Source organism: Rhinoderma darwinii, chromosome 4 (assembly GCF_050947455.1).
Source record: "Rhinoderma darwinii isolate aRhiDar2 chromosome 4, aRhiDar2.hap1, whole genome shotgun sequence".
NCBI lineage: Eukaryota > Metazoa > Chordata > Amphibia > Anura > Rhinodermatidae > Rhinoderma > Rhinoderma darwinii.
In genome coordinates this window covers 233,617,663-233,678,610 of record NC_134690.1, presented here as the reverse complement: position 1 = coordinate 233,678,610, position 60,948 = coordinate 233,617,663, and the positions used below count along the sequence as shown (strand labels likewise).

Sequence of the window (60,948 nt, the reverse complement as noted above, 5' to 3'; positions counted from 1 at the left end):
CTGGGCGGAGTGCATCAGGGTATATGCAAGCTGTGCGGAGTACATCAGTGTATATGTAAGTTGGGCGGAGTACATCAGGGTATGTGTAAGCTGGGTGGAGTGCAACAGGTCATAATAGGATGATGTAATCATGGGGTGAATGAATAATCCATGGATTGGTGTGGTACGCTTTGAACCAATCCTTTATGCACAGGCCGGGTTTATTGGGTATTATACAAAATATCTGCCCTCGAGTATTGCCTAATCTTTGACTTCTTCACTAGCCCTATAAGCAACACAAGGCCCTAAAGTTTCTACAGAGTCCACCTGTGGGATGTAGGGTATTTAGTGAAATTCGACTGGACCTAAAAAATTAGTCTGGGCCGTCATTTTGCATCATTGCATTTTGAGAGTCATAACGTGTTATTTTTCCATTGACGGAGCTGTGTGAGGGCGCGTTTTTTTGTGGAACGAGTTGTAATTTTTATTGGTTCCATTTTAGGGTACATGCGATTTTTTTTTATCACTATTCAATCTCACGGTTTTGTTTTTTACAGTGTTCATCGTGCAGTATAAACATCATATTAACTTTATTCTGCGGGTCGATACAATTACAGCAGCCGTTGTGGCTATAGCAATATATATGTTTTCCTGCCGTCTGTGACTGCAGACAAGCAGATTCAGGAAGTCACCGATATCGACGGAGACCTCCTAAGTAGTTAAATTGTTAAATTGTAAAGTAAAGATGCCCACATTCCAGCATGCGTTAAAATTAGGAAGAGAGCCCCCCCGACATGTTTCGCTACTTATGTAGCGTCCTCAGGGGTTCATGGGGCTACTGGCGGCGCGCCGAGAAACTCACGCTGTTATGGGAATCCTCTGTGACGTATCAGAGGGTGTGTACATGGATTGGACCAATGACAGTGAGGGTGGGCGGAAACTACAAAACCCCCATTTGAGTGGCAGGTAAAGCTGCCAATCGAAAAGTAGATAGCCCGAGCATTCACTAGAAGTGACCCCGCATGCGCACAGGGGCTTATTCGGTACTTTATTTAGTGGACCACTCGTAAGGATCACCAGATGTATAATAAATGCTTCTATTCCGGAGCACTGGGTTAGAAAAGGTAGCCGTTGTTGTAATGGTTACACGGTCTATACCAGTAGGTGATGTGTAAGCCGTATGGTATACCGGCTATTGAATTAGAAAAAATATATAATACGAGGGCAGATACTCCTGCCGATGGATAACAACAGGGTGCTGGGACACACACGGTCACTCAATAGAGTGCATGCATGTGTCCCCGCAAAATAATAATATAGGTTTTTTAGCCAGAACCACAGATAGATTAGTGATAACGGTTTAAAAAAGGAGGTATTAAAGGTGTAGATATAACACCAGTGGGTAGGCTAGTTCTAACCAGGTACATGCAATATAGTTCTCAGAGTAGGTAGGGGAGATCTATGTGGAACTAATCAAATGTTTACTAAGGCATAGGTCGATGCCCCAACCACTGCCAGCGGTCCGTATATAAGTCCAAAAGAGGGGGAGGGGTAGGAATACCATAGGTGGAACAGAGAGAGTCTGGGGCCGCCAGATCTCAATAGTTGGACATTGTCTGTAGTCTTGCATAATGTCACTGTATAAAAGAAACAGTATATATATAGTTTTTAAAATACAAAAATAAGATTAGGTTATGAACATATATCACTGAAGTAGTGGTATTGAACTAAATGTATTAATATGTCAGTCTCAAAGAAAAGCCGTAAATGTAAATCCCTCATTAAGACCCGAAGGGTTGAGAGAGTGCAATCGATGAATCCATCGAGCTTCCTCCTGCAGTAGCATACGATCTAAATTACCAGCCCTTGGTCCCAATTTTACCTGGGTGACACCCCAGAACTGGAGTAACCTAGTGTCACCACCGTGTAGCTGGTGCATATGTCTGGATAACGTAGTATCCTCTTTATGATTAATCGTACTCAAGTGCTTTGAGATTCTCCTTCTTAGTTCCTGTATGGTCTTACCCACGTATAGTTTGGGGCAAGGGCATTTCGCTATGTATATCACCCCACTACTATGGCAGTTGATAAACTGCTTAATCATATAGATTTTACCGTCAAATGGATTCGTAAACGTTTTTGTCGTGGGCATAAAGGGACAGAAGGAGCAGCGACCACATGGGTGGGAGCCCTTGACTGGAGATTTTAACCAAGTCTGTTGAGAACTGCTTTTAGTGGTATAGTGACTATGTACCAAAAGTTCTCGTAGGTTCTTCCCTCTACGGTAAGTGATACTCGGAACTGCAGAGATGACTTGTTTGAGGTCTGGGTCAGTGGTAAGTATTGACCAATGTTTTTTAAGAATATCCATAACTTCAAAAGAACAGACGTCATAAGTGCCAATGCATCGGATGGCACTGGATGACTCATTCTTGACAAGGTTTGTACCTTTGTCCTGAATCAAGCCCTGTCTATCAGTTGCCCTAGCCCTCGCATAGGCCCTATGTAACCACTTTTTCGGATAGCCACGTGCCACGAATTTATTATATAATTCATCGCATTCGATCTGAAAGGATTGTTCATCAGAACAGTTTCTTTTGGCTCGAAGGTATTGCCCTATCGGTATGCCCCTTTTCAGGGACGATGGGTGATGACTTTGCCAGTGTAAAAGACTATTCGTGGCCGTGGCTTTCCGAAATATATCGGTATGGACACTACCGCCAGGGTCCAGGGAGATCTTAAGATCAAGAAAACTGATCTCGCTCTTATGTGTTTCATGGGTAAATCTCATGCCAATATCATTGTTGTTAAGTGTCAGAACGAAATCATTGAATAAATCAGTGTCACCATCCCAAAAAATGAGAATGTCGTCAATAAATCTCCCCCAAAACAAAATGTGTGATGTAAAGGAAAGTAAATTATCTGTGAAAACAATAGTGTCTTCCCACCACCCCAAAAATAAATTTGCATAGGTAGGTGCGCATACAGTGCCCATGGCTGTGCCTTTTACTTGTTTATAGTACTTTCTATCAAAGGTGAAATAATTATGTGTGAGTAGAAATTGTAACAGTGATAAAACAAAATCATTATGTAACTGAAATTGAATACTTTTGGTGCTTAAAAAGTGTTTGACTGCAACTAAACCTAATTGGTGCTGAATATTGGTATATAACGATTCAACATCAATAGTGGCAAGTATGGTGGTTGAAGTGACATGGATCTCCTGGATCCTGGCGACAGTGTCCTTAGTGTCCCTCAAAAAGGAGGGTAGGGAGGAGACGAACGGTGAAAGGATTTCGTCCACATAAAGGCTGATCCCCTGTGTGAGATTATCATTTCCTGATACGATTGGCCTACCAGGGGGAGGACGTGCAGCTTTATGGATTTTTGGCAGGGCATAAAACGTTGCTAAAGTCGGGCTAGGGTTATATAGTCGTTTGAATTCGTCTGTAGTTAGTAGATTATTAGTTTTTGCCTCATAAAGGAGGACATGCAGTTCGGCCAGGAATCGGTCTGTAGGGTTACCTGTCAATATGACATAGGTGGTGGTGTCATCTAGTAATTTGTGGACCATTTGCGTGTAGTCCAATCGGTTCATCACAACTACATTTCCTCCTTTGTCGGAGGGTTTTAAAACGATCTCATCATTATTACATAAGTCATCCAGTGCCAATTTCTCGCTAGTGCTGAGGTTCCCAAAAACCCTGGATTTATTATTTTTTAATTTACATAAATCAGTACATACCATCTTAACGAAGATATCGATATGACTATATTGGGAAAATGGCGGAGTGAGTTTAGATTTTGGTCGTAAAGTTGAAAAAGGGCCAGTAGCGGTAACAGCTCCAAATTCATTTTCCTCAAGTAAAGTTTCAAGGTCTCTTAGGGTTTTAAGTTCCTCATGGCTATAGGACGTGCCGTCTCGGGTAATATTTTTAAAGTGTTTATGTAATGCTAGTTTCCTGGCAAAAAGATTAATATCCTTTGACCAAACAAAATCATCAAAGGCAGGTGCAGGTGTATATGACAATCCCTTACATAATAAAGTTTTTTGATGGGGATTTAAATGTAAAGAGGATAAATTAAAGATCTGCATGTTATCATCCCTCTGATTGTGTGAACCCAATGGTGTTATCATTTCGGACCCCAACGTGGGTTTGGTGGTCCTAAAAAAGGAAACGCAGCAATGGGGGTCATGGGTATAGTGACACTGCTCGATGACCTGGGGTTGCCATTGTCTGCTTGTTCCACACCTGGAGTATGAGGTATCTGAGATGTATTTGAAAAGCCCAATAAACGTGAGGCAACAGAGGTAGAGGACGTAGTTTTGAAGCTGGTAGGTAAACATACTCCGTTTTGGTTGGAATGATCTCCTGCAGGGGATCTGGATATAGAGGGGGTTCTCTTCGATAAATTATATTTATTATTTTTATTAGACTTGATTTTACGTTTGGTGCCTAGTCTCAGATTTTCACTGGGCAGTCTGGAATCATCAGTGCCCGATGTATCAGATTCTGAGAAGTCTGTATAAACAGCAGTCTGTTTGAATATGGGCTGTGAACGAGTTCTATAGGTGTATGCTTGTCCTGTATCAAAGTCCCTGCAGTCACGGATGTATTTACGATGCTTACGTTCTTTTATTTCTCCTTGCAATTTCTCAATGTTTTTTTGTAACTTTATTTCAGATACATTAAATTCTGGGGAGGATTTAAATGTCTGTATATCCTCGATTTCTTTTTCAAGTTGAGCGGAGGTTATATTAAAGTCACGTTTCTCAAACTCCAAGAGATAATTCAACATACGAAGAGAGCTATCCGTCAATAGCTCCTCCCAACCTTTAATAAATGTAATGTCATTACGATATAAGTTTGGTATAATATTAATACGTAATCCTCTATATACTATTTTCTGCTGTATATAGGTTTCAAGACTTGCTATCTCCCAGCTTGATCGGATAAATTTTTGATACGTTTTTTGTAAGTCTTTGAACGCTGTGTTCATATCAAATTGGTGTAAAGGAATCTTTTCTTTAGTAAAGACAAATGCAGCTTCAGCAGTGAAGCTGTCTTGATTAGGCTTTTTTGATAAAAAGCCAGCCATAACCTGAAGTATGTCAATAGGTGATTAAATGTCCAACAGTGTGAACAGGGTCCAGAAGAAAATGGGTGATTAACCCTATAAATGCAACACAGAAAAGGTTTGGACCCTTGGTAGTTGGCAGGCCTAATACAGCAATTGAAAAACGAATGCCAGAGGCAAGGAAGCCTTATTTCCCAACTACCAATAGAACAGTTAAATTTTCAAATTTTGAATAATAATCTTTATTATGCTATTCCAGCAAGTAAACAGACAGACAAAACCAACATAAATAGTTAAAATTTTCTATGCATGGATGGGGTCAGTAGCCGTTGTGGCTATAGCAATATATATGTTTTCCTGCCGTCTGTGACTGCAGACAAGCAGATTCAGGAAGTCACCGATATCGACGGAGACCTCCTAAGTAGTTAAATTGTTAAATTGTAAAGTAAAGATGCCCACATTCCAGCATGCGTTAAAATTAGGAAGAGAGCCCCCCCGACATGTTTCGCTACTTATGTAGCGTCCTCAGGGGTTCATGGGGCTACTGGCGGCGCGCCGAGAAACTCACGCTGTTATGGGAATCCTCTGTGACGTATCAGAGGGTGTGTACATGGATTGGACCAATGACAGTGAGGGTGGGCGGAAACTACAAAACCCCCATTTGAGTGGCAGGTAAAGCTGCCAATCGAAAAGTAGATAGCCCGAGCATTCACTAGAAGTGACCCCGCATGCGCACAGGGGCTTATTCGGTACTTTATTTAGTGGACCACTCGTAAGGATCACCAGATGTATAATAAATGCTTCTATTCCGGAGCACTGGGTTAGAAAAGGTAGCCGTTGTTGTAATGGTTACACGGTCTATACCAGTAGGTGATGTGTAAGCCGTATGGTATACCGGCTATTGAATTAGAAAAAATATATAATACGAGGGCAGATACTCCTGCCGATGGATAACAACAGGGTGCTGGGACACACACGGTCACTCAATAGAGTGCATGCATGTGTCCCCGCAAAATAATAATATAGGTTTTTTAGCCAGAACCACAGATAGATTAGTGATAACGGTTTAAAAAAGGAGGTATTAAAGGTGTAGATATAACACCAGTGGGTAGGCTAGTTCTAACCAGGTACATGCAATATAGTTCTCAGAGTAGGTAGGGGAGATCTATGTGGAACTAATCAAATGTTTACTAAGGCATAGGTCGATGCCCCAACCACTGCCAGCGGTCCGTATATAAGTCCAAAAGAGGGGGAGGGGTAGGAATACCATAGGTGGAACAGAGAGAGTCTGGGGCCGCCAGATCTCAATAGTTGGACATTGTCTGTAGTCTTGCATAATGTCACTGTATAAAAGAAACAGTATATATATAGTTTTTAAAATACAAAAATAAGATTAGGTTATGAACATATATCACTGAAGTAGTGGTATTGAACTAAATGTATTAATATGTCAGTCTCAAAGAAAAGCCGTAAATGTAAATCCCTCATTAAGACCCGAAGGGTTGAGAGAGTGCAATCGATGAATCCATCGAGCTTCCTCCTGCAGTAGCATACGATCTAAATTACCAGCCCTTGGTCCCAATTTTACCTGGGTGACACCCCAGAACTGGAGTAACCTAGTGTCACCACCGTGTAGCTGGTGCATATGTCTGGATAACGTAGTATCCTCTTTATGATTAATCGTACTCAAGTGCTTTGAGATTCTCCTTCTTAGTTCCTGTATGGTCTTACCCACGTATAGTTTGGGGCAAGGGCATTTCGCTATGTATATCACCCCACTACTATGGCAGTTGATAAACTGCTTAATCATATAGATTTTACCGTCAAATGGATTCGTAAACGTTTTTGTCGTGGGCATAAAGGGACAGAAGGAGCAGCGACCACATGGGTGGGAGCCCTTGACTGGAGATTTTAACCAAGTCTGTTGAGAACTGCTTTTAGTGGTATAGTGACTATGTACCAAAAGTTCTCGTAGGTTCTTCCCTCTACGGTAAGTGATACTCGGAACTGCAGAGATGACTTGTTTGAGGTCTGGGTCAGTGGTAAGTATTGACCAATGTTTTTTAAGAATATCCATAACTTCAAAAGAACAGACGTCATAAGTGCCAATGCATCGGATGGCACTGGATGACTCATTCTTGACAAGGTTTGTACCTTTGTCCTGAATCAAGCCCTGTCTATCAGTTGCCCTAGCCCTCGCATAGGCCCTATGTAACCACTTTTTCGGATAGCCACGTGCCACGAATTTATTATATAATTCATCGCATTCGATCTGAAAGGATTGTTCATCAGAACAGTTTCTTTTGGCTCGAAGGTATTGCCCTATCGGTATGCCCCTTTTCAGGGACGATGGGTGATGACTTTGCCAGTGTAAAAGACTATTCGTGGCCGTGGCTTTCCGAAATATATCGGTATGGACACTACCGCCAGGGTCCAGGGAGATCTTAAGATCAAGAAAACTGATCTCGCTCTTATGTGTTTCATGGGTAAATCTCATGCCAATATCATTGTTGTTAAGTGTCAGAACGAAATCATTGAATAAATCAGTGTCACCATCCCAAAAAATGAGAATGTCGTCAATAAATCTCCCCCAAAACAAAATGTGTGATGTAAAGGAAAGTAAATTATCTGTGAAAACAATAGTGTCTTCCCACCACCCCAAAAATAAATTTGCATAGGTAGGTGCGCATACAGTGCCCATGGCTGTGCCTTTTACTTGTTTATAGTACTTTCTATCAAAGGTGAAATAATTATGTGTGAGTAGAAATTGTAACAGTGATAAAACAAAATCATTATGTAACTGAAATTGAATACTTTTGGTGCTTAAAAAGTGTTTGACTGCAACTAAACCTAATTGGTGCTGAATATTGGTATATAACGATTCAACATCAATAGTGGCAAGTATGGTGGTTGAAGTGACATGGATCTCCTGGATCCTGGCGACAGTGTCCTTAGTGTCCCTCAAAAAGGAGGGTAGGGAGGAGACGAACGGTGAAAGGATTTCGTCCACATAAAGGCTGATCCCCTGTGTGAGATTATCATTTCCTGATACGATTGGCCTACCAGGGGGAGGACGTGCAGCTTTATGGATTTTTGGCAGGGCATAAAACGTTGCTAAAGTCGGGCTAGGGTTATATAGTCGTTTGAATTCGTCTGTAGTTAGTAGATTATTAGTTTTTGCCTCAGAAAGGAGGACATGCAGTTCGGCCAGGAATCGGTCTGTAGGGTTACCTGTCAATATGACATAGGTGGTGGTGTCATCTAGTAATTTGTGGACCATTTGCGTGTAGTCCAATCGGTTCATCACAACTACATTTCCTCCTTTGTCGGAGGGTTTTAAAACGATCTCATCATTATTACATAAGTCATCCAGTGCCAATTTCTCGCTAGTGCTGAGGTTCCCAAAAACCCTGGATTTATTATTTTTTAATTTACATAAATCAGTACATACCATCTTAACGAAGATATCGATATGACTATATTGGGAAAATGGCGGAGTGAGTTTAGATTTTGGTCGTAAAGTTGAAAAAGGGCCAGTAGCGGTAACAGCTCCAAATTCATTTTCCTCAAGTAAAGTTTCAAGGTCTCTTAGGGTTTTAAGTTCCTCATGGCTATAGGACGTGCCGTCTCGGGTAATATTTTTAAAGTGTTTATGTAATGCTAGTTTCCTGGCAAAAAGATTAATATCCTTTGACCAAACAAAATCATCAAAGGCAGGTGCAGGTGTATATGACAATCCCTTACATAATAAAGTTTTTTGATGGGGATTTAAATGTAAAGAGGATAAATTAAAGATCTGCATGTTATCATCCCTCTGATTGTGTGAACCCAATGGTGTTATCATTTCGGACCCCAACGTGGGTTTGGTGGTCCTAAAAAAGGAAACGCAGCAATGGGGGTCATGGGTATAGTGACACTGCTCGATGACCTGGGGTTGCCATTGTCTGCTTGTTCCACACCTGGAGTATGAGGTATCTGAGATGTATTTGAAAAGCCCAATAAACGTGAGGCAACAGAGGTAGAGGACGTAGTTTTGAAGCTGGTAGGTAAACATACTCCGTTTTGGTTGGAATGATCTCCTGCAGGGGATCTGGATATAGAGGGGGTTCTCTTCGATAAATTATATTTATTATTTTTATTAGACTTGATTTTACGTTTGGTGCCTAGTCTCAGATTTTCACTGGGCAGTCTGGAATCATCAGTGCCCGATGTATCAGATTCTGAGAAGTCTGTATAAACAGCAGTCTGTTTGAATATGGGCTGTGAACGAGTTCTATAGGTGTATGCTTGTCCTGTATCAAAGTCCCTGCAGTCACGGATGTATTTACGATGCTTACGTTCTTTTATTTCTCCTTGCAATTTCTCAATGTTTTTTTGTAACTTTATTTCAGATACATTAAATTCTGGGGAGGATTTAAATGTCTGTATATCCTCGATTTCTTTTTCAAGTTGAGCGGAGGTTATATTAAAGTCACGTTTCTCAAACTCCAAGAGATAATTCAACATACGAAGAGAGCTATCCGTCAATAGCTCCTCCCAACCTTTAATAAATGTAATGTCATTACGATATAAGTTTGGTATAATATTAATACGTAATCCTCTATATACTATTTTCTGCTGTATATAGGTTTCAAGACTTGCTATCTCCCAGCTTGATCGGATAAATTTTTGATACGTTTTTTGTAAGTCTTTGAACGCTGTGTTCATATCAAATTGGTGTAAAGGAATCTTTTCTTTAGTAAAGACAAATGCAGCTTCAGCAGTGAAGCTGTCTTGATTAGGCTTTTTTGATAAAAAGCCAGCCATAACCTGAAGTATGTCAATAGGTGATTAAATGTCCAACAGTGTGAACAGGGTCCAGAAGAAAATGGGTGATTAACCCTATAAATGCAACACAGAAAAGGTTTGGACCCTTGGTAGTTGGCAGGCCTAATACAGCAATTGAAAAACGAATGCCAGAGGCAAGGAAGCCTTATTTCCCAACTACCAATAGAACAGTTAAATTTTCAAATTTTGAATAATAATCTTTATTATGCTATTCCAGCAAGTAAACAGACAGACAAAACCAACATAAATAGTTAAAATTTTCTATGCATGGATGGGGTCAGTAGCCGTTGTGGCTATAGCAATATATATGTTTTCCTGCCGTCTGTGACTGCAGACAAGCAGATTCAGGAAGTCACCGATATCGACGGAGACCTCCTAAGTAGTTAAATTGTTAAATTGTAAAGTAAAGATGCCCACATTCCAGCATGCGTTAAAATTAGGAAGAGAGCCCCCCCGACATGTTTCGCTACTTATGTAGCGTCCTCAGGGGTTCATGGGGCTACTGGCGGCGCGCCGAGAAACTCACGCTGTTATGGGAATCCTCTGTGACGTATCAGAGGGTGTGTACATGGATTGGACCAATGACAGTGAGGGTGGGCGGAAACTACAAAACCCCCATTTGAGTGGCAGGTAAAGCTGCCAATCGAAAAGTAGATAGCCCGAGCATTCACTAGAAGTGACCCCGCATGCGCACAGGGGCTTATTCGGTACTTTATTTAGTGGACCACTCGTAAGGATCACCAGATGTATAATAAATGCTTCTATTCCGGAGCACTGGGTTAGAAAAGGTAGCCGTTGTTGTAATGGTTACACGGTCTATACCAGTAGGTGATGTGTAAGCCGTATGGTATACCGGCTATTGAATTAGAAAAAATATATAATACGAGGGCAGATACTCCTGCCGATGGATAACAACAGGGTGCTGGGACACACACGGTCACTCAATAGAGTGCATGCATGTGTCCCCGCAAAATAATAATATAGGTTTTTTAGCCAGAACCACAGATAGATTAGTGATAACGGTTTAAAAAAGGAGGTATTAAAGGTGTAGATATAACACCAGTGGGTAGGCTAGTTCTAACCAGGTACATGCAATATAGTTCTCAGAGTAGGTAGGGGAGATCTATGTGGAACTAATCAAATGTTTACTAAGGCATAGGTCGATGCCCCAACCACTGCCAGCGGTCCGTATATAAGTCCAAAAGAGGGGGAGGGGTAGGAATACCATAGGTGGAACAGAGAGAGTCTGGGGCCGCCAGATCTCAATAGTTGGACATTGTCTGTAGTCTTGCATAATGTCACTGTATAAAAGAAACAGTATATATATAGTTTTTAAAATACAAAAATAAGATTAGGTTATGAACATATATCACTGAAGTAGTGGTATTGAACTAAATGTATTAATATGTCAGTCTCAAAGAAAAGCCGTAAATGTAAATCCCTCATTAAGACCCGAAGGGTTGAGAGAGTGCAATCGATGAATCCATCGAGCTTCCTCCTGCAGTAGCATACGATCTAAATTACCAGCCCTTGGTCCCAATTTTACCTGGGTGACACCCCAGAACTGGAGTAACCTAGTGTCACCACCGTGTAGCTGGTGCATATGTCTGGATAACGTAGTATCCTCTTTATGATTAATCGTACTCAAGTGCTTTGAGATTCTCCTTCTTAGTTCCTGTATGGTCTTACCCACGTATAGTTTGGGGCAAGGGCATTTCGCTATGTATATCACCCCACTACTATGGCAGTTGATAAACTGCTTAATCATATAGATTTTACCGTCAAATGGATTCGTAAACGTTTTTGTCGTGGGCATAAAGGGACAGAAGGAGCAGCGACCACATGGGTGGGAGCCCTTGACTGGAGATTTTAACCAAGTCTGTTGAGAACTGCTTTTAGTGGTATAGTGACTATGTACCAAAAGTTCTCGTAGGTTCTTCCCTCTACGGTAAGTGATACTCGGAACTGCAGAGATGACTTGTTTGAGGTCTGGGTCAGTGGTAAGTATTGACCAATGTTTTTTAAGAATATCCATAACTTCAAAAGAACAGACGTCATAAGTGCCAATGCATCGGATGGCACTGGATGACTCATTCTTGACAAGGTTTGTACCTTTGTCCTGAATCAAGCCCTGTCTATCAGTTGCCCTAGCCCTCGCATAGGCCCTATGTAACCACTTTTTCGGATAGCCACGTGCCACGAATTTATTATATAATTCATCGCATTCGATCTGAAAGGATTGTTCATCAGAACAGTTTCTTTTGGCTCGAAGGTATTGCCCTATCGGTATGCCCCTTTTCAGGGACGATGGGTGATGACTTTGCCAGTGTAAAAGACTATTCGTGGCCGTGGCTTTCCGAAATATATCGGTATGGACACTACCGCCAGGGTCCAGGGAGATCTTAAGATCAAGAAAACTGATCTCGCTCTTATGTGTTTCATGGGTAAATCTCATGCCAATATCATTGTTGTTAAGTGTCAGAACGAAATCATTGAATAAATCAGTGTCACCATCCCAAAAAATGAGAATGTCGTCAATAAATCTCCCCCAAAACAAAATGTGTGATGTAAAGGAAAGTAAATTATCTGTGAAAACAATAGTGTCTTCCCACCACCCCAAAAATAAATTTGCATAGGTAGGTGCGCATACAGTGCCCATGGCTGTGCCTTTTACTTGTTTATAGTACTTTCTATCAAAGGTGAAATAATTATGTGTGAGTAGAAATTGTAACAGTGATAAAACAAAATCATTATGTAACTGAAATTGAATACTTTTGGTGCTTAAAAAGTGTTTGACTGCAACTAAACCTAATTGGTGCTGAATATTGGTATATAACGATTCAACATCAATAGTGGCAAGTATGGTGGTTGAAGTGACATGGATCTCCTGGATCCTGGCGACAGTGTCCTTAGTGTCCCTCAAAAAGGAGGGTAGGGAGGAGACGAACGGTGAAAGGATTTCGTCCACATAAAGGCTGATCCCCTGTGTGAGATTATCATTTCCTGATACGATTGGCCTACCAGGGGGAGGACGTGCAGCTTTATGGATTTTTGGCAGGGCATAAAACGTTGCTAAAGTCGGGCTAGGGTTATATAGTCGTTTGAATTCGTCTGTAGTTAGTAGATTATTAGTTTTTGCCTCAGAAAGGAGGACATGCAGTTCGGCCAGGAATCGGTCTGTAGGGTTACCTGTCAATATGACATAGGTGGTGGTGTCATCTAGTAATTTGTGGACCATTTGCGTGTAGTCCAATCGGTTCATCACAACTACATTTCCTCCTTTGTCGGAGGGTTTTAAAACGATCTCATCATTATTACATAAGTCATCCAGTGCCAATTTCTCGCTAGTGCTGAGGTTCCCAAAAACCCTGGATTTATTATTTTTTAATTTACATAAATCAGTACATACCATCTTAACGAAGATATCGATATGACTATATTGGGAAAATGGCGGAGTGAGTTTAGATTTTGGTCGTAAAGTTGAAAAAGGGCCAGTAGCGGTAACAGCTCCAAATTCATTTTCCTCAAGTAAAGTTTCAAGGTCTCTTAGGGTTTTAAGTTCCTCATGGCTATAGGACGTGCCGTCTCGGGTAATATTTTTAAAGTGTTTATGTAATGCTAGTTTCCTGGCAAAAAGATTAATATCCTTTGACCAAACAAAATCATCAAAGGCAGGTGCAGGTGTATATGACAATCCCTTACATAATAAAGTTTTTTGATGGGGATTTAAATGTAAAGAGGATAAATTAAAGATCTGCATGTTATCATCCCTCTGATTGTGTGAACCCAATGGTGTTATCATTTCGGACCCCAACGTGGGTTTGGTGGTCCTAAAAAAGGAAACGCAGCAATGGGGGTCATGGGTATAGTGACACTGCTCGATGACCTGGGGTTGCCATTGTCTGCTTGTTCCACACCTGGAGTATGAGGTATCTGAGATGTATTTGAAAAGCCCAATAAACGTGAGGCAACAGAGGTAGAGGACGTAGTTTTGAAGCTGGTAGGTAAACATACTCCGTTTTGGTTGGAATGATCTCCTGCAGGGGATCTGGATATAGAGGGGGTTCTCTTCGATAAATTATATTTATTATTTTTATTAGACTTGATTTTACGTTTGGTGCCTAGTCTCAGATTTTCACTGGGCAGTCTGGAATCATCAGTGCCCGATGTATCAGATTCTGAGAAGTCTGTATAAACAGCAGTCTGTTTGAATATGGGCTGTGAACGAGTTCTATAGGTGTATGCTTGTCCTGTATCAAAGTCCCTGCAGTCACGGATGTATTTACGATGCTTACGTTCTTTTATTTCTCCTTGCAATTTCTCAATGTTTTTTTGTAACTTTATTTCAGATACATTAAATTCTGGGGAGGATTTAAATGTCTGTATATCCTCGATTTCTTTTTCAAGTTGAGCGGAGGTTATATTAAAGTCACGTTTCTCAAACTCCAAGAGATAATTCAACATACGAAGAGAGCTATCCGTCAATAAGTGGTTACATAGGGCCTATGCGAGGGCTAGGGCAACTGATAGACAGGGCTTGATTCAGGACAAAGGTACAAACCTTGTCAAGAATGAGTCATCCAGTGCCATCCGATGCATTGGCACTTATGACGTCTGTTCTTTTGAAGTTATGGATATTCTTAAAAAACATTGGTCAATACTTACCACTGACCCAGACCTCAAACAAGTCATCTCTGCAGTTCCGAGTATCACTTACCGTAGAGGGAAGAACCTACGAGAACTTTTGGTACATAGTCACTATACCACTAAAAGCAGTTCTCAACAGACTTGGTTAAAATCTCCAGTCAAGGGCTCCCACCCATGTGGTCGCTGCTCCTTCTGTCCCTTTATGCCCACGACAAAAACGTTTACGAATCCATTTGACGGTAAAATCTATATGATTAAGCAGTTTATCAACTGCCATAGTAGTGGGGTGATATACATAGCGAAATGCCCTTGCCCCAAACTATACGTGGGTAAGACCATACAGGAACTAAGAAGGAGAATCTCAAAGCACTTGAGTACGATTAATCATAAAGAGGATACTACGTTATCCAGACATATGCACCAGCTACACGGTGGTGACACTAGGTTACTCCAGTTCTGGGGTGTCACCCAGGTAAAATTGGGACCAAGGGCTGGTAATTTAGATCGTATGCTACTGCAGGAGGAAGCTCGATGGATTCATCGATTGCACTCTCTCAACCCTTCGGGTCTTAATGAGGGATTTACATTTACGGCTTTTCTTTGAGACTGACATATTAATACATTTAGTTCAATACCACTACTTCAGTGATATATGTTCATAACCTAATCTTATTTTTGTATTTTAAAAACTATATATATACTGTTTCTTTTATACAGTGACATTATGCAAGACTACAGACAATGTCCAACTATTGAGATCTGGCGGCCCCAGACTCTCTCTGTTCCACCTATGGTATTCCTACCCCTCCCCCTCTTTTGGACTTATATACGGACCGCTGGCAGTGGTTGGGGCATCGACCTATGCCTTAGTAAACATTTGATTAGTTCCACATAGATCTCCCCTACCTACTCTGAGAACTATATTGCATGTACCTGGTTAGAACTAGCCTACCCACTGGTGTTATATCTACACCTTTAATACCTCCTTTTTTAAACCGTTATCACTAATCTATCTGTGGTTCTGGCTAAAAAACCTATATTATTATTTTGCGGGGACACATGCATGCACTCTATTGAGTGACCGTGTGTGTCCCAGCACCCTGTTGTTATCCATCGGCAGGAGTATCTGCCCTCGTATTATATATTTTTTCTAATTCAATAGCCGGTATACCATACGGCTTACACATCACCTACTGGTATAGACCGTGTAACCATTACAACAACGGCTACCTTTTCTAACCCAGTGCTCCGGAATAGAAGCATTTATTATACATCTGGTGATCCTTACGAGTGGTCCACTAAATAAAGTACCGAATAAGCCCCTGTGCGCATGCGGGGTCACTTCTAGTGAATGCTCGGGCTATCTACTTTTCGATTGGCAGCTTTACCTGCCACTCAAATGGGGGTTTTGTAGTTTCCGCCCACCCTCACTGTCATTGGTCCAATCCATGTACACACCCTCTGATACGTCACAGAGGATTCCCATAACAGCGTGAGTTTCTCGGCGCGCCGCCAGTAGCCCCATGAACCCCTGAGGACGCTACATAAGTAGCGAAACATGTCGGGGGGGCTCTCTTCCTAATTTTAACGCATGCTGGAATGTGGGCATCTTTACTTTACAATTTAACAATTTAACTACTTAGGAGGTCTCCGTCGATATCGGTGACTTCCTGAATCTGCTTGTCTGCAGTCACAGACGGCAGGAAAACATATATATTGCTATAGCCACAACGGCTACTGACCCCATCCATGCATAGAAAATTTTAACTATTTATGTTGGTTTTGTCTGTCTGTTTACTTGCTGGAATAGCATAATAAAGATTATTATTCAAAATTTGAAAATTTAACTGTTCTATTGGTAGTTGGGAAATAAGGCTTCCTTGCCTCTGGCATTCGTTTTTCAATTGCTGTATTAGGCCTGCCAACTACCAAGGGTCCAAACCTTTTCTGTGATACAATTACAGCGACACCAAATTTATATAGTTTTTTTGCGTTTCACTACGTTCCCACAATAAAAATACTCTTTTCTAAAATAAAACATGTTTTAGTTCTGACAGCCATAACTTTTTTATGTTTTTGTTGATATCGCTGCGGGAGGGCTTGTTTTATGCGTGACGAACTGTAGTTTCTATTGGTACTATTTTGCGTTACTTGCACTTTTTGATCACTTTTTATTACATTTTTTTTTTGAGGCAAGATGACCAAAAAATAAAAGACTGTCATTGTTTCTTTATTAAACATTTTTTACGGTGTTTTCATTTTTTTTCTAATAATAAAGGAGTTGATCAGGGACATAGGGCGATTGTTGTTTTTATTAGTTAAAACTTTTATTTATTTATTTTTCTTTACTTTTTTTTTTTTAACTGATCTGGGGACTTGAACATCTGGTCTTCTGATCCCCAGTACAGTACACTGCACTACTTATCTAGTGCAGTGTATTGTAACTGTCATTCATTATCTGACAGTTAGCCTATTACGTTATGCCTCGGGCAGGACCTAATAGGCTTCCGTACCTGAGCAACCAGGAAGCCTAGCAACGGCTTCCTGGGTGCCATAGCAACCATCGCCACCCACGATCCATCGCGAAGGGTACAGAGGGAGCTCCCTCCCTCTGTCAACCACTTCAATGCGGCAGACGTCGACAGGCGCATTGAAGGAGTTAAATGGCTGCGATCGGCGGTAACTGCCATCGCAGCGGGATGTCAGCTGTGTATGACAGCTAACAGCCACTGAAGATAAAGCGCGCACAGCTCCTGTGCACGCTTTATCTACAGGGCGTGACTTTATGCCCTACTGCAGAACGCACATTGAATTTGGACTTACAGTCACGCCCAAAAGCGGGAAGGGGTTAATACCGAAGGTATTTTAAACCTTAATGACAGAGCAATTTTTTTAGGTTTTTCCATCGTCGCATTCAAAGATCTATAACTTTTTTTTTTCCGTCGACATAGCTGTATAAGGACTTTTTTTTTGCGGGACAAGTTGTATTTTATAATAGCACCATTTTGGGATACAAATGATTTATTAACTTATAAATATGAGTACCTTTTTACTTTTTTTCATAATAAAGTATTTAAATTTTTATTTTACTTTTCTGGCATGGCCTAACAGGCAATCACTAAAGGCAGACCTGGGGGCCTTTGTTAGGCCCCCAGGCTGCCATAGATACCATCGGCACCCTGCGATGCACGCGGGACGCCAATGGGGTGAGAGAGGGAGCTCCCTCCCTCTAAATTGACTCAGATGCAGCGCTCGCTGTTGAGCGCCGCATCTAAGGGGTTAAATATAAGAGACCACTGCTAGTGGTCTCCGATCGTTGCCCTGAAACCCGAGGCTGTTAGCAACAGCCCGGGCTTCAGCAGCACCCCGCACGAGTGGGAAAAGTTCTTCTGAAGGGCCGATGTGAAAAGGTGGCGCTTCAGAAGAACTACCCCAAACGGCCGACGTAAAAACACTATACGTCGGTCGTTAAGGGGTTAATATGAGAAAAAGGGTGGTTTGTGATGGATGGTCCATTTGTTTATATTCTCTGTATTAAAGGGGAGGTGTCACGAAAAAATTTATTTTTATATGTTATTGCTTTTATTATGTCATTAAAATACATTTTATTTATTTGTGTTTTTGTGTTGTACTTTTTTCTTTCTTTTACTTCTCTATGGGGGCTGCCATTTTTTTTTCATCTCTGTATGTGTTGATTAACGACACATACAGAGATGGAATACGGCACATACAACTCCATAGAGAATGCGAACGGGAGCTGCCGTGTGTGTGGGAACGGCGCATGCGCCGCTCCCACACAGTCCAAAAGGAAGGTCTTCGGCAGAGCGACATCCGGCGCCATTTTCATGTCGACCGGAAGCCATGGCCGGACAGTAAGGTGACTACTTCCGGTCGCGGCTTCCGTCCATATGTTCAGAAGCAAGGACAGGGAGCGGAGGGAGAGGCGAGTGCGGCTGGACAGCAGCGGCGGCAGGAGCAGGTAAGTTATGTTTGTGTATGTTCGTGTTATACTGTGATTACCACTGTATCTAATCCTCCTACACTGCGCATTCGCTCAAAAAATGGCGGCACACAGTGTAGGAGGTTTGAACATTCAACCCCCTCCTTTCTCCTGGCAATAGCCATTGATAAAGGAGGGGGGATTGTTTGAGCACACTAGAGCGAGTGTGTCTTCTCCAATTTTGCAGCATAAAGCAATGAGGTTGCTTTACCACATGCCAATGCTGCAATTTTGGGAATTGCTCCCTCTAGTGGCCAGCACATGGAAATGTTATCAATTAGAATCTAATTTATAATATTTCCTGACTTGTGAAAAAATTAAGAAAATTAGAACAATGTGTAATCATTTATATACTAACTGTTTAACTAAAAAAAAAAAGAAAATTTCTAGCGACACATTCCCTTTAAATTAGATTATGAATTATCAAGCAGGATGCCGGATTATGCAGAGATGTAATTTCTATTCCACCTGCAATGACCCCCTCCCCTATTTTCAGCTCTGTGTTTTTTATGTGGCCTGCAGTCTGTCTGAACGCCCAGACATGAAGTTATCACATTCCTTATTATTTGTTTCTATCCTAATGTGAATATAACACTCCCACTTTTTCCATTTAGAGGCCAAATAGAACAGGTGCAAGTCTGATGTAAGCATCTAATGAAATTATAATATTACATTTGAAATGTATTGTATGTCTGTGATTGGCTCACTATGACATTCTCATTGTATGCTATTGTCTGAATCAGTTATTGTCATATTGCCTCTGATTGGTTAACCTCAAACCTACAGCCCTTTTGAATGATATTATTGTAATTGTTTTTGGCGAAAAATCTCGGAGGAGTATTTTTGAGCATTCAAGCAATGTCTGTGTCTCTTACTTCTCTCCGATATATCGATATAATCTATGATCTGGATAAATTTCCGGAGTGAGGGTCTGGTAGAACACTCATCTAAAATTTCAGTCTAATATATTTCTGAGCCATGACTTCGACAGGATGTTATATGTAACTTTGTAAATACTTTTTACTAAAAATTATTTTTACTTTTTGAGATACAGCTGCTTTGTATTCTGTATACAGAACAGCTTTATCGTTTGCTATTCACTGAACCTGTCAGTCCCACGGACCTGGCGGGTTTAGTGTCGGAGGGTCCTAGATCCACCTGTAATCTATCACATCTAAGTTCATAAGTTAGGCCTTATTCACACGAGCGTGTGCGTATCGCGTGCGCAAAAAAAGCAGCATTTTGCACGCGTTGCACTTCCGTGTGTCATCAGTGTTGGCTGCGTGATTTTCACGCATATGCCATGCTTATGACACGCAGTTTTGACGTTTAGAAAAAGAAATGAAGGCAGTGCTTTTATTTTTTCCTTCATTTCTTTATCTACTGTTGCGCGAATCACGTGCGACACACGGAAGTGCTTCCGTGCGCGATTATCACGCACCCATTGACTTCAATGGGTGCGTGATGCGCGAAAAATGGCCAAGTATAGGACATGTCGTGAGTTTTAGGGTATGTTCACACGGCTTATTTAGGGACGTAATTCGGGCGTTTTACTAGTGGAATTATGCCCGAAAATCCGGCTTGAAAGCGTTGACAAACATCTGTCCATTGAAAGCAATGGGTTTCTGGGTAGGCATGTTTTTTTTCTGAGTTGTGCTTTTGCGGCAGAATCGTTGCGATTCCGCCGCAATAAACGCAACAACTGCTATTTGTTGCGGAATTTACCTCCACATTGAATTCAATGGGGAAAACCCACAACAAATAAGCAGCGTTTACGCAACTACAATTGACACGCTGCGGAATAAAACTCCGCACCGCAGGTCCATTTCTGAGCGGTTCCTCACTATTTCCGCAGCGTGTCGATGAGATTTGCTCTCTCATATCCACTTTGCTGCTACTGAATTATGCTGCGGATTTTCCAAAACATATTGTGTTGTGCGAAATCCACTGTATTCACGCAACGTGTGAACTGACTCTAAAAACCACCATCCCCCACCGCTCCCTGGAAAAATTTTCTTGCATGAAACTGGTGGACTATACATATATGGCTCCGGTCTACGCCGTCCTGTGCTATATACACACTTTGCAAACACACAGCTCTGAGGGCACATTACACTACCAACCTTGCTGCATGCACATTACAAACATACTTCTATATACACATTACACACACAGCTCTGCTGCATGCGTCTTTTCACACATACACCCTGCTCTTTAGTATAGAGAGCACACACATAAGGGTATGTTCACACGGCCTATTTACGGACGTAAATCGGGCGTTTTTGCCCCGAATTACGCCCGAAAATAGCGCCTCAATAGCGCTGACAAACATCTGCCCATTGAAAGCAATGGGCAGACGTTTGTCTGTTCACACGAGGCGTATATTTACGCGCCGCTGTCAAATAACGGCGCGTAAATAGACGCCCGCGTCAAAGAAGTGACCTGTCACTTCTTTGGCCGTAATTAGAGCCGTTATTCATTGACTCCAATGAATAGCAGCGCTAATTACGTCCGTAATTGACGCGGCGTTCAAGCGCTTGCACATGCCGGTACGGCTGAAATTACGGGGATGTTTTCAGGCTGAAACATCCCCGTAATTTCAGCCGTTACGGACCCCCGCCGTGTGAACATACCCTAAGGGTATGTGCACACACACTAATTACGTCCGTAATTGACGGACGTATTTCGGCCGCAAGTCCCGGACCGAACACAGTGCAGGGAGCCGGGCTCCTAGCATCATACTTATGTACGATGCTAGGAGTCCCTGCCTCGCTGCAGGACAACTGTCCCATACTGAAAACATGATTACAGTACGGGACAGTTGTCCTGCAGCGAGGCAGAGACTCCTAGTATCGTACATAAGTATGATGCTAGGAGCCCGACTCCCTGCACTGTGTTCCGTCCGGGACTTGCGGCCGAAATACGTCCGTCAATTACGGACGTAATTAGTGTGTGTGAACATACCCTTATATACACCGAGCTCTTTCATATACGCAGTACACACACCGCTTTGCTGCCTGCCCATTTCACAAGGAGCTCACATGCTACCGTGCAATCTCCAGACCAACAAAGCATCTTCCGTAATAAAATGGTGGCAGTTCACACAGCTCTGCTACATGCATTAACGCTCCCGCACACACAGTAAACGAACAGCGCTCTTCCTCCGGATCATTTTCTGCGCAAATCACAGAATTAAACGGCCCACAGCCTGACTCCGCCCATTCACGGGACTGGTCACATGGTGGTGACATCACGTAAGGTCCTTTAGCTCAGCCGGATCCAGCATCTAGTGGCTAGTAACGGTCGTTGTCACGGAAACAGCATGACCCAGGCTATAGTGGTGCAAGGTGAGTCCCGAGCCATACATTGTTAAACACCTTATTTCCATACCGTAAAGGACCTCGCTGAGCCCACTGACTATTTCTGTCGGAATGGACATATTAGGGCACGTAATAATTTGATATTATGGGTGAAAAAATATAAATGTTTTTCACAATCTTTTTACAACATTTATTTACCCCGTACACTGGTCAGTTTATTCTGCAGATTGTTGTTTTTTTTGGCACTTATCAAGTTAGAAAACGTAGAAATCTCTTTGCACGACTCTGAAGCCTCATCCACTTTTTCCCTATATAAAAAGTGGCACAGGGACTCCATAAGATCGGCTGACATTGAGACTTTTCTGGTTGGATGATTCATGAATTAAAGCCTGTCAGTTGTAAGATTATCAGATGATTACTGCTATTTTACTGTGGTTATTATCATGTTTCTAGTCGGACAGTGTGGAAATCAGATCGGCTGCCGGTTCTGGGACCTTGCATTGAGGGAGCATGCAGCTGTCAACAAGGTAAAAAAAAGTGATCGGTATAATACATGATTTCTAACTTCCTTATAGTGTACCTAAGGCGGGATTCACACGACCGGGTCGTTCCCGAGCCCGAGTGTCGGCCGGTAAAATCGCCCATTTTGCCCGGCCGGTTTGCATTAAGTTTTGCATCCGTGCCGGGCCGGACAGTGACATCAGCGGCAACTCCTGAAGGGGAATCCCCATGTGTTCGGGGATTCCGCTTCAGGAGTTTCCCCTGATGTCACTGCCCAGATATGGACAGAGACATCAAGCGCTCTGTCCAGGAGCGGAATCCCCGAAAACACGGGGATTCCGCTCCTTCAAGGAGCTAAAGTGCGGCTAGCACATAGCAGAGCGGGGAGATACCTCCCTGCTCTGCTATAGTGGCGTCGCTGCAGTAGTAGCAGCAGCAGCAGCTGCTAGCGGCGCCATCGAAGGTGTCGCCGGGCCAGGGCGCTTTTCAAGCAGGGGAAGGGAGCCAGCGCAGCGCTCCCTTCCACCTGCTGTACACCCCGGCCCTGCAACACAGTGTACAGCGATGCCATTCGTCAGAATGGCATCAACTCCTCCTCCTCACATGCACTCTGCGGTGTGAGGAGGAGGAGATAGAGCGCAAGCGCCGGAAAACCCGGCCATCACTCGGGACACATCCCGGTGATGGCCGTGTATTACCCGGCCCCATAGACTTCTATGGGAGCCGGGCGGCCGAGTACCCGGGCGAAGATAGAGCATGTCCTATTTTTTGACGGCCGGTTTTCCTGGCCGTCAAAAAATCGGTCGTGTGAATAGCCCCATTAGGGGTCTATTATTCCTAATGCAGCCGGGTGCCGGCCGATTTATGAACGGCCGGCACCCGGCCCGGGAAACCCTGCCGTGTGAATGAGGCCTAACCTTTCAGGGGACTTTTCAGAATAAGCGGTCATATGTGTGTACATGAGGAATAACCCTATTTCTAGCCATTATATGACTTCTGCATTATTTAGCAGTTTTCCCCTCTGCAGGCTCTCTCTCTAAGGTCGGATTCACACGAGCGTGTGCGTATTGCGCGCGCAAAAAACGCAGCGTTTTGCGCGCGCAAAAGGTACTTAACAGCTCCGTGTGTCAGGCCCGTATGATGCGCGGCTGCGTGATTTTCGCGCAGCCGCCATCATTATGACACTCCGTTTGGATGTTTGTAAACAGAAAAGCACGTGGTGCTTTTCTGTTTTTATTCATAGTTTGACAGCTGTTGCGCGAATCACGCACGTCACATGGAAGTGATTCCGTGTGGTGCGTGTGATTTTCACGCACCCATTGACTTCAATGGGTGCGTGATGCGCGAAATACGCCCAAAGAATGGACATGTCGTGACTTTTGCGCTGCGGACTCACGCTACGTAAAAATCACGCAACTGTCTGCACGGCCCTATAGACTAATATAGGTCCGTGCGACTGAATAAGCCCTAATTCTCAATTTTCCCTGATCTAGTGGGTGGAGCCTAGCAGCTATCATGTCTACTACACACAACACATAGAGAAGAGTAGGATTCCGCTTTCTATCTATCACATATATAGAAACCGCAGCATCATGGAGGAGATTCTACAGCAGTAATGAGCAGTGTAGCTGAGAATCCAGCACTGGGGTGAAATAGTAACACTTACCAGAAGCTTCAGCATGTCTGTCTAGGTCTTTCTCATCCTGCTCCCCCTCCCCTATCTTTTTACTTTTGTAGGGCAGTGTGTCTGTTTCTTTTTCTCCCTGCCTCTTCTCCAAAGAATCGTATGGGCAGCGTGTCTGTGTTTTTCTCTCCTCCTGCTCCCACCTTTCCATGGACTTTTATAGGTAGCATATCTTTGTATTTCTCTACCTGCTCCCCTCCCCCTCCATAGATTTCTATAGGTAGCCTATTTGTGTCTCTCTTTCTGCTCCCCCTCTCCTCTATAGACTTGTATATACAATATGTCTCCCTGCTCCCTCCACCTGCTTTCACCTCACCATAGACTTGTGTGGGCAGGAAGTAAAGAGATACACCCCCAGCTTCTGCAGCCCGTCTGTAGCTGGGAACAGACTTTGCTTGACAACAGGGGGTGGACGGCAGATTACCGGAAGGGAGACACCTAGTGGCAGTAACTTCACACAGAATTTGCATGGATAAAACAACTAAATATTAACAGTAAGTAAATTACAAAGCTGTTTTATGTCAGGTATACTATTCCATCAGCATAAATTGTTTGAGAAATTAGGCGCCGTGCACACTAACGTGTTTTTGCGGCAGCAATTCACCCCGCAAACCTACGGGTGAATTGCGGTCCCATTCATTTCTATGGGCCCATAGGACATGTCTTATTACGGCTGTGTTTTGCGGTCCAGGCTCATAGAAAGGAATTCAGACGGCCATGTGCATGGCCCGCGATTTGCGGGCGGCCCGCTGGGGGCACTCCACGGCCGTCCGAGCCGAAAATCACGGCCGTGCACACCACTACGGTTGTGTGCATGAGGTCTTAGTATCCGTTAAACGTCTAATATCTGTAATGTTGAGGAAACCGGTGGTGTTATTTATAATGATCTTGGGATGTTGTCTCTAAACGTATGCCAAAAGCACACGTACAAAATGTACACTTTTGTTAACCTAGCTGTAATGGAAAGAATATATTTTCAGATGTTTTTGGTAACAAGGCATTGCTCAATTTAAGAAAAACTAATTTTCATATTCCTGATCAGGATCAGGGATTTCCGAGTAAGAAGAGGGAAGTCCCCGTTCAGGATTCTCATCTCTTGGCTTATCTCCTGCGGGAACACCGGATCCAGCATGTTGAAACTCAACATGCCCGACTGTTCTTTTCTTTTATTTACATATAATATATATATATATATATCTATATATATATATATATATTAGAAAAATGTGTGTTTCATGTCAACATATGTTTATATATGTATAAATTACTTGAATTTTCTTCTTCCAGAAAGGGATATATGATGAAGCACTGTGCAGCTTTTTTAGAAATATAGATACAAGGTATGTTTCAAAGACCGAACTTTACATTAAAAGATTGTATGACACTAATGACAATATTACAACATTAAAATGAAAGCCTTAAAGAGAACCTTTCACCTGCCCTTACATGTGCAGCTTCACAAACACTGTCTTCCTCCGTTATTTACATATCGGTGACGTTATATTTGGCGCCCGATATGTAAATAAGCCCCTGAACTGTCAATGGGGCGTTTCTATCTAACTAAATGGCAAGGGTGTGTGATCTCTTCTCTCTGAAACAGTCCAATCAGCTACGGACAGTTTCAGGGTGGCTTGCGCTGTGTTCTCGCGGGAGGGAACACCGCGCAAGCTGCCCTGACACTGTCCATAGCTGATTGGACTGTTTCAGAGTGAAGAAATCACACACCCTTGCCATTTAGTTAGATAGGAACGCCCCATTGACAGTTCAGGGGGTTATTTACATATCGGGCGCCAAATATAACGTCACCGATATGTAAATAACGGAGGAAGATAGAAAAATAATTTCAAGTGAGACAGTGTTTGTGAAGCCCTGCCTATTACATGCTGCTCTCACATGTATGGGCAGGTGAAAGGTTCTCTTTAATCAGGACCTGTCACTTGCCCAAAAAACTGCAGCAGACATCTCTGCTAGATTGCTGACACCTCACATATTCTGACCCTTTTAAATTTTTCCTTCCAGCCCTCACTGTTCTTGAGATATCGGTGCCGTTAGTTTTGGCACCTGATAGGCAAATAGGTCCATTGACTGTCAGGTGGACGGCATGGGGAAGTGAATCTTGCCGCTCTGACAATATCCAGTCAGAGCTGACCTCTTCAGAGCTGCTCTTTGACTGGATGGCGTCAGAGCGGCATGGTTCACTTGTGAGTGGTTTTAACCGCCCACTTGATGGTAAAATACCTAATTTGCATATCAGGTGCCAAGAGTAACAGCACTGATACCTCCGGATCGGTGGGAGCTAGAAAAAAAAACTGCCAGAATCTGTGAGGTGCTGGAAATATAACAGATGTCAGCTGCTGCTTTTTGGTCAGGTGACCGGTCCCATTTAATATGAGGGGGGAGGGGTTCACACACCAAGAAGTCTCTACAATGACATTCATCAAAAATGGAGAAGGGTCTCTCAGAAGGTGAAACATTACCAAATTGTGGTGACAAAGCAATCTAAATAAAAGAAGAAATAGATTTGCATAATGCCTTGAAAGATCAGGCACACATGCAAATACATATACAGACAGACTATTTTTAAGGACCGCATGTATGCTGACAGCAATGTAGGCTTTGGATGACCAGTGATAAAGTGCCCCAATAGACAGTGCCCGTATGTGTCATCTGGTATTGTCACATGATCTCTGCAGTCGTTCAATGACCACCTTAATGGGTGGATGAGACGGATATGTCATAAATATGTGATAAGTGCAGGTCAGATCACGAGAATAATGTTTTTGGTTTGAGCTCTTCAGCTTTTACCGTACGCAGTGCCACATTCGCCTTGCTGAGCTGCGATACAAGCTGCAGCACATTGACAAAGGTTGTTCTTTATCTGGTAAAAGTGGGGAGTCTTCTACCAATCACATTTGGGTGGCATATCTTAGCAATATGCCATCATTCATTATTCGTACAGAAACCCTGCAATAAATATTTAATTTGGCAGCTTCGTCTGCGTACTGACACCTGACTGACTTATCATGTGATCTGACATTCAGCTCTGCTCTCAGCAACAGGGCGTTGCTTACATGTGGGCAGTCAATTGGTGCCCAATCTGTGTGTTTTTAGTAGGCATATTACTATCAGGTTGCGAGTAGAAACACTGCTGACTGGAGTAAGGGGGCACGGCCAAAATATGGTGACAGATATATAGTGATATTAAAATAAAATTCTGTTTCCCCTTATAGTGGTTATCTAATATAATAATATATTGCCCAACTATAGGAAACGCCTTTAACCCCTTCAGGACACAGCCTGTTTTGGACTTGTGGACACAGATGATTTTTTCAAATCTGACATGTGTCACTTTATGTGGTAATAACTCCGGAACGCTTTAACCTATCCAAGCGATTCTGAGACTGTTTTCTCGTGACATGTTGTACTTTGTTAGTGAAAAAATGTGGTCGATAAATTCAATATTTATTTGTGAAGAACTTCAATAGGCTTTGAGGGCCTTATATATTAGAAAGTCGCCATAAACCATTTTGGAAACTGCACCCCTCAAAGTATTCAAAACCGCATTCGGGAAGTAAGCTCCCGTGATGACGTATAGTTACTGATTCGTGCGGGTAGGGGTTAATGTAGTGCACACTTTTAATGTACTGTAAATTTCAAGTTGTTTTGTTCACATCCTTGCCATGTACGTAACGTGAAGCCATAAGTGGTTTATTGCGGTAACGGCAGTCACGGTTAATAGACATGAGAGATATTATACATGGAGAAGCATTTTGTAAGTTTAAATGCTGCTTTTGTCTTTCAGAGCGGACGCTGGTGGAGCAGATGTTCCGAGGGGAAAGATTTGCTCGCTTAAAGCACGTGTAAGACAAATGATGCTGATTTATATCTTGTAGCGTTATTCCTAGAAGTATTTTACACATACATATAATATGACCACTTTATAGCTATTTAAACACCAAGCACTATTGGATATTACAAAAATGACGGCTTTTTCTCTTATAAGCCATCATACAATTTCAAGTAAGGCTGTGTTCACATTTGCGTCGCAGCTTCCATCACAAACTTCGTCAGATTTGACGGGAGGAATAGCACTATATGCAGCTCGTTGAAAAGACAGATACCGCGTTTAACAGACGGGACAGCGGTAGGGAGATCCCGTGGATATGTCTAAGATGGAAATAACCCTTTAAGAGGACATATTACAAAATTCTTTTTTTTTTCCAAATCCCTGATGAATCTTCATCCCGCCTGCTACAAGGAGAAGGATATCTGCAGGGAGTTCAGATTCCCAGTGATTACCTGAGGAATCGATCAGCAACCTTCGACAGATGTTTTCTACAACCTGTAGACTAGTAAAGCAATCGGGGAACCTGCAAGGCATGTGAATTCTGTGTTCACATAGCTTGTCTGCTGTAGATGTGAATTGGCTAATATGATTTTATTAGGGAATTGCTACTAACACAATTTCCTAATATTATCTTCTCTAAAATCTCTCTTAAAGCCGGAGGTGCACTTTAAAGTATAATATTAAACACATGGGGTCTAGTGCATCTTCTAGTGCCCATAATATTTCAGTCCATGTCTCTTTATATATTTTTTTACTAGTATTCTGTGCCGGGGTATCCTATCGTGAAAATCCGTAAAATCACCTGAAAAGCCTCGGTGTGTACGTGAGCGGGTTGGTACATTGATTCTGACACTATACTTCTTGAAAATAATTGCCCTAAGCTGAATACCAGTATACTATATATCTAGCAAAACTGACTTTAAAAATGAATACAATTTGCATTGAATTGTACCAGTAACTACAGGTCACAAATATGTCATCCTCAAACACCTGCCTCATGCTGCTTATCATATATATGAATAGTGATATTTTATAATTTGTGTCTGTACATAAAATGCAAAACTACTGTGCTTTTTTTTCTCAGGCTGTTTTAATAGATATGGAAGAAGGTGTGGTTAATGAAATATTACAGGGACCTCTTCGAGACTTGTTTGACAGCACGCAGTTCATTACCGATGTATCGGGATCAGGAAATAATTGGTATTTTTTTTGTATTAAGTTATGTTTTATTGGCTGTTTAGATAAAAGGGTTAAGTTAGAATTCTGCTGCACTTCTGTTACCAGAGAGCAGTGCATTGTGGGAGCTCAGATGACCGTTACATAATTAGATCTCTGGTGTTAGATCACATGTCAGGAATCTGTCTTGACCAAACCAGCAGATTATTGATGAAGGCAGCTATGTACACTGTTCAGACATACCTCTAAAACGACTTACCGGTGAAATAAATAACCTATATTATCTCATTACGATGTCACCTGTCAAGGGGTGGGATATGTTGGGCAGCAGGGGAACAGTCAGTTCTTAAAGTTGATGTGTTGGAAAAATGGGTAAGCATAAGAGCCTGAGTGACGTTGACAAGGTTCAAATTGTGGTGGCAAGATGACTGGTCAGAGCATCTGCAAGTCTGAACTATTCTAAAATAATCCTATTTTAACCCGCAGTGTGAACGACATAAATAAAATAAAAAAATTACCCGGCAGAATTGCTGTTTTTTGGTCATCTTAGCTCTCCAAAAAATGAAATGAATAGTGATGAAAAAAAACGTATGTATCCAACATTGGTACCAAAAATACTACAACTCGCCCCGCAAAAAAACAAGCCCTCACAACGTTCCATTGGTGGAAAAATAAAGTTATGGCTCTTAGAATATGGTGACACACAACATTTTTCTTTTTTTAACAAATAGGTTTTTCTTGTAAAACTAGTACATCATAAAAAAATATATATAAATTTGGTATCGCTGTAATCCTATTGACTCGCAGAATAAAGTTAACCCGTTAGTGACCGGCCCATCGTGTTTCTACGTCGGTCACTAACGGGCCTTATTCCGATGCCATAGACTTTTTACGTCGCGGCATCGGAATAAGTTTACAGAGCAGGGAACTGTCAGATCTCCCTGCTCTCAGCTGCTAGAGGCAGCTGAGGGCTGGGAGCGTCCCTGCTCTGCCGTGTGAGATCGATATTAGTATCGATCTCACACGTTTAACCCCTCAGATGCGGTGCTCAATAGCGAGCACCGCATCTGAGTGGTTTTGGAGAGAGGGAGGGAGCTCCCTCTCTCCCCCACCGACACCCGGCGATACGATCGCCGAGTGTCTGTGTCTCTAATGGCAGCCGGGGTTCTAATAAAGGCCCCCAGGCTGCCTGGAGTGAATGCCTGCTAGATCATGCCGCAGGCATGACCTAGCAGATGCCTGTCCGTGTTAAACGGACAGGCAGTAATACACTGCAATACAAAAGTATTGCAGTGTATTATAAATGCGATCGCACAATCACATATTATAGTCCCCTAATGGGACTAGTAAAAAAGTGAAAAAAAAGTTTAATAAAGTTAATTTTAAAAAAAATGTGAAAAAAAATGAAAAACCCAGCTTTTCCCCTTACAAAATGCTTTACTATTAAAAAAACAAAATAAAGTTAAAAAGTTACACATATTTGGTATCGCCGCGTCCGTAACGACCCGAACTATAAATCTATTACATTATTTAACCCGCACGGTGAACGCCGTAAAAAAAATAATAAAAAACTATGGAAAAATTGCTGTTTTCTGTGAATACTGACTTTAAAAAAATGTAATAAAAAGTGATCAAAAAGTCGCATCTACTCCAAAATGGTACCAATAAAAACTACAAGTCGTCCCGCAAAAAAAAAGCCCTCATATGACCGCATCGGCGAAAAAATAAAAACGTTACGGCTCTTCAAATATGGAGACACAAAAACAAATAATTTTGAAAAAAAAGCGTTTTTACTGTGTAAAAGTAGTAAAACATACAAAAACTATCCAAATTTGGTATCGTTGCAATCGTAACAACCCGCTGAATAAAGTTATTGTGTTATTTATACCACACTGTAAACGGCGTAGATTTAGGACGCAAAAAAGAGTGGCAAAATTTCTGATTTTTTTCTATTCCCCCCCCAAAAAAAAGTTAATAAAAGTTAATCAATAAATAATATGTACCTAAAAATGGTGCTATTAAAAAGTGCAACTTGTCCCGCAAAAAACAAGATCTTATACAGCTATGTCGACGCAAAAATAAGAAGGTTATAGCTATTGGAATGCGACGATTGAAAAACGTAAAAAATAGCTTGGTCATTAAGGTCCAAAATAGGCCGGTCATTAAGGGGTTAACATGTCGTTAAAAACGAATGGCGAAGTAACTGTTTTTTTCCAATTCCACCATACAAATATTTGTTTTCATTTTCCCAGTACATTATATGGTACATTAAATGGTGCCAATAAAAAACTGACTCGTCCCACAAAAAACAAGCCCACGTTTGGCTATGTCGATGGAAAAATAAAAGTTAGGGCTTTTGAAAGGCATGAAAAAGCTAAACACGTGGCAAGGGGCTGATGCCCTTTCACATGGGCTAATAATTGGGTGAACGAGCATTCATAGAAATACTCGTTCCAGATCATTGCCCTGTGTAAACAGGGTAACGATTAACCAATGAATGAGCAAATGCTTGTTCATCGGCTAATCGGATCTCTTATACGCCCATAAAAATGGTGAGCAGCGCTTCTCCCTGGATCTGCTGCCAACAAGATGTTAATGAATGGCGACAAATGATTGTAGTAACGATCGTTCATCCCCATACTCCTGATCATTACTACTTTTGAACAGCACAAACGCGCGCCGATTGCCTCTTGTTAAAGGTGGTTAAACATGGGCATATATCTGCCCTTGTAAACCACCTTTTTCCTGTGTCTGTACATATAGAAAAATGACAAGTGAGCTACAGAGAACAGGAAAGATCAGCTTTTTGTGACTGTGTAAAAACTATAATGTCAAGATTTTGTTTTCTATGTATAGTCCGCTAAAAAAAAGAAAAAACAGCAACAAAAAATATTTAATAAATATGTTTATAATAAAACCTCATTGAAATGTCATTTTCTGATTTATACATTCCCTTTAACTGACCTTTCACTAATCAAACTGACTAATCATGAATGCTAAAATATTTATAACTAATTAAATATGTATTATTTCTTCCAAAATAGATTTTTTTTAAAAGCCACAGCTTCGTAATACAGCACAAGCCTATCTTTTCTCTCCTCTCCTATCCTATGCCTATCACTGTAGTTGTGTTCATTCTGATAATTGCATATAGTTGGTAACCTTCCTTATCACTTCTACTCCCAAGTATTTATTTGTGCTGAATGTATTCCCTAAAATATAAGACATTATATGATCCGATCTACCTCGAACATTGAACTTGTTAAGAGGGCCCTATCACTTTTTGTTTTATTTGTGTTAAATGATAACATTCTGGCTGCCTGACGCTGCGACTAGGTGGAACATACAGAACAGATTTATGAAATATTGAGCTCTAATCACCCTAAAGTCCTCCATCTGGCTTGTGTGCTGCAGTCAGGCCAAATATAAAAAAAAAAAAAAAAAAAAGCTGTTTTTGCAGATTTGTAGTACTGCCCTTTACAGACCTAACCTAAAGGCTATGTAAACCTTAGAATAATTTTGTTTTCTTTAAAAAAAACATTGTAATTGGGTTTTAGTTACAAATTATTATTATTTTTTACTTTTTGTGATGCAGCTTCTATGTATTCTGGATACATAGAAGCTGTATCTTGCGCTCAACCCCAAATCTGTCAGTTCTGCCGGGTTCAGACGGATCCAGCTGTTATCGATCACATCTAAGTTCAAAATAAAGGTTATGAGTATTCCTATTAGAAAATCTGATTCCATTGTGTAAAGTATTTTGTATATTTTATTTACATGTTTGTACACTTATGCAGGTCAGTTGGCCATAAACTGTATGGTTGCCAATATCGGGAGCAAATTGTGGAGAACTTAAGGAGGACCGCAGAACAGTGTGATTGTCTTCAGTGTTTTTTTGTGATTCATTCCATGGGAGGAGGTGAGAATAGGACTTTGTTATACATAAACCTAGTTTTAAATGGGCTGTAATATTAGCACTAAAGGTTTCCAAGACTTAGAAAGTTTATCTCTAGATGATAGAAATGGAAATTTAACCCCCTTGGCTGCATCGAAATAACTGTACATGACATGTCGCCAAGGGCTTAAGAATGGTTGTCATTGTTGCAAAGGTGACAATTAAATCTAAAATCATATTGGTTGTGACTAGTAGTGGCTTCTCCGCATATAACCACAAGCTGCCACTTTGTGCTATTTTGTTTTGACTAGTATATGCTGATAAAGTAGAAGTTTGCCTTTTGCTAGTTTGCTTTAAAAATTACTAAGTTATGGTATCTAGTTGTCACTTATGCAAAAAACTGGCAGCTGGAAGAGACTATTAAAAGTCTGGTATAGTAGTTATAGACTACAGAAATTGCATTGTGTAGCATGTTAAATCAATAACAATGTGACGGTTTTACCATTAATTACCGTGATCATTTTAAAAGTGACAACAAATATCGCTGCACGTTTCCCAAATATTTACACAGCTGAATAGAAAATAGTACTATTTCTAGAAGTTAAAAATGTAACTTAAGAAACTTTGTCTGTTCCTCTTACTACTGACTTACTGATTGATATATGTAATCCGAGAAAGGTATTTAAGGAGGATTTCCACCCAAAGCTTAACTCCTTCCCGACCGCCCACTGTCTTTTGACGGCAGGCGGTGCAGGTCCCCAGCCTACAACGTCGTCTTTTGGCGTCGCTGTAGATCAGGCTGATGAGCGCTCGTGTGAGCGCTCATCCTCTAAGCAGGAGCTGTAACAGCTCCTGATCCTAGAGAAGCCTCCTGAATACAGCTGGGGTCGGCAAACATTCGGACCCCAGCTGTTTAACCCTTTTATTACCGCGGTCCGAACCGCGGCATAATCAAAGGGAATTCCCCTCTTTGATCGCATCACCGGAACGCTGGTGATGCGATCAAACACCGGGGAATCCCTCTGCAGTCAGCCCTGGGGACCTACAAAGGACCCCAGGGCTGTCTGTTCCGTGTGCCTGCTGTTCGGGTAGACTATGTGCTGCCCGATCAGCAGCCTGTGTCATAGTGACACAGTGTAATGTATTAGTGTACAGGAGTATGCTAATACATTTCAAGTAAAAAAAAAAAAAGTTACAAATAAAGTTATCCATTGATGCGATTAAAAATAAAAAGTCCCAAAAAGAGTCTTTATTTTGCATAAAATACATTTTATTGCCCCTACACTAAGTAAAAACAAAAAACCTACACATATTAGGTATCTACACGACCGTAATAACCTGAAGAATTAATCGAATGGGTTATTTAGCGTGAACCGTGAACGGGATAAAAAAATAAACCCAAAAAACTATTCCGAGAATCGCTTTTTCCTATATTCACGTCGTAAAAAAATTCTTTTTACCCCCAAACTGTGGGGAAAAAAATAATACTATTTCTCTCGCATAAAACAAGGCCTCATACAGCCACCTCAATGAAAAAATAAAAAAGTTATGGCTGCTGAAGCGCAGAGAGTCAAAAACAGAAAAATTGAGCTGGTCATTAAGGGGTTAAAGGGCCATGTATGTAAACAAAATAACACTTCATGAATTAAAAATAGTGTTGTTAAAGGGGTTGTCCAGGTTCAGGGCTAGCTTTCATACTGATGAACTATCCACAGTATAGGTAATCCGTATATGATTGGTGCGGGTTCAATACCTGGGCCCCACATCGATCAGCTGCCTCCGGGAATCGGCAGTGGTCGGGGGCCGGAAGCGGTTGGCTCTGGTCACAGTATAGCGGCTGTTCTGCAGTACTGCAGCTCTGCTCCTATTAAAGTGAATAGGAGCAGAGCTGCAGTAACCCAGCACGGCCACTATACAGCGTACAGAGCCATCTGTTTCCGACACCAACCACTGCATAGTTTCTGCCACCCGATACAGCTGATCGGTACGGGGTCAGAGTGTCAGATCCCCACCGATCATATACTGTTGACCTATCCTGTGGATAAGTCATTAGTATAAAAAACAGCCCCGAACCTGGACAACCCCTTTAAGTAACATGTCTCCGCTTTTATTCTCTATTAATTTTATGTGGTAATTCACTTTTGCCCTTAGGCACAGGTTCAGGCTTAGGTACATTTGTACTGAATGTACTAGAGGAGGAATTCCCTGAGGTATACAGATTTGTCACATCGGTCTATCCATCAGCCGAGGATGACGTGATCACATCTCCATATAATAGTGTCTTAGCAATGAGGGAACTTACTGAACATGCTGACTGTGTGCTGCCCATAGAAAATCAAGTAAGGCATTTTCTTTTCCTATGCTTTGTTTTAAGTCATATTTTACAGTCTAGTCTGCCATACGTAGTTCTATATTTTATGTAATATTTGAAGGTGTAAATAACATTGTTTTCCAATTTTGTGTTTCCAAAAACATAAGCAAATTCTAAATTGTCCATAGAAAATAATTTGTTTCCGGCTATGATTTTTTTTCTGAGCCCCCCATTATGTTTTATTTTAATATTGCTTGTCTGAACACAGTATTATAGATGTTTTCTACCTAACTGTTCAGTCAATGGAAATGGATGTAAATTCTAAGGGCTCGTTCACATCAGCGTCGGGTTCCGTTAGAACTTTCCGTCGGAGGAGCCCATGAACGCAAAGACAAACGGAAACCATAGCTTCCGTTTTCATTACCATTGATTTCAATGGTAATTCTTTTTTGCAAATGGTTTCCGTTTGTCTCCGTTCAATAAGGTTTCCATTTTTTTGGCGGAAACAATAGCACAGTTGACTACGCTATTGTTTCAACAAAAAAAAAACCTGAAATCATTACGGAACGGAGTCAAACGGACACCATTTGCAACGGAAGCATTACCATTGAAATCACTGGTAATGCAAACGGAAGCTATGGTTTCCGTTTGTCTTTCCGTTCGTGGGCTCCTCCGACGGAAAGGTCCAACGGAACCCGACGCTGATGTTAAGGAGGCCTTACAGAGGGAATTTGTGAGGAGGCATTGTACTTCAGTTCTTTTTTACACGGTGCGATTATCGTGTAAAGTTTCATAAAATCGAGTAAAAGTTCCCAAACATTAGCCAGTGTAAACATATTTGCATGATCAACTAGAAACCGCTTGTTTGTCAATGATGATGACCTAAAAGTTACTGTTTCTTGGCGGTACATCCCTTCGTATAAACAGGCATCTGCTAGTTGTTAGCAGATGTGACAGGAAAAAAAGACAAGTGATCGAATTAACAAAAAAAAAAAAAGCATGCTATTATTGCTAGATGTTAATGAATGTCTTTCTAACGTTAACGACTCGCTATATTTTCAATCGGCACTTGTTTTTACAAAATTACCTTCACATGTAAAAGGACCTTATGAGTACCTTTCTCTTGTGAAGTAATCTAAATAAACACAAAAGACACAGAGATGTAACTGGGAGTAACATACACAAGATTTACAGATCTAGAGAGTGGAGAAGAAAGTGTAATGTTTGTGCGTACTTCTATGCATGCGGATAATTGGTTGACCAAAGACAGAACTCTGTGTCCGTCATGGCTTACTATGGTTGTAATTTCCTATCTCCAATTTCAGGTTTTTTTAAATTCATTTTAGAAGCAAACAAAAGGGGGTTGAGTCACCGCAAATATTTATGGCATAGGCACAGGATATGTCATAAATGTCTGATAGATGCAAGTCACACCTCTGCCAACTGGTGGTCACCAGTCCTCTATCTCAACTGGTGAGGCAGACGTTGGCCAATGCATCCACATGGAGCATAGGTGCACAACAGGACGGGAATCTGGAGACCGTTGATCTACGCTGCTACCGTAACTCCCATAGAAGTGAATCGGAGCTACAGAAGCCGTGTAACTCAGCTAGATATGTTCTCAAATTTCTGTCCTGTCGTGCCCCTAAATGCAGGTGGGATTGGGTACACCTGATCAGGAGATAGGTGCGGGTCCAAGAGTTGGGACCTGCATCTTTCAGACATTTTATGACACATCCTGTGCATATGCCATAAATGTTTGTGGTGACACAACCCCATTTTAGAGTAATTTGTGACATTATTTTCTTTATTTACATTATAGCTTTACAATAAATATATTTAAATAAAATTTTAGAAATGTGTAAACTTTAAAGGGGTTTTCCGCTTTGTACGATCTCTCCTTGTACAATAAACTGATGACAATGTATCCCCCTGCTGGGACAGCGGTCAGCTGTAATGTGTGTGAGAACTTGGCAATAAGTAATTTGTTTCCCTGCAGCGCCATCACAGGGGAAATCTAGCATTGCACAGTGCCTATTCAAATCAATAGGCTGTATGTATAATACAAGACAGGTTCTCCATAGTTCGAGGCACTATATGTAGTCACTTTCCATTCCGGCCAAGAGATGAAGATCCTGGAAAGAGGACCCCCTATATTTAATCAAAATTCCCTTCTTAGGTCTATGAAAATGGGTTTTCTAAACTAGAAAACTACTTTAAGGTATTATTTTACAATAGAAACTGTCAATGATGTTAAATGGGGCATAAAAAGCCATATAGATGCAGTAGGGTTAGGTGGCGTTTTTTTCTTTTTTGGCCCAAAAAAAAGCAGCAACCAAATGTTACTTTAACCCCTTCCCGACATCCGCCTGTATATACGGCGCTGTTGGGCAGGCTTCCCGCAAAGCGCAGTGCTATTACGTTGCAGTGATAGTGCGGGCACAGGAGCTGAGCCCGCACCATCACCGCCGGCTGCTCAGAGGTGGGGCTTAAAAGGCTTCCAGCACCATTGCCAAGATGGCGTCAGCTCCGCTTCCGGCTCAGAAGCTAAGCCGGCATCATCCGCAGTGGGTGTCCACTGTAGGTTACAACGAAGCTAGCGCCGATTCCTGCCATTAAACCCTTAGATGCAGCGTTCAAAAGCAATCGCTGCATCTTAGTGGTTTGTAGCAAATCGGCAACCCTGCTGTGCGATGGCAAGGCTGCCGACTGCTACTATGGCAACAGGAGGCCTAACAATGGCCTCCTGTCTGCAATTACGCAAGCCAATTAGGCCCGCGCCTGGCGGAGGAGCCTCATCGGCTTGCTGTCAGTGAACAACTGACAGTTCTAATATATTGCACTACATCGGTAGTGCAATGTATTAGATCAATCAAACAGTTGGACCTTCAAGTCCTCTAGTGGGACTAAAAAAAAGTAAAAATAAAAGTTGTAAAAAATAAAATAAATGTTTCAAGTAATAAAATAAAACACAATCGCCCTTTTTCCCTTATCAAGTAATTTATTATTGAAAAAATAAAATAAAACCCTACATATTTGATATTGCAGCATCCGTAATGACCTGAACTATAAAAATATTGTTATTTGTCCAGCGCAGTGAACGGCGTAAAAAAAGAAATGGAACGACCGAAAAAATACATTCTTTTTACAAAAGAAAACTAATAATTTTATTGTACAAAAAGTTGTAAAACACAAAAAAGTGCAATAAATTTGGTATCGCCAGAAGCGTATTGGCCCGCAGAGTAAAGTTAGCATGTAATTTATGATGCGTGGTGAACGGTGTGTGTGTGTGTGTGTGTGTGTGTGTGTGTGTGTGTGTGTATATATATATATATATATATATATATATATATATATAAACTATATCGGAATTGCTGTTTTTTGGTCACCTTGCCTCCCAAAAAAAAAAGGATAAAAAGTGATCAAAAAGCCGCATGTACCCCAAAATGGTACCAATAAAAACTACAGCTCGTCCCGCAAAAAAAACAGCCCTCATGCCACTACGTCTATGAAAAAACAAAATTAGTTAGGGCTCCAATAAGTCTGGAAAGAAAATATGCAGTTGTGCAGGCCCGAGGGGAACATTTCTTCTGTTTCAAGAGGCGAATTATCAAAGCCCTAAAATTAGGGAACCAGGAAGGGTAGGGTCTAAACATATCTGCTGAAAGCGAGGGTGCCCGTATTATACCAGGACAACACTTTCCCAGTAAAATTCCCCAAACTGCAAAGGTGCGGCGTGTGGACCAAAAGGTGGATAAGGAAGGACATTTATCAGTGCTACACTCGCCTGTGCAGAAAGGATTGCTTCACAGCGTGACACACATCTATGGATTATTTCACCCCATTATGATACCACCTGACTATGCCCCTGATGTACTCTGCCCGGTTTACATATGCCCCCACATTATAAACTAAAATACCAGTAAAACTCCAAACAAAACTACTACCAAGCAAAATCCACGCTCCAAAAGCTAAATGACGCTCTTTCCCTTCTGAACCCTGCATCATGCTCACACAGCCGTTTGCTTCCACATATATGGCATAGCCAAACCAAGGAGAACCATTTTAACAATTTTTGGGATGTGTCTCTCCAGTGGCACAAGCTAGGCACGACATATTTGCCACTGAAATGGCATATTTAGGAAAAATTTATATTTTTACTTTGCACCATCCGCAGGGCAATCATTTATGGAAAAGTCCTGTAGGGTGAAAATGCCCACTACACTACTTTAATATATTCCTTGAGGGGTGTAGTTTCCAAAATGGGGTCACTTCTCAGTGGTTTCTTTTATTATTTCACATCAGAGACTCTGCAATTGTGAACCAATACTGTGTAAGTCGCCAAATTAGGCCTCCATTTTAAATTATACTCTTTCACTCCTGAGCCCTGTCGAGTGTCCAGGAAAAAGATTAGGGCCACATGTAGGGTGTTTCTAAAACCGGGAAACGCAGCATAATAATTAGAGAGTTGTCTTATCATGGTGGCACAAGCTGGGCACCACATGTTGGCATATCTATGGAAAAATTCCCATTTTCACTCAGAAATATCTAGTGCACACCTGCAGGGTTAACATGCCCACTATACCCCTAGGTGAATAAATACCTTGAGTAGTGTAGTTTCCAAAATGGGGTCACTTTTGGGGGGTTTACACAGTTATGGTCCCATAGGGGCTTTGCAAATGTGACATATCGCCCAGAAACCAATCCAGCAAAATCTGCACTCCAAATGCCGCTCCTTCCCTTCTGAGCCCTATCATGTGCCAAAACAGCAGTTTATAACCACATATGGGGTATTGCCGTACTCGGGAGTAATTGCTTTACAAATGTTGGGGTGCCTTTTCTCCTTTTATTTCTTGAGAAAATGAAAAATTTAAGCTAAAGCTATGTCTTATTAGAAAAAAAATATTTTTTATTTTCACTGCCCAAATCTAATAAAATCTATGATAACACCTGTTGGTTCAAAATGCTCACTACTCCCCTAGATGAATTCCTTATGGGGTGTAGTTTCCAAAATGGGGTCTTTTTTTTGGGGGGGGGGGGGTTTCCTTTGTTTAGGCATCACAAGACCTCTTCAAACCTGACATGGTGCCTAAAATATAATCTAATAAAAGAAGTCCCCAAAACCCACTATATTTTCCTTTGCTTCTGAGGCCGGTGTTTCAGTCCATTACCGCACTAGGGACACGTGGTATATTTCTAAAAACTGCAGAATCTTGGCTATAAATATTGAGTTGCTTCTGTGTTACAAAAAAATGATTTTAAAAATGAAATTTGTAAATTTCACCTCTAGTTTGCTTTAATTCTTCTGAAATGCCTAAAAGGTTAAGAAATTTTCTAAATTCTGTTTTGAATACGTTGAGGGGTGCAGTTTTTAAAAATGGGGTTATTTATGGGGGATTTCTAATATATAAAGCCCTCAAAATCACTTCAGAATTGAACTGGTCCCTGTAAAAATAGCCTTTTGAAATTTTCTTTGAAAATGTGAGAAATTGCACACAAGTTCGAAGCCTTGTAACATCCTAGGAAAAAAAAAAAAAAAAGACGTTCAAAAAAAACGGTGCAAACGTAAAGTAGACATATGGGAAATGTTAACTAGTAACTATTTTGTGTGGTATTACTATCTGTTTTACAAGCAGATACATTTAAATTTAGAAAAATGCTAATTTTAGCAACATTTTTTTACTACATTTTGGTATTTCTCACAAATATTGAATTTATAGGCTCAATTTTTTCACTAACATAAAGTCCAATATGTCACGAGAAAACAATCTCAGAATCGCTTGGATAGGTATAAGGATTCCTGACTTATTACCACATAAAGTGACGCATGTCAGATTAGAAAAATAAGGCTCTGTCAGGAAGGACAAAAGTGGCCACAGCGGGAAGGGGTTAAAGTCTATAGTAAAATATGAGAGCTGACATACAGTGTTTTTCATGTGTGGTGGGGGCATTTAGTTTTATTTTTCTACAGACTTTTCTGTAGGACTTTACAAATGCCAGGAAAAATGGTGTGTGTGTCCCTAAGGGTTGACATGACACGGTAATGGTACTACTGATCCCTCTTATTCTAGCCATTGAGGGCATCTGTAGGATATAGTAAATTCTGTACATTTCAACTTCATTATTCAGCTTATTTGGTTGGTACTTTATTAAATTATACTTCAAAATAAATTTAGATTTGTTTTTTATTATTTAGTCATTAGATGACATCGTGAATAAAATTCATCAGATGGCAAATTCTGGAAAGCTTGGAACTGTGAAAACAAATAGTCTTGTTACCTCTAATAAAGGTGGAGTTAAAGAAAGCGAGAAGCCATTTGACGCCATGAACAACATAGTGGCTAACTTACTCCTCAATCTGACCAGGTAACTTACTTCCTATAGCTTATGTTCTGTCCAAATCCAAGAAAACCCTCTTCCATCATGCATCTTCATCCCTAACATTGTCTTAAATTTCAGCTCCTCGATTCAGTAAAATCCCCTGAATCGAAGCGTAAAATGTGCCATTTATGGTATTCCAACAGGTGACCCTGCAAGCATCTCTAAACATAGTCTTGGTGTTTCCAAACCTAGCTCCGCTAAATCAAGGTTACAAATGCTCCACAGTGTACACTTATATAATACAAAACTAAAAGGAAAGAAGTAACACATGAATGGAATCACATTCTTATTTATTTGTTTTATTTATGACAAAGGTTTGTGCCGGCTCATTTTTCTCCATTATCTACATTAGGGCCTTGACATTCATATCCACATTGACATCTTACATTGCAAGTGACGCCAGAGCAGAGTACAGGCTATTTTTTTGTGAGAGAATTTTCATACCAGTATCTTATGCTCTTTATTATAGTGATTGGAATTTGGGTATAAAACAACAGATATAAAAAAAAAAACGTTATTTTATAAAGGCAACTTTGACTTCAATATGACTCATAAAAAAAAAAGGCTGATATGTGATATAAATAAATAAAATATTTGGGTTTGGATCCAATTAACCCCTTAGTGACCAGCCCATTTTAGGCCCTAATGACCAAGCTATTTTATTCGTTTTTCTATAGTCGCATTCAAAGAGCTATAACTTTTTTATTTTTTCGTCTACATAGCTGTATGAGGACTTGTTTTTTGCAGGATTAGTTGTGCTTTTTAATAGCACCATTTTTGGGTACATATAATTTTTATATTAACTTTTATTAACCTTTTTGGGGGGATTATAAAAAAAACCTGAAATTCCACCATTGTTCTATGCGTTTTTAAATTGACGCCGTTCACTATGCGACGTAAATAACATGTTACCTTTATTCTATGGGTCGGTACGATTACGGCGATACCACATATGTAGAGGTTTTTTTATGTTTTACGACTTTTGCACAATAAAAACACTTGAACTAAAATTATTTGTTTTTGCATCGTCGCTTTCCAAGAGCCGTAATTTTTTTATTTTTCCATCAATGTAGTGATATTTTGGGCTTGTTTTCTGCGGGACAAGACGTAGTTTTGAATGGTACTGTTTTGGGGTGCATGGGACTTATTGATTCATTTTTATTATGACTTTTTTGGGGGCAATGGAAAAAAATTGCAATTTCGCCATGGTTTTTTGCGTTTTGTTTTTTTTACGGTGTTCACTTTGCGGTTTAAATTACGTATTAACTTTATTAATGGAGTCATTACGGTCGCGGCGATACCACATATGTGTACTTTTTTTTTTTTTTTTTACACTTTTACTAAATAAAACCACTTTTTATGGAAAAAAATGGTTTTATTTATTTTTTTACTGTACTTTTTATTAATAATATTTATTTCACTTTGATGACTTATTTCATTAGTCCCACTAGGGGACTTTACTGTGCGATATTCCGATCGCTGCTATAATGCTCTGGTATACTTCGTATACCAGAGCATTATTGCCTGTCAGTGTAAATCTGACAGGCGATCTGTTAGGACGTGCCTCCGGCGCGTCCTAACAGGCATATGTCCAGGGCAGACCTGGGGGCTTTTATCAGGCCCCCGGCTGCCATGACACCCCATCGGAGACCCGCGATTGTATTCGCGGGCCGCCGATGGGTGACAGAGGGAGCTCACTCCCTCTGTAAACAAAGTTAAATGCCGCGGTCGCTATTGACGGCGGCATTTAACGGGTTAAACGGCTGTCATCAGACAGCAGAGCCCCGACTCCTGCCTGCACAGGAGACCCGTGCAGGACTTAGACTAGGCTGACGTGAAAAGGCGTCAGCCTAGCCTAAAGCCCATTAGTGACCGACGTAAGAAGGCGTATTAGTGGTCACTAAGGGGTTAAAGGAAAGTGCCCTTTGTAAGGCTTTGTTCACATCTGCTTCAGGGCTCCGTTCCGTCGGAGCTTTTCATCAGAACGGAAACCATAGGTTTCCGTTTGCATCACCATTGATTTCAACGGTGCAAATGGTTTCTGTTTTGTCTCCGTTGTGCAAGTTTTCTGTCGCTTTGACTAAATCAATAGCGTAGTCGACTACGCTATTGATTCCGCAAAAATGACGGAACCCTTGCAGTGTGCAAGATCTGTTGCATGAAGAAAGCAAACTTGTCTTTTCATCACTCAGCTCTGCAAGGTTTGAAGGGCCACTTAATATGGATCTGAATGAAATCACCATGAACTTGGTTCCATTTCCACATCTCCATTACCTGACCTCAAGCTTGACACCTCTCTATACACTTGCTGATGTGAATGTGCCTACAAGAAGGTAAGTTCCATGGTTAACTTTCCATAGGCTACATGTACTGTGCTAGTTCTTCGGAAGTGACATAGGGAAAATAGCAGTGAATGTCACTATCAATACTGCATGTATTTTTATTGTCACAATATGTCTCTCCGCATGAGGAGGTCTTTTCTTTACGGTTAGAGGATCTCCATACTCCTTTATTCCTCTCTGGGAGAAGGGTTGTTGCACAGCTGTAGGTTCACCTATAGATTTTGCAGATGGTCTACTTAATAATGGAATTGTTTTTTAAAGGGTTTGCCTACATCGGAAATCCCCTTTTGTTAGAAAGGACCCACAACCACCACGGCTAGGAAGGCCAGTGATCAGCTGTAACCTAAACATGGCAACAAGTGTGACAGTGTCACCGCAGGAGACTATGGCAATGTCTATGTAATGTGTGGACGTGTCATCCCCTCGAGTTAGAGACGCTCTTTAATGCTGCTCATTGCTCTGGGTTCTAGATGGGACTGGGACCCTGCTCTATTATCTCAGGTTTCCCTAGTAGGTTATTTAAACATACGTTTGTGACTTTTACATCCGTTATACAGGTTGGATCAGATGTTTTCAGATGCCTTTAACAAAGATCATCAGTTAATTCGAGCAGATCCTAAACACAGTCTCTACCTTGCATGTGCTTTGATGGTGAGAGGAAATGTCCATATTTCAGACCTCCGCAGGAATATTGAACGGTTAGTATAAGTATGTAATTGTCTATTAACATTTCATTTGTGTTGCGAAAAGTATAAGTTTGGTCAGAATCTATCAAATAGAAATAGGATTTTCATCAATGCCTTCGGTAACACTATACTTCAGTCCATCGTGAACATGGTACGGTGGGCTTACATACTATTTGGCCACACTCGGACAAGGAAAAGTATTTTCTTATCTGGGCTAAAAGAAACCCTCCATTCCCCGTAATGTTTTTCTCAAAGACGATACAATTGTAATAAAATTATTTGTCAGACCGTTATTTTATTATCTAAATTGGTTTGTACATGAACAATCATTCTTATTGAAATGTATCTTGTTTGCCGGAAAACTTATCTGGCCTTCTTAACCCCTTGGCAACATGTGACATAACTATACGTCACTGGCTGAACCCGCTCAATACTCATTGCTTGTCGGCTGTTACAGCCAACACCTCACCGCAACAGCGGGAAACCAAAATCACTCCGATCCTAGCCATTTAACCCCTTCGTGACCAGCCTATTTTAGTCCTTAACCTTTTCATGACCATTGATGCCCTGGTGTCCAGGTCAAATTTTCCATTTCTGATGTGCACTTCTTTAAATGATATCTTTGGAACCGCTTTGAATATCACAACTATTTTTACTTTGTTTTTTTTTTTATAAGACTTATGAGGCTTTCATTTTCTAGATTCGTTTAATTCCATGTTTTTAATTTTTATTATGAGCAGACAAATCACAAAAAAATTTGAAAAAACCCAACACTTTTTTTGTCATTTGTCTATCTATAGTGTGTGTGTGTGTGTGTGTGTGTGTGTGTGTGTGTGTGTGTGTGTGTGTGTTTTTTTTAATTTATTTTTTTAAATACCAGCATAGAACGTAGTAACGGCACCAGGACTTCAAGGCAGATGAAAAACCGGGTGGATTTATTCACCTCAACAAATAACAGCAACGTTTCGGTTCAACAGGAACCATTCTCAAGCCATCGCAAACTGAACTATAGTCCAGATTTAATTTAAAAAAATTCCCATACATTTAATCCTATTCTCTTTTTGAAAAACCGAATTTTATATCAATTTATGTATAATAAATATATGTGGAACATATGGTCCTCTGGTCATGATAGTCAATTTTTTGGTATTGTTTACATCCTTGGTTAGGATGATATTAATTTTACCAGTTCCTTTAGGTGTTCCAAGGATGACGACTATAGTCACATTACAGGTCAATATGATCTGAGTGCTCTCAAATTCTGTGGCTCTAAAGTGTATGGTGTTTTTCATAGACAATTTCCTCTCTTCACTATGAGCACTGTGCTGCAGAATCCATTAGTCTCGTTGGATGATGCATCACAGTTCCTATTTAATCTCTTGGACTTTGTTCAGTTGCAAATACTATATGTCTACACTAGTTACATAAATATCTTTGATCTGCGTCGACACTGGCGCCTGCGCATTGGGATTGGAACGCAAGTTCCGTTTCCGCGCATGCGCAGTTACGACCGCTCTGTCTGATGCGTTCCACCAGATTGAATATCCGGTTTGGACGCCATCTTGGAGCATGCGCAGTTGATGCGCGTGGACTGTACACGCTGTCTATGTGGACTTTACAGATGCACTACTAACTGTAAGGCCTCATGCACACGACCGTAGCCGTGTGCACGGCCGTGATTTTCGGGTCGGCCGGCTGCGGACTGTCAGCCGCGGGCCGCCCGCAAATCGTAGGACATGCACATGGCCGCCGTCATTGTTTTCAATGAGCCCGGACCGCAGAAGACGGCCGTAATAGGACATGCCCGTTCTTTCTGCGGTGCGGGTTCCCGGGCCGTGCAAAGACCGCAAAAACTACGGTCGTGTGCATGGCCCCATAGAAATGAATGGGGCCGCAATTCTCCCGTGGATTTTCGGGGGAATTGCGGCCGCAAAAACACGTTCGTGTGAATGTGGCCTAAGTTTATTGATCCTCGCCTGGATATAATTGGTCCCTGCCTCCTTTCCAATCATTCTAATTGCTGCTATTGTCACTATTTATGATTCTTGTACACTATTTATATATATATATATATATATATATATATATATATATATATAAAAAACACTGCCTATGGTCGGCTTCTTAAAGACAAAGACATGCACTTTTGTAATATTGTTTGAAATTTGTTGTGAAATCTTCATCTATATGTATATAATGGGAATTGTACACTTAATAGCTTGATTGCTAGATGATGTATGCTCCCCCTATTTATACCTGACACCATTGTTAGTTTGTGATGGCTTGAGAAAGGTTCCTGTTGAACTGAAACGTTGCTGTTATTTGTTGAGGTGAATAAATCCACCCTGTTTTTCATCCGTCTTGAAGTCCTGGTGCCGTTACTACGTTCTATGCTGGTATTTATCTAAAAAGAAGGGGAATTGATTCATTCCCTGGTGACGAGCACATGGCCTGATTTTCTTGATCTGTGGAGTGCTGTGTTTATCTGCTCTTGGACTGTATGTATATATATATATATATATATATATATATGTATATGTACACACACTACAGCTCTGTAACAATTAGTCATCTTCTCGCTCCGTCAGTCCGGATCGCTGTGAGGGGAGAGTGAAGGGGGCTATATTCACACGGCGTGAAAAAAAAATGCAGTCGACAATGGATCAACTGTCAGTTTTTCATGGTTGTTTTACATCAATGTGTCTCAAAATTTGAATCCATTTTCCAGCCGTCTGACCGTTTTTCACCGCCATTTGCCATCAGTTTTTCATGGACGTTACAAAAATTTGGGTGGTATAACCATGTGTCTTACAAGCAGATGCATTTAAATTCAAAAACTGCAATTTAAAAAAAAATAAATAAACACAATGTATTGACCAAATTTTACCACGAACATAAAGTCCAATGTGTCACGAGAAAACAATCTCAGAATTGCTTAGCGTAAAATTTGATTTGAAAAATGGGCTCTTAGCCTTAAGGCCCAAACTAGGCTGCGTCATTAAGGGGTTAAGCCCTTCTATGTCTTCAGTTTTCTCTGCAGCTGTAATTAGGACTCACGTGAATAACATAAGGATGGAGTAACATGGTACGTTTGAGTGTAACTCAGACACCATCTAGTGATAATTGATGCATCTAAATTACCTCAATTAACAATTTTCAAAATATTTCTGATATGTTTAAAAAGTGCTCATTGGATCGCAAGTCAGACTTGAACAAACTCCTTTTGTGTAAACCCAGTCATAGAGACTGGGGGAGATTTATCAAAATAGGTGCAAAAGAAAGTGGAGTAGTTGTCTATAGCAACCAAACAGATTACGCCTTTTATTTCTCTGAGGCTCTTTGAAAAATGAAAGCAGCAACCTGATTGGTTGTCCTTAGCAACCGATTGTAATATGCATGTACAGTATAATAATGAAATTGTCCTTTTATATTACTATCTCAACACAACATAAGGGGATGATCTTACGAATACCCATCTGCAAAGCTAATTTTAAAGAATCCCACCACTGTCCTACCAGAATTACTCGCAGTGTCCAGGAAATGCTTGCAGAAATTGATTACATTTGTCCTTTGCTAACCAGGCAGCAACATCTGGTTGTATAGACATCAGTCACCTACGTTAATGACAGACAGACTGGTGTCCGTATTATTTTATGATTCTTGTGCATTGACATTCAGTAAATGTGTTGTATTTTAGGCTGAAACCTTCGCTGCAGTTTGTTTCCTGGAACCAGGAAGGATGGAAAACGAGTCTGTGTTCTGTGCCACCTGTTGGTCATACCCATTCACTCCTGGCGCTAGCGAACAACACTTGTGTGAAACCAACATTTATAGACCTCAGAGACCGGTTTACTAGGCTGTACAGAAAGAAGGTATGTATATTAGTGCTGGCAGTGTTTTCCCCTACATACGGTGTAGTGTGTGCTTTCTTCATTACAGCCATATTGGATTGCCCACATTAGGAAGGATGTAGTTCAGAGGTGGTGACATGGACTACTAGTCCTATCATGTCCTATTTTGGTCCGCGGTCTTAGTAGGGCATGAAAAAAGGAGCCGTAAGCCATTGAACACCCTTTCCTAGCCACACAGTAGTTCCTGCTGGTAGGAGAACCCAAAAAAAAGACAAACAATGTTTTTTTTTACTGCTAAATTCCTCTGAATTAAGGCTGATAAAACAAGGAATTTTAGTGGATTTTTATAAAAGTTTTTTTACGCTCTACATGTTGTGACAGTGTTGCAGAAAAGTGGAATTTGACCATAAACTATACTTTTCATTAGCCATTACCCGAATGATGATCAGAGGTTTGGTTTAGTGAAAATGATCAAACCCCATCTCTAAAAACCCTATTTTGGCTTTGGGTAGATAAGCTTTGAGCACCGGTATCCACATAATAAGGCCTTATTTACACGAGCGTATTTCACGTCCGTGATACGCATGTGAAAATCACACACGTCGCACGGACCTATGCAAGTCAATGAGGCCATTCACACATTTAGTGTTTTTCACGCAGCGTGTGCCCGCTGCGTGAAAATCACTGCATGTCCTATACTTGAACGGTCTTTGCGCATCACGCACCCATTGAAGTCAATGGGCGCGTGAAAATCACGGACTGCACACGGACGCACATCCGTGTGCTGTGCGTGATTCACGCAACAGTTGCTAAAGAAATGATGAGAAAAACAAAACCACCTCCTTCAGTTTATTTAGCTAACGTAAAAAACGGATGACATACGCGAGTAAAAACCGCTGACAAGCACCATACAGTGTCACACGGAACTGCAACGAAGGAAAAATGCTGCGTTTTTTACGCGCGCAAAACGGACACGTTCGTGTGAATAAGGCCTAAGTGTTCAGAAATGTGACGGATATAATTTAATGGTTTTACATTTGTAGGCTCATCTGCACCATTACCTACAAATAGATGGCATGGAACAAAGCTGTTTTACAGATGCGCTCTCCTCTTTATCCTCCCTAATTGACGAGTACAACCAACTGGATGCATCTAAAGGGGTACCTATGTCTGACCCTCCTCGAATTAACATAGCGGTATAAAAATATTGTACGGTATGTTTGTTTTTTTTATGTAAAGTTTGAATATATTTTATGTGAGTATGATTGGTGTAGAGACACTATAAAAGTTATAACCTGCGGTTATATGAGTTCAGGTTACCCATCATGCTGCTCTTGTTTATCCTTGGGTATTTTTATATAGAGAACCATCTACTTTTTTAAGGTAATCTTTTGATGGAATTTTATATTTGTAAATCCTATTTATTATGTAGATTATTTTACTGTTTGTACAATCATTAAATCTAAATATTTTTGTTACTGAGTTTGTTTGGCATTTTATTTTTTATATTAAAATTGTTAGTTTAGACAATTTTGTTATTTTTTTCGAGCATAAAATAAATGTTATAAAATACATTTACAGCAAACGCCAAGTTTGGACTGCTCTTATTGCTGTTGTCACAGTCCTGTTACTAAATGAATTAGAATATCATCAAAAAGTTAATTTATTTCCGTAACTTAATTCAAAAAGTGAAACTCCTATATTATATAGATTCATTACCCACAGTGATCTATTTCCAGCATTTTTTTCTTTTAACCCCTAGGCGCACCAGGAAGCAACTGTACGTCCCTGCTGCCAGTGTCTTGGCGCACAAGGACGTACAGTTACTGAGTTTTCCACGGTGCGCACTGTTGGCGACAGTGTGCATCGGGAACCGGGAGGTCAGCTGTCGCCGACAGCTGAAACTCCACTCTTGCCGACCAGCGGTCCTTTGCCGCTGGTTTCGGCGAATTAACCCCTTAAATTCGGCGATCAGGTGCAGTCGCCGAATTTTGTTTTTTTTTAACATATCGGCAGACCCCGGTCCGAAATCGCGGGGTTTGCCGAGAGTTACTATGGCAAACGGAAGCCAAACAATGGCTTCCGGGTCTGCCATGGACGAAAGCCCATCAGGACCAACCTTCGGCTGGTCCTGATAGGCTTCCTGTCAGAGTGACAGGAAGTCACTGTGTCGTTCCCGATGGCACACTGTCGGCGACAGTGTGCATCTGGAACTTGGAGATCAGCTGTCCCTGACAGCTGACACTCCAGTGTTGCCGATCAGCGGCTCATCGCCGCTGATTTCGGCAATTAACCCGTTACATGCGGGGCTCGATTGCGATCTCCGCATATAGCGGGTTTGTACCACATCAGCAGCCCCCATGCAATCGTGGGAGCTTCTGATGCTTGTGATGGCACCCGGGAGCCAGACAACGGCCCCCAAGTCTGTCATGTATGTCAGCCTATGAGGATCAGCCTCTGCTGGTCCTCGTAGACCAACTGTCAGAGTGACTGTGACGTCACACTGACAGTTGGAATACATTACACTACCTAGGTAGTGTAATGTATTCTAGCAGCGATCAAAGCTGCAGGTCAAAAAAATAAAGTGTAAAAGAAAAGTTAATAAACAAAAATATAAAGTGTAAAAAGTTAATAAAAATGTTTTATAAAAGTGTAAAAATAAGTTGTTTTTTTCCTATAATAAGTCATTTATTATAGAGAAAAAATGAAAACGTTAAAACAAAGTACACATATTTGGTATCACCATGTTCGTAACGACCCAAACTATGAAACTATAATGTTAATTTTTCCGCACGGTGAACGCCGCAAACAAAATAAACGGAAAACTATGTCAGCATCGCTATTTCTTGGTCACCACCCCTCCCAAGATATAGAATAAAAAGTGATCAAAAAGTCGCATTTACTCCAAAATCGTACCAATAAAAACTACAACCCGTCCCGCAAAAAACAAGACCTCCCACAGCTTTTTTGACGAAAAAATAAAGTTACGGCTGAGAATAGCGTGTCCCAGAAAATAAATGATTTTATAGAAACGTCATTTTATTGTGCAAACGCTGCAAAACTTTAAAAAAAACTATACACATATGGTATCGCCGTAATCGTACCGACCGGCAGAATAAAGTAAAACGTCATTTATTGCGAATGGTGAACGCTGTAAGAAATAAAGAATTGAAAGTGCCAAAATCGTTGTTTTTTGGTCACCTTAGCTCTAAAAAAAGATCCTGTGGGGTCAAAATGCTCACTATACCCCTAGAAAAATTCCTTGAGGGGTCACTTTTGGGGGGTTTCCACTGTTTTGGTCCCTCCGGGGCGTTTCAAACCCGACATGGCACTAAAAACCAATCCAGCAAAATCTGCGCTCGAAAATCCAAAAGGCGCTCCCTCCCTTCTGAGCCCTGCTGTGGGTCCAAACATCAGTTTACGACCACATATGGGGTATTGCCGTAATCGGGAGAAATTGCTTTACAAATTTTGGGGTGCTTTTGCTCCTTTATTCCTTGTAAAAATGAAAAAATTCTATGTTTCCACAGAAAAATAGGTGATTCTCATCTTCACAGACTAATTCCACTAAATTCTGCAAAAAAACTGTGGAGTCAAAATGTTAACTATACCCCTAGAAAAATGCCTTGAGGGGTGTAGTTTCCAAAATGGGGTCACTTTTGGGGGGGTTTCGACTGTTTAGGTACCACAAGACCTCTTCAAACCGGACAAGGTGCCTAAAATCTATTCCTAAAAAAAGGAGGCCCCAAAATCCACTAGGTGCTCCTTTGCTTCTGAGGCCGGTGCTTTAGTCCATTAGGATACTAGGGCCACATGTGGGGTATTTCTAAAATCTGCAGAATCTGGGCAATAAATATTGAGTTGCGTTTCTCTGGTAAAACCTTCTGTGTTACAGATTTATTTTTTTTATTACAAATGAATTGCGGCAAAAAAATGAAATTTGTAAATTTCACCTCTACTTTGCCTTAATTTCTGTGAAACGCCTAAAGGGTTACAATACTTTCTGAATGTGGTTTTGAATACTTTGAGGAGTGCAGTTTTCAAAATGGGGTGATTTATTGGGGGATTCTAATATATAAGGCCCTCAAAACCACTTCAGAACTGAACTGGTCCCTGAAAAAATGGCCTATTGACATTTTCTTGAAAATATGAGAAATTGATGCTAAAGTTCTAAGCCTTGTAACGTCCTAGAAAAATAAAAGTAAGTGAAAAAAAAATGATGCAAACATAAAGTAGACATATGGGAAATGTTAACTAGCAACTATTTTGTGTGGTATTACTATCTGTTTTACAAACAAACACATTTAAATTTAGAAAAATGGTAATTTTTGCAAATTTTTGCTAAAATTTGACGTTTTTCACAAATAAATATTGAATTTAATCGACCAAATTTTTTCACTAACATAAAGTACAATATGCCACGAGAAAACATTCTCAGAATCGCTTGGATAGGTTAAAGCGTTCCGGAGTTATTACCACATAAAGTGACACATGTCAGATTTGAAAAAATCGGCTGTGCCACAAGGCCAAAACAGGCTGCGTCCTAAAGGGGTTAATGTTGATGATTATGGTAACAGGTAATGAAAACCCAAAATTTAGTGTATCAGAAAATTAGAATATTATATAAGCCCAATTTCAAAAATGATTTTTAATACCGAAATGTTGGCCTACTGAAAAGTATGTACAATATATGCACTCAATGCTTGGTCGGGGCTCCTTTTGCATGAATTACTGTATCAATGCGGCATGGCATGGAGGCGATCAGCCTGTGGCACTGCTGAGGTGTTATGGAAGCCCAGGTTGCTTTGATAGCGGCCTTCAGCTCGTCTGCATTGTTGGGTCAGGTGTCTCATCTTCCTCTTGACAATACCCCATAGATTCTCTACGGGGTTTAGGTCAGGCGAGTTTTCTGGCCAATCAAGCACCGTGATACTGTTTTTATTAAACCAGGTATTGGTCGTTTTGGCAGTGTGGGCAGGTGCCAAGTCCTGCTGGAGAATGAAATCAGCATCTCCATAAAGCTTGTCAGCAGAGATAAGCGTGAAGTGCTCTAAAATTTCCTGGTAGACGGCTGCATTGACTCTGGACTTGATATAGCACAGTGGACCACCACCAGCAGATGACATGGCTCCCCAAACCATCACTAACTGTGGAAACTTCACACTGGACCGCAAGCAACTTGGATTCATGCCTCTCCACTCTTCCTCCAGGTTCTGGGACCTTGATTTCCAAATGAAATGCAAAATTTACTTTCATCTGAAAATAGGACTTTGGACCACCGAGCAACAGTGTTGGTCCACTGTGTTATATCAAGTCCAGAGTCAACACAGCCATCTACAATGAAATTTTAGAGCCCTTCATGCTTCCCTCTGCTGACCAGCTTTAGGGGAGATTCACACGAGCGTTGCGTTTTTGCGCGCGCAAACAACGCGGCGTTTTGCGAGCGCAAAAACCATTTGACAGCTGCGTGTGTCATGCGTGTCTGATGCGCGGCTGCGTGATTTTCGCGCAGCCGGCATCATAGAGATGAGGCTTGTCGACGCCCGTCACTGTCCAAGGTGCTGAAAGAGCTAACTCTTTCAGCACCCTCGACAGTGAATGCCGAACACAACAGCGAAAAACCTGTAAAAAAAAAAGATAAAGTTCCTACTTACCGAGAACTTCCCGGCCGTTGCCTTGGTGACGCGTCCTTGGTGACGCGTCCTTGGTGACGCGCCTCTCTTTACATCGGGCCCCACCTCCCTGGATGACGCGGCAGTCCAAGTGACCGCTGCAGCCTGTGATTGGCTGCAGCCTGTGCTTGGCCTGTGATTGGCTGGAGCTGTCACTTGAACTGAAGTGTCATCCCGGGAGGTCGGACTGCAGGAAGGAGACAGGAGTAATCGGTAAGTTAGAACTTCGTTTTTTTACAGGTTCATGTATTTTGGGATCGCAAGTCACTGTCCATGGTGCTGAAACAGTTTAACTCTTTCAGCACCATGCACAGTGAATCTCTCCCGACGTCGCGGACCGGAAATTTTTTTGCCGGGTTCGGCCAAAACGAGTTTGGCCGAACCCGGTGAAGTTTGCCTCGGTTGTCGGGGTTCGCTCCTCGCAAAGACACTCCGTTTGGATGCTTGGAAACAGAAAAGCACGTGGTGCTTTTCTGTTTTCATTCATCCTTTTCACTGCTGTTGCGCGAATCACGCTCGTCCCACGGAAGTGCTTCCGTGTGGTGCGCGTGATTTTCACGCACCCATTGACTTCAATGGGTGCGTGATGCGCGAAATACGCAGAGTTATTGAACCTGTCGCGCTTTTTGCGCAGCAGACAAACGCTGCGCAAAAAGCACGGACTGTCTGTACTGCCCCATAGACTTGTATTGGTCCATGCGTGCCGCGTGAAAACCACGCAGCCCGCACGGACCGAATACACGCTCGTGTGAATCCCCCCTTATGGAAATGCTGATTTCATTTTCCAGCAGGACTTGGCACCTGCCCACACTGCCAAAAGTACCAATACCTGGTTTAGTAACCATATATCACTGCGCTTGATTGGCCAGCAAACTCGTCGGACCTAAACCCCATAATCTTTGGGGTATTATCAATAGGAAGATGAGAGACACCAGACCCAACAATGCAGACGAGCTGAAGGCCGCTATCAAAGCAACCTGGGCTTCCATAACACCTCAGCAGTGCCACAGGCTGATCACCTCCATGCCACGCCGCATTCATGCAGTAATTCAGTCGTAGCCCCGACCAAGTATTGAGGGCAGATACTGGACAGACTTTTCAGTAGGACAACATTTTGGTATTAAAAATAATATTTGAAATTCGGCTTATATAATATTCTAATTTTCTGAGACCCTAAATTTTAGGTTTTCATTAACTGTTACCATAATCAACAGTAAAATAAAAAAAATGTGTGAAATAGATCACTCTGTGTGTAATGAATCTATAGACTATATGAGTTTCACTTTTTTAATTAAATTACTGAAATAAATTAACTTTTTGATTATATTCTAATTCATTGAGAAGGACTAGTATATCCATCATCAGCAGGTACTAGTTGACGCTCCATGACGTGTATATATATATCCATGATGAAATGCACTGTCCACACACAGTGACAGGACTGGGACAACAGCTGTCATAGACCAATCAGAGCAGTCCCAGGTCAGTGATCTCTGTGATTGGTCAGTCAAAATTGACTGACACATCAAAAGGCAGGGCGGCAGTTCTAAAATCAGCTGTACAGCTCCAATCTTCTCACTCCTATCAGAGCTGAGATCAGTGCGACACGAAGTTAAAAAAAAATGTCTGTCAGTACCCCCAGTGCCCCAAACCACTCCCCCTCCTACTGTGTCATTGTTTTTGTTCTTTTTAAGTAAAAACATTTAAAAAAAAAATAGTGAGCCTTTGGCAGTAATTAGCGTAAATGTGCCCTCTAGTGTACGTTTTATAGAATAAGACACCAGAGCTAAAACTGAAGCACTTCCGTTCACAGAAAACCCAAGTACTATTAATCTTTTCAGACCCACTTTTATCACAAAAAAAATCATGCTGATAAGCCCATGTGTGTGCGTTCATTTAGAGGGTCACTCGGAGGAATTGAAGAGAGTCCTTGAAGTTAGCAAGTTTTGTGCTCCACTCTCCATATTGCTGATGAGATATGAGATCAGTCCAAGAAGTTTTTTGTTTTTTTTTCACCTGTTATGTGTAGGTTAAGATGTTCTGGACACTGGAAGCATCGTCTTCACGATCTAGTGACAGGAAGCTGTACAATCACTGTCCATAGAAATCCAATGGGTCACGCATAAGTGTCAATGTACAAATTATGTGTGAAAAATTATCTTTCACTGAGAAAATATCCGAAGTCCATGCACCCAACATAGTAAGGATACATTGACACATATGAATATAAGACCTCTTGCTAAGTGGCATCTTCACCACCTTTCAGCAGCCTGAAGTTATTCCTGCAGTCTCTGTACATTTTCAGAAAGCTCCTCAAGAAATCCATGTACTACAGCAATAAAAGACAGGGAGGAGGGGGATGCAACTGCAGTAACTGAGTGTGTGAGACTCTTGCTAAGGGAGAGGAGGAGGAGTAGCAGCAGTGGAAGAGGGGGCATCTGAATGGTCAGATCACACAGCACAGCTCTTAAAACCCTGCAGGAAGATCCTACCCACTCAGGAAGCATGGGGACAAAATGAACATTTACAGAAGTCGGCAAAGGGAGGGAACAATCTAAAATATGCAGGTTAGACAACACATATATACAGATCTAATCTATATAAGGCGTGATCGTGATTTTCTGTAACCTATACCCTTTAAATTGATGTGGTATCCGTCATTGATTACCAATGATTCGTATCCTGGCAGGATGCTGTCACTTGCTAAGTATAGAAGATCTCTTTAATACAACGGAGTTCAAAAAAGCACCATAAGACATGCAGCACTACAACATCCAGCAATCCTTCACCAAACACCAGGTAACATCGATGAGGAAGATAAATGTTAATGTTTCTCCTTTAATATGGCTGTGATATTTCTTGAATTCAGATGATAAATCACTCTTATCAGCAGAAATGAAACCCTCGTTTACTGTGTTGTCATTGTAACTGATCAATACAGGAAGACACAAAAAGACAAATATAGTTCCAATAAATAAAGGAGTTTTATACTTTTATAATTCAAACTCCTAGAAACTTACTGCATGTTCAGATGTAATCCCTGACTGAATATTCGGGTCCACTGCTGCAGGGTGAGAAGATGTGTTCATTTATTCATTACAAATGGATAAAGCAATGTATATGGAAGCGATACTTTCAAGAAATCTGTGTATATATTCTATAAATCTGTACGTTGGCAAATAAACTTCTGAGATCCACACTTTGGAAACAAATGTCAGCTAGTACTTTTATTGCTCTGTTATTTCTGCTGAATTTATTATAAAGAACCCCTTGAAGTAAACAATAAATATATATATTTTTAATTTACAATATATTATAAGCTATAAATTCCATAATTGTCTCCACTTTGGAAAAATCATCATTCCACATAGTACATATAAGCCAAATGTGTTGAGTGTGAATTCTGTTTTTCAGATTTCCTCATTCTACCTGGTGTAAGCACCTAGTCCAGGGGTGGGCAAACTTTTTGACTCGCGGGCCACAATGGGTTCTAAAATTTGACAGAGGGGCCGGGCCAGGAGCATTTGGAGGGAGTGTTTGGGCCGGATATACTAAAGCATTAAATGTAGTGTGTGCAAACCTCATAGCACAGTAAGAACACTACAACCCAATTTATTAACTGTCTTTCAAATGTGAAAAATAGCCCTTATCAGTTAATAAATTTGTCTCAAGGAATATGCAAGATATGGCATTTACATACTATTTCTCAGATACTGGGAGAAGGAAATGTAAATAGATTAAAATAACATACGCACTGTGATTTATCAAGAAAAAAGTTCTGTTGACTCTGTAAATTAGCTGCCAACCTCTGAGCAGTAGCCGCCCGTTCTTGTGTTGACTGCTTGCTAGCATAGTTTGCATGCTTCGTGGCAAAGTGACGCCTGATATTGTACTCTTTGAAAACCGAAGGGCTTAATGGTGACGTGAAACGAAGTGAAAATTAAAGTGAAATAAAGAGAAATACGCGCCACATTAACCCCTTAATGACCGGGCCATTTTGCACGTTAATGACCAAGGATTATTTTTTGTTTTTCCACGGTCGCATTCCAAGAGTCGTAACTCTTTTTTTATTCCGTCGACATAGCCGTATAAGGGCTTGTTTTTTCCGGGACGAGTTGTATTTTGTAATTGTACCATTTTTAGATGCTTATAACATATTGATTAACTTTTATTAACTTTATTTTAGGAGAGAATTGAAAATAAGCAGCTATTCCAGCATTCATTTTCACGTTATAAATTTACGCCGTTTACTATGCAGCGTAAATAACATGTTAACTTTATTCTATGGGTCGGCACGATTACAGGGATACCAAATGTGTAAAGGTTTTATATGTTTTTTCTACGTTTGCACAATAAAAACCCTTTTAGAAAAAAATTACTTGTTTTTGCATCGCCGCGTTCCAAGAGGCGTAATTTTTTTATTTTTCCGTCGATGTGGCCGTACGTGGGCTTGATTTTTGCGGGACAATGTGTAGTTTTCATTAGTACTATTTTGGGGTACATAGGACTTATAGATGAACTTTTATTTTATTTTTTATGGGGGGAATGGGAGAAAAGAGAGAATTTTGCCATTGTTTTTTGCGTTTTCTTTGGACGCCGTTCATCCGGCGGTTTAATTAATGTGTTCATTTTATTGGTCAAGTTGTTACGATCGCGGGGATACCATATATGTGTATGTGTGATTTGTTTTGACCGTTTTATTAAATAAAACCACTTTTTGGGGCAAAAAAGTAGTTTTATTTGACTTTGACTGTAATTTTTTTTATTTTTTTTTTCACAAACTTTATTTAACGGTTTTACTTTTTTTTTTTTTAGTCCCACCAGGGGACTTCACTATGCGATATGCCGATCGCATATATAATGCTTTGGCAGTTAACTCTTTCAGCACCCTCGACAGTGAATGCCGATCACAATATCGAGAAACCTGTTAAAAAAAAAAGAAAAAGTTCGTACTTACCGAGAACTTCCCTCCCGGCCGTTGCCTTGGTGACGCGTCCTTGGTGACGCGCCTCTCTTGACATCGGGCCTGGATGACGCCGCAGTCCATGTGACCGCTGCAGCCTGTGCTTGGCCTGTGATTGGCTGGAGCTGTCACTTGGACTGAATTGTCATCCTGGGAGGTCAGACTGGAGGAAGAAGCCGGGAGTTATCGGTAAGTCAGAACTTCTTTTTTTTTTTTACACGTTCATGTATATTGGGATCGGAAGTCACTGTCCAGGGTGCTGAAACAGTTTAACTCTTTCAGCACCCTGGACAGTGACTATCTCCTGACGTCGCGTACCGGAAATTTTTTTGCCGGGTTCGGCCAAAACGAGTTCGGCCGAACCCGGTGAAGTTCGGTTCGGTTGTCCAGGTTCGCTCATCTCAAAGACACTCCGTTTGGATATTTGTAAACAGAAAAGCACGTGGTGCTTTTCTGTTTACATTCATCCTTTTGACAGCTGGTGCGCGAAACAGGCAGTTCGCACGGAAGTGCGACCTGCGTGGTTTTCACGCATCCATTGACTTCAATGGGTGCGTGAAGCGCGAAATACGCGGAGATATAGAACATGTCGCGCTTTTTGCGCAGCGGACAAACGCTGCGCAAAAAGCACGGACTGTTTGTACTGCCCCATAGACTTGTATTGGTCTGTGCGTGGCGCGTGAAAACCACGCGGCCCGCACGGACCCAATACACGTTCGTGTGAATCCCCCCTTAAAGTGGTTTTCTCATTTCAGACATTGAGGACATAGCAAGGATATGCCATCAATTTCTGATTGGTGCGGGATTTGACCACTGTGAACCCCACCGATTACTAGAACAAAATGTCAGTTGCACTAGGAAAGTGTTTTGCCCCTGTCCTCAAGTCTGCTAGGCTGTTAATCGAATCCGCAAGGTCGGCCTACTATAGTAAATGGTTAACCACCCCGCCTCTAAAAAAAAATAAAAAATAGAGCAGCACTGAAGTGGCAGAGTGCTTTCCTAGAATTACTTCCACCTATATGCAATCAAGTGAGAAAACCCCTATAGGGTAGAAACACACTAGGCGGAAACAGCAGATTTTCCATAATGGAATTCATTGCAAAAAATCCGCAGCATAATACAGTAGAAGTAGTGGGGCTGAGTGTTGAACAAATCTCATCCACACACCGCTGAAAATATCTGCCAAAAAAAAAAAAGTTCTTAAATTCACGTCTTGCCAATTTATGCTGTGGAATAGCTGCTCTTCTGTTGCAGGTTTTCCCCATTGAATTCAATGGGGGTAACACCCGCACCAAAGAGCTATGTGTTGCGACATTGTGTGTGATTTCTCTGCAAAAACAGCAAATTAAAGTTAAAAAAAAGTTTTCATTTTACAAAAAAAGTTCATACTTACCCCTCTCCTGTAGTCCTAGTGATGCGATCTTGTCTTCTAAGCATAGCCCGGCCTCCTGGAATGACGTTTCAGCCCAATCACAGGCTGCAGCGGCCACATGGATTACAGCGTCATCCCAGGAGGCCCGGCTACGCTCAGAAGAGAGAGACGTGTCGCCATGACTACAGCCGGGTAAGGCTAAACTTTTTTTTTCTATTCATTGCTGAGGCTGCCTGGGCGGATACGCTGTGTCATTTTATGCAGCGTGTCCGGCTAGTGTGTTCCTACCCTTGATGTTTATCACATCTACAGGTATTTTTCCGGAGCCAGCTGGCAATATCTGTGTAGCATTTGCAGCGTATTACATGCATGTTTTGCTCACACCATATGATATGGTTGCACATACGCATTGACT

At 41.2% G+C, this 60,948-nt stretch overlaps 1 protein-coding gene across 3 annotated transcripts; it reads left to right on the top strand.

Annotated features, from left to right (window-relative positions):
* Positions 1 to 21,771: 21,771 nt before the first annotated feature.
* Positions 21,772 to 49,971, top strand: TUBE1 (tubulin epsilon 1). Of its 3 annotated transcripts, XM_075862288.1 has the most exons (12): positions 21,772 to 21,879; positions 22,306 to 22,379; positions 25,325 to 25,377; positions 27,840 to 27,897; positions 28,969 to 29,084; positions 32,858 to 32,979; positions 35,107 to 35,294; positions 41,463 to 41,632; positions 43,840 to 43,980; positions 44,547 to 44,687; positions 48,373 to 48,547; positions 49,570 to 49,971. In XM_075862288.1, exons 1-12 carry the CDS (start codon positions 21,855 to 21,857, stop codon positions 49,726 to 49,728), a joined length of 1,422 nt encoding a protein of 473 aa, XP_075718403.1. In that variant the 5' UTR covers positions 21,772 to 21,854; the 3' UTR covers positions 49,729 to 49,971. The 3 variants fall into 3 exon arrangements, with proteins under 3 accessions (XP_075718403.1, XP_075718405.1, XP_075718404.1); XM_075862290.1 differs by lacking the exons at positions 21,772 to 21,879; positions 22,306 to 22,379; positions 25,325 to 25,377 and adding an exon at positions 28,643 to 28,699; XM_075862289.1 differs by lacking the exons at positions 21,772 to 21,879; positions 22,306 to 22,379; positions 25,325 to 25,377 and adding an exon at positions 28,643 to 28,715.
* The last annotated feature ends 10,977 nt before the right edge of the window (positions 49,972 to 60,948 follow it).

What these genes read in the sequence shown, in the direction of transcription:
- TUBE1 (XM_075862288.1), top strand. Translation starts at nt 21,855, where the DNA reads ATGACCCAGGCTATAGTGGTGCAAG. An exon ending in AGCATGCAGCTGTCAACAAG is followed by an intron (nt 22,380 to 25,324) that starts GTAAAAAAAAGT and finishes TTCTTCTTCCAG; the next exon opens with AAAGGGATATATGATGAAGC. An exon ending in TCGGGATCAGGAAATAATTG is followed by an intron (nt 29,085 to 32,857) that starts GTATTTTTTTTG and finishes ACACTTATGCAG; the next exon opens with GTCAGTTGGCCATAAACTGT.